The sequence below is a fragment of the Arachis hypogaea genome, chromosome 3 (assembly GCF_003086295.3).
Source record: "Arachis hypogaea cultivar Tifrunner chromosome 3, arahy.Tifrunner.gnm2.J5K5, whole genome shotgun sequence".
NCBI classification, from domain to species: domain Eukaryota; kingdom Viridiplantae; phylum Streptophyta; class Magnoliopsida; order Fabales; family Fabaceae; genus Arachis; species Arachis hypogaea.
Genome location: NC_092038.1, coordinates 24,361,737 through 24,432,302, shown reverse-complemented (window position 1 = coordinate 24,432,302; position 70,566 = coordinate 24,361,737). Strand labels below are relative to the sequence as shown.

Sequence of the window (70,566 nt, the reverse complement as noted above, 5' to 3'; positions counted from 1 at the left end):
TCCAACTTTGTGTCCTTGCCTATGAACTTCAAAAAGTATTTTATTATTGTCTTCAGCCCAGATTGCTATCCATTTGGTGCTCTTAGACTTGATAAACTCATCAAGTTTCTTCTGTTGCATAGGGGCTGACATGCCAATGTAATTTTCTAACTTCTTTTTGTTCACAACTCTTTTCTTCATAATGTAGGACCTCAAGTGCTTACACATTGTAAGTATTGACTTTCTCCTGTAATCGACAATTTTGATGTTTCATACCTCGCACATATTATTTGTAATATTATCAATTTTTGGCTCATGGATGAAATAATCCTTACACTACACAGCAGGATAAAACCTCTACATATACTCTTAGGCTCCCTCATTTATCTGCTTTAACTTTTCTATGGATGTGCTAAATTCTTGAAATGTTTTGCACTTAGAGCACTTCAATATCCTCTACATATACTCTCATATGTGCATTAGGTATCACTTTCTATTCTAAGTCCTTTCATAATCAGAAAAATAACAATACAAGAGAGTTACATAAATTAAATAAAATCATAAATAAATACATAATAACATATCATACATGAATATGAACAAGTTAGGTTGTAGAATTTATTTTTTATTGGTTTAAAATAAAATTCTTTTCAAATTGTATTACCTCTTCTAGGTCTTCCTGCAAGAATGTCAAGAACCACTTCCAAGTATCCTTGCATTTATTAGGAACCACTACATATGCAATGACATAGAAGTGGTTATTGGCATCTTGTCCCACTACACTTAGAAGCTATCCACCATACTAGCTTTTCAAGAAGCAGCCTTCCAATTTAATCAATGCTCTACATCCCTCCTTAAACTTTTTTTTGGAGCATCCAAACTGATATATAACCTATCAAATAGTGGCAGAGATTCAGGTTGGAGATTGTCTCCATTAGAATTGTTGATCCAGAATTACTTCTATGCAATTCCATTAGATAATCACGTGCCTTTTTATATTATACTCTTTCATTTTCGATCATAACCTCTCTTATAACCTTCTCTAGCTGTCATTTTTGGATTAAGTTGAACATTTTACTCCTCTATCATATAATCCATGACTTTCCTTAATTTAAGGTCAGGTTGTATGAGAAGCCTCTTAACCAATTTTTCAGCCACCTAAGATCTGTCAACCAAATTACTATCAAAATATCTTTCTATAAGAGTGCTCATTATATAAAGTTTTTACTTGGAAAGCAACTTTTTGCACTATTTCAAGTGAAAACCAATCAAAGACAATTTTCATTTGTTCAAGCTACCCTCACTTTATGTTTCTCATTCTTAACATATAATATATCTTTACCCTCGTACACAAAATAATCCTTCAAAACTTTGTTGAAGACTTTTATAGTGAAAAAGATTTGTCCAACCTTAAATTCTACCTCACCATATTCAGAGTCTCCATTAAAAGAATCATAAATTGTCTTGTCTTCATCTTCAAATGATATTAGACTATTAAACATTTCACTTTCATAGTCATGAGGTTTCTCAAAATCACTGTCCAATTCTGCTGTAGTTGGGTTAGGTATGAAATCTTCAGCTCCATCAACCACATTAGCAACATGTCCACTAAGTCTTCCTCCAACAGGCTCACTTCTCCTAGACCTTCTTGGGCATTTCACATCTAGCTCAGGCCCACTATTCTCATCTTATATTCTCTGTTTATTCATCTCATCTCTAAGTACAAAATTTGTTTTAGTACTAGGGTATTTTTTAGAGACTTTCTTTTAGTAGTTTTTGGGGACATCTTTGGCCTACTATTTGTTGAGTTAATCCGTTTTTTAGATGCACCAGCCTTATTACTTTCTTTAGGTGACACCCCTTTTTTAATAGGACTCTTCATCTTTTTCTTCTCTTTAAACTATTGTCATTGCTACTGTCATCATACTAATATCTAAGAAGCGAAGGCTTATAACCCTCATTCTCAACACTTTTAAATTCATCACCAGAGGAAGATGTTGATGAATCAGAGGGTGTCTTCTCACTCAAAATCACAGTTTTCTCCCTAGCTCTAATATTAATTACCTTTGGCAGATCCACAAGATGATTGAAATAGATATAAAATTCATCCACATCTCTATCTCTATTCTTAAGAAAAACTTCCCTCAGTTTATTAATCTCTCCATTTTCTAAATGACATGAAGCCCAGATTCCATATCAAAGTTAGTCACATCATATCAGTATATAGTCTTATATTTTAAGTAGCCTAACTCTTTAAATAAAATTATCAAATCAAAAAGATTAATTAAGTCAACATTTAATGGTAAAAACTTTTGAACTTTTTCATGCAAATAGTGTAGAACTTTTTCATTGTCTTTCTAAAATTTTTTCTCTTGATGAAACACAAGGACAACCAAATATTTAACCATCTAAAAAATTAAAAGGTCTAAGTTAAATCCTAATTAAAAACTCTAAATATATTACACAAGAATTTTAATCTGACCTTATTATAAATACCTAATTCTATTACTTTATTTCAACTTTGTTTAATTTATTACATAAAGAATTATTTTTAAACAAATCTCTTCACTTTCGTATTATTTAAATTCAGAAAACTTCTAGGGCATGACAATACACAAAATATTTTAACATTTTTAAACCTTAACCATAGCTGAATTCAGACAACAATAGTTGCATGTCATACTCAAGACCACACACATAAAAAGAGAGAGGGACAACGACACATACCTCTACACTTCGTGATATCAACAATAACCATCCAAATTTCGTCAGTAGCGCCGTCTAAGTTCCATCAACTTCATCGTGAGAGGCTCCGTCAACAACCTTGTGAGCACATCCCTTCAACTTTGTACACTCACCACTCCCTCAAAGGAGGAAAAGGTTCCTCTACTAGGATTTTCTTATAATTGTTAGAAAGGGTCTAGAGAGTTTTATAGAAAAATCTATAAGGCGTAAAACGAAACATCTTCTGGGAGAACAAAATAGTATTATTTGTGCTCACATGGAAAAGGATAGATATGCTCTTGTCCTTTCTAACAAGTCATGTGGGTCTCTAATCTCCACCTCACAACTTTAACTCTCTAGCTAAGCAGGTTAATGAGATACATAAACAAGTTTTGTTACTCTTCGATGGCAAAAGTAATAGAAGAACCGCATTAGCAGACGGAACATAGAAACAGGGAGCGAAATAAATCTTTTTTCTTTTTGTTAAGGGTCGTGTTATTATTCAGGCAAATGAACAGTGTTGAATTAGTACTTTACTCTTAAAATAAATTTTATTTATTTATATAATTTGTCCAATAAAATCAATTTTGAATAAATCACAAAAAATGCACTTGAGTTATTTTATTACTAATAAAAATATTCTTAAATTTTGTCATTAATAAAAATATCTTTAAAATTGTTTAAAAACATGACAAAAATACATGTGTAAAATTAAAAATTTTACTTTTATGTTAACAAAAATTATTTGATAATATTTTTGTCAGCAGTAGGATAATTCGAATTATTTTTAGTAATTTATCCATCGAACTTAAATCAAAATTATAAAATTCCCACCTAATAAAATCATAAATTTAATAATAATCAATTTTTATTTTATTGTTTTACAAATCTTTTCAACTTTTTTATCTTTTGCCGATTATCGTAGTGGCACTTCAACGCCAAAACAAAACTAAAAGGCACTTGCAAATTACAACACAAGCGTTTACCAAAAAAAAAGAAAATTACAATTTACAACTTACAAGACGAGGCAAGCAAGTGACAAACCATGCAATGCAACACCTGTGCACGTGAGGACACGTGCCACCTCTAGTGAAACCCAATTCGTCCTCGTTCTTTTCCCCCTCATAGATTCATCTCAGGGTTCGTGCAGATTCTTTTGAATGTCTTTGGCTGTGACACTGCCATGTCAGCAACACCACCCTTCTCGCCAAAATTTCTCCCTCCGCAAATATTGCAAAATACTCCATTTTCCACTCTCAACAATATCCAACAACCACCCACAATTATCATTATTATTTTTATATATTTATATATTATACTCAATTTCGGTAGAGACTTGGTATTGGAATGGCTCAGTTACTCTCTCCAGTCCAAAATCCTTCACTGAGTCTGTGTCCAAGAACCACATCATCATGGCGTGTAATGCCAAACGCTGCAAATTCTTGGAGCTTCGTAACACACAATGGTAACAGAAGAGGCTTCAATTTTGGAAGGCTCAGAGTTGCCGCTGAGGAATCTTTTTCTACCACTGATGCTGTTGCTGATGACTATTATGCAGTTTTGGGCTTGGTAATTGATCAAATTCTATTTCTTTTTTTTTTCACTTCTTATTAGTTTTTGCAGAAATTATTAAAAAACGGAAGGAAAATTACTAGAAGTAATGAAATTCTGACACTTGGTTAAAGAGTCAAAGTTTCTTTTTATTTTGACCATTAATGTTCATCAAAATATTATGGTTCACTTATCAGTTGGAATAGTGGTAGTTTCTTTTAGCCAACTAACTAATTCTTTTCCAATTATAGTTACTAAGTTCGTAATATGATTTGTGAAAATCTTAATCATAAAAGCTTCAATAAATTTAAAATCCACTAAAAAAAATGAAATGAAACTAATAAAAATTTATTGTTTGGTGGAATTTACTAGCTTCCGGACGCTACACCGGCACAGATCAAGAAGGCCTATTATAATTGTATGAAAGCTTGTCACCCTGATTTGAGTGGCAATGACCCGGAGACTACAAATTTCTGCACATTCATCAATGAAGTCTATGCAGTATTTTTCATTTTTAATATCTTAAATTATGTTCATTGAAACTTTACCCTATGTTTTCTGCATTGTAAATTGACTATTGCAGTGTGCAGGTGCTAAGCGATCCTGTTCAACGCATGGTTTACGACGAAATTCACGGTTATTCTTTGACATCAATGAATCCCTTCCTCGATGATTCTAGCCCAAAGGATCATGCTTTTGTTGATGAATTCAGCTGCATAGGTACTTTTTTACTTAGTTTTGCAATGATATATCTAGAAAGTTATGTTATGTAAGTTGAAAAATTCCTGTTATGTTGCAAAATTCCTGAACAGGATGCAAAAATTGTGCCAATGTGGCCCCTGATGTGTTTTCAATAGAAGAGGACTTTGGAAGAGCCAGAGTATACAGCCAATGTGGGAACCCTGAATTAGTTCAACAAGCAATTGATACTTGGTATTATTATTATTATTATTATTATTATTATTATTATTATTATTATTATTATTATTATTATTATTATTTTCTCTCTGCATGACTCTAATTGATTATTAATCATCCATTTTGGTCGCTTGTTGCAACTTTCTTTCTGAGGATTTAATTAAAGCATGATATAAGTATAATTGAGCCACCTCAATTTTTCATTACTGTCTGAGCTATCTAATATCTTTCTCTTATACTGATCTTAGTTAAATAAAAAAGAGAAACATATTCAAGTGATGATGAGAAATCCATATGACATCATATAAACTAACATTTCGAGTGATTCGCAAAACATGAAACACAATAACATAGCACATGAACTCCATATTCAACACACAATAATAGACAAGCTAAACTCTCAAAATTTTTGGCTATTCATTTTACCAAAATGAAAGAAAGAAAAATATAGTGTTATTCAGTATAGGGATGCATTATGTAAGATTGTAAGCATATCAATTGAATTTTCATGAAAGCATGCAAATCACATGTTTTGATATTCATCCTTTGTCAACAATATACATACGTATCGAAACATCCAAGGGTTAACTCATTCAACTGATCATTAATTCCAAATGCAGAACCTTCATTTGTAGTTAAAATCCACTATGAGGTATAACAAGGTACCGTTACACCAGGATTCAGTTTCATGTTTATATGTGAACAAGAACTTTTCCTCCTCAGGGTTCTAGATGATATATATTATTATCTGTTGATGCTATTAGATCTTAGAACTTCATAACCTCTGGTATGATAATGTTGCAAAAAAAGCCTCCTTCTGTAGGATCTTGAGCCATCAGTGAGATACTAATCTCGAAGAGCTAGAATTCTAACCTTGTGAAGCAACTAAGCCGATCGAGATTGTTGATTTCTTTTATTTTTTATTTTTCAAGCCCTGTTGACTGCATTCATTGGACTTCAGCTGCACAATTGTCACTACTTGAAGACGAGATGCGCCGTGTAGAGAGAGTTAATGTAAGGAGTCCGTTTCTTCCTTCAATTTTTTTCCCTCTTATGATCTCTATTCATGAGTTTTCTGTCTTCATCTTCTTTGTTTTATACCTCTCTGCAGGTTGCCCTAATGCTTTCTGGTATGGGGTCAGCATCAAGTGATGTTTTCAGAATGGTAAGTTATTTGCATGTTCAAAGTTTTTCTTGTAACTTCTTAATTTGCATTTTGTTGAGGGGGTTCAATAGACTTTCTCACTTTGAAATATGCTTGAAATGACCATATTCTGCATGCTCCGAAACCTGACTGAATTACCTTGAATTTTCAACTTAAAACATCTAAGTATCATTAGCTAAGGAATCAAACTCAAATGGTTTTAAATTGTGGTTGCGATTTCGGTTGCTTCAACTTCAATCATAAAGGTGTGATTGTTTATGTTCACAACTTAAAATTTAACTTGTCACAGCTTTTGATACGGCCCATAATGCTATGGATTAATAGAATGGTTTTCAGGATATTATACTTCATAGTGTACCATATATGTGTGAATTATTTACGCGTTCTACTTCTTCTTAACTTGATCTTATGACAGGCAAGTAGCAGATGGGAAAAGAGGCAAGCAAAAGTCTTGGTAATAAATCTTATATTCTGATTTATCTTTCCACAAAAAAACCATGTCCTGAATTGAATACTTTATTAATGTGATGAGTTTCTTGAAGGAGCAAGCAAAAGTGAGAATGATGAAGCAGAAAGGTACTGATGCAACAAACTCATACTGGGACAACTTATGGGCAAAACCAAAAGAATACCAAAGTTCAGGTATGGCCATGTCAAACTGCAAAAACTGGTATAACGTGACACATGACTGATTCCACAACTTGAACCTATAACTAAATTGTCATTCCAAGGTTTCCCTTCATTTTTTGATATAGCAATTTAGAAATATTTTATGGCCTAGACACTCTTTCAATATTAGATTGAAGGTGAGACCCATCGTATATAGATCACACACCACATTCAATGGTGAGGAGGGATAAATTATTGCATTCTCATCATGGAGCATTTGGAATATGCTTCTTTCATTTATAAAGTGACATTTCGAATAAAAATACGGATCTATTCATAATAAATGGTAATATATTCTGCCACTTTGTAAATGAATGACACACAATCCACCTAAATATGCAATAATTTTTCGATTGAGAGGTCGTGTGCAGTAGAATAAACTACAAGATGTAATAATGAATACAAATTACACATTTACACATTGAACAACTGATATGACTAGTTATGCCTTATGATTTGGTTTATGTATTAGTTATTGTATTAGTCTTTATAATTTAACCAAATTTTTTATTAGTTATTTTTTAAAAGAAAAATACAATCATTCTAGAATATGTGTTTTTATTAGAATATTCCATAATTCATTCTACGTCAAACATAAAAACGAATAATTCAAAAAAAATATTTTTTAACAAAAAATAATTAGAAAGGGCCTAATTAAAAGTTTTGATTTAGTATAGGATTTTAATTACAAACTTTTAAACTATAAAAATCTAATTAAAAATTTGATGAAATTATAAAGATTAACAGAAAATTTTTTTTCACAACTACCAAAATATGAGAGATATATATTCTCTATGCAAATTGGCAGTTATGATATTTGAGATGTTAATAATTTATTGCAGAGGAGGAAGTGAAAGAAAGAGCAAAAAGAGCTGCTGCTGCTGCTAGAAGATGGAGGGAGTACTCAAGAAGGGGTGTTGATAAGCCTCCAACTTTTAAGCTTCCAGAAGCTGCCTCAAGCAACGACAACTGACCCAATATTTTACACTCTATCTTCTATGTAACTACAAATCCCCTGTAATTAATTCATCCATTGACCATAGTCTAAAATTAAATCATGTAAGTCTATTTCTTATTGTATATGCAACAACTCTAGTCAAGTAAATATAACACGTTATTTACAAGGGTAAGATATAATAATAATAATATAATAATAGAAGAAAGTTACTTTACTTCAATGTGCTTTTATTATGACTTTATGGAGATTTGTTTAAAAATAGTCCAACAGTGATGGAATTCCAACTAATTAAACTGTTTCATTTAAATTGTCAACTTCTTGATTCAAACAACAATATTGTGAGCTGTTGTTAGATTAGCAAAAAAATTTTGGTTTCGTCATCAACGTATCTTCCATTTTAAATAGTCGTGAATGAGGGGAGAATATTCTCTCACAAATACCATAGCACACTCATCCTTCTTATCCGATCCAGTTAACCGCAACTGGGTTTTTCTTTTCCAAATCATGTCATTCTCATTCGTACTCAGAATATTGGTCGATTTATTTTTTTAAAAATATACTATAAAATATGAACACGAATTTTAATTTGTTATAAGACACGGAAATACAATGTATATATAAAATATAAAATAATTTTTAAATAAATTACAATAATATATAAAAATTTTATAAATATTAAAATATAAATTAATATTTTAAGTGTTTTTAATGTATTTGTGATTTTAATAAATAATAATATATAATATTTTTTAAAAAATAAAGGTTCATGATAAAATTGGATACGATAACATATAATAATATTTAAGTGTGTTCAAACGTGTTCAGATAAGTATTTTTTTTATTAAGAGACAATTAGATACGGAAGACACACATGTGAGTGTCATGTTCACATGAACATGACAACACAGCGAATATTCGTACTTCATTAAAAAATTATAGTATTTATATTTATTAAATCAACTTACAAATGACTATTAATAAGTATAAACAATAATAATTGTATTTGATAAAATAACTTTTAAAATATAAATAAATCAAAATAAACATAAATATAAAGATATACAAAATTGTATATTTATGAATATATTAGATTATATTAAATTTTTTTCATTTTAATAAATATATACTAATTTTAAAAAAATACATCTTTAAGTACTTTTAAAATACTTCTAATTTTTCAACTGCAAGTACAAAAATATTAGTTTTTCTATTTATCAAATATAAAAAAGATATTTGTGTTTTTAGAAAGCACAAATACATTTCCAAAATATTTTACTAAATCAAGACTATATTTCATCGATACTGTATACAAATACAAGGTATAATAATTTGTAAACTATGAAATATAAATATGAGAAAATATTATATTTAAATGTGAAATAGTAATCAAAATTGATCCAACTGGAGAAATATTTTTAAGCTAACAAATAAATTAGTTTAACTTTGGTTTGAAAACAGTTGTTTGTCAAGTTTTTCCTATTTTACAAAAATAAATTACATAGTATATAATATGAGATTTATTATTTTATAAGGATTGACTAATTTGGATGCATTGAGATCGATACTATTTTTTTGCATAATATTTTACTAGTAAGTACTTAAAAGAGTCCAATAAATACTGGCGAAATATCTTAAATTGTTAAGGAATAGTAGTGTTTTATGCCTTACGATATATAGACCGATCTATCGTATATATATAGCCCCGTATTTATAAAACACACCCACACAGTTATTCTTTCTATTTCTATTTTTAAATACTAACATCATAAATATGCTCTAAGAGACATCATCCCCTACAATAATGAAAATATATTATTAATTTATGAGTCAACCATTTCTTCTATTCTCTTCCACTTTAGCCCAACCAATCTTATTATTCACGAAACAACATAATTTAAGTTGTTGATGAGGTCCCCGTGTCAACTACGCTAACGGCACCTGTCTAATGTTATTTGTATTGCTCAGTTATTGAATAAAGAAACAAAAAATTAATTGAAGGTGAAAAACATCTTTATATCAACTTTGAATTTGAATAAACAAATCAAGATTCTTCAGAGGAAGAAAACAAATTTACCCTACCAAGATGGCAAAATCAACTAGTACAGGAATGTCCAAAACGCAAATCAAGGTTACTTTACTCTCAAGAATTATCTCTCTTTATGAATAAACTTCAAAATGATTTCTGAACATTCAAATCCTTATACTTTATATCTCTATATCCATCTTATCCCTCTTGAATTTTATAGCAATTCTATTCCATCTCTAAAATCCTAAATTGCAGCCTAAACAAAAATGGGGACAAAAATAAAAAGAAACATAGAGAAAAATAAATCTTGGTAAAAAATTGTACATATTGGATAAAAGATATCTACAATTAAGATTTTTTATTAAACAAAAATAAATAAATACATAATAACAAAAAAAAGTAAGGCATTTTTTTAGGTAAAATTTTACATACGATTATTTATGTGATTACAATTTAATCAAATATATTAAATTATTTCACAATTTTTAACTATTAATTTCACATAAAAATAATTTGACGTGAATTTCGGGCTGAGGGTTATCTTACAATAGATGCAACTGTATGAGCCCAAGACTTAAGATTGTGCTTCATGTCATTCTCATTTCCCAAAACTGGCACCCTCCAATTGAACAATGAAATATTTCTAATCTCCTTTTGTTCATAAAAATCCCAAGCCTCTGATAAATAAGGCTTAGAATTCGAAACCAAAGCAATTTCATCATTTTTGTTCTGTTCTTCGTTTCCTTCTCTTCCCAGTCTTTGCAACCCAGGTATCAAAGAAACCAACCTTGAATCTTTATCTTCTTCAGTGAACACAAAACCCAAATCCATAAACCCTTTCAGCTCCTGAAACTCAAGTTCCGTTAAGCTCTTGCTGCTGTAAAAATTGCCTCTGTTCTTGAATCTTCTGACTGTGTGTTGGTTTTCATGGATTCTAGAACTTTCCACTGCGAATTCTCTTACGTCTGCTCCGGAAGGAATTGTCCTCAGTTTCTGTAAAGGGAGGACGGAATTCGGCGACGGCGAATCGGAGAAAACAGATGCCGTGTATCCCAAGTTTTGATCACTGAAGGACCTGAATTCAAGTGTATTATTAGCTGCTTTTGCAACTTCTTCTATGAGCTTTATATGAATCACTTGTTCTTCTTCTTTTCCTTCTTCCACCACCTTCTTATTATGGGAATATTGATCAAGTTTTGAAAGGGCTTTGTTGGTTAAGATTGTAGTCTCAAACCAATAGGAATCTAGGAGTTTCAGAACTTGTTCAGCACCAACCATTCTTTTTTTTTTTTTTTTTTGAAGTTTGAAATATGGATTCAACTAAGATATGAGGAGGTTGAAGAATATCTATAAATATAATGATGAGTGGTATTTTGGAGATAAGAAGAGAAATTGTGCGACTATTTATTTATTATTTCTGAGTGGCATATTACATTGATTGCCACTGGCACTGCCCAAAAGTTTTATTATTATTTTTGGTGCTGACCACGCTAGCTTTATTTATTTATATTCTCATTTTATTCGAATATGCAACCTAGGAAGCTTAATGAAAATTTCTTTTGTTTGTCGGGTTTCATGGATATGACAAAACTCATATCCCGATATACATTTCTTTTTTGGAAAATTGGACAATGAAAATATTTTGTTTTTCTTCCATTAATATGCAATTTCGAAAAATTGAAAGTCAAGGGTTCCTGAGTTTGATTACAATTATCTCTAGTTGTAGATATAAATTTGTAGGATTAGAATACGAAACTTCAATCATCCATTTCTTCACAGTTCTATTTAAAATACCCATAACTCTTAAATCACTTTCAATTTTAAAATAAGTTACCAAAATCAATTTTAATTTCATTTCTAAATTTAAAAAATTCCGTCTTGTGAAATCAAAATTAAATATTTTAAATTTATTAAATATTTTTAAAATATATTCTTTTAATTAAAAATAATCTAATAAAAATTTATTTTATTTATCCAATTTTTCAAAACTAACTTTAGTTTCACTTAAAGTTCAAATTTTTTTTTTAAAAAATTTAAAATCATTCTTAGCTTTAAAATTTTTTTGGTAAGAGTCAAAGTCATACCCAATTAATAATCCTAATTGAAAATTCCAAAAATATTTATCCTTAAATTCATTACTTTAATTATTCTAAAGTCTTTAAAAATATTTCAGACATATCTCTTTTGATAAAATTAATCAAACCAAACTCATTTTTCTTTAATAAAAACTTCTAACCCATTTTCGAAACCATAATCAAAACTCTCAAAATTCTTTAAATTCTTACAAAAATAAACTAATTCTTATTATTAAATTTTATTTAAACACTTAAAAAATTTCAGTAGCATCTCCCCTAAAACTCGAACTTTACCCCCCTTTAAGGTTCCATCTAAATCACATTTTTCAAACTCTTTTTAACAATTTCAAAACCAATTCATTACTCAATATAAATATATATAAGTCGGATGTCCAACACAAAACCACTTTCTCAATAAATATATATATATATATATATATAAATTCAATTTTCAAAATAAAATCACTTTTCAGCATAAATAAACGAATTCACTTTTTAAATCAATTTTCATTAATAACCACATGCTAACTCTAAAAATCAATAATTTAGTCAGGTAGATAGTCATATACCTCCAAAACAAACCAGTTACACAATCACCAAATATATATATATATATATATATATATATATATATATATATATATATATATATTGATATTAATTTATAACAATTTCGTAATATAAAATAAGTTTTAAAAAAAGCCCTATCTCAAATAGTCAAAATCTGAAAGCTATAAAACGTGCAAAACCCCTTTTTTCCTGGCTCGCGACAGTCTTAACCACAGTTCTATACCGCTTCCGCAACAACAATAGCAACTTCAAACACCACATGTAAGGATCAAAACTCAATCCTATTGCAATAATGCCGCAGAAATTTCAGCAATATATATCGAAATAGCGATTAAAAGGATTCTCGGAGCAAAACGACTTGCTGTATAATGTGTGGGCATCTTTTCTATATTTTCTTAGTAATTTAGATATAGATTTATTAAGTTTTTATGAGATTTTTTAGTGTTTAATTCATGTTTGGATGCTACTTTTGATGTGCATTGTGGTTTTATTAATTTATGGAAAGATTCGGACGACTTTGACAGAGTTTGTGCAGAAGAAAAAGGAAGAAAGTGGATATTGTCAACCCTGACCTCCTCGCACTCTAACGAGCATAACTTGAGCTACATAGGTCCAATTGACGCGGTTCTAGCGACATTAGCGTCTAGCGCCACAAGCCTCGTAAAGTATACAAGCTCTCTGTGAAACTGGTGCCAAACACCTCGACTCGGCGTTTAGCACCAGGTGCCTCGTAAAGCGCATCCAGAACCACATGCTGGTGGCACTAAAACGCCAGGAAGACAACAACTCACACAATTCTCTCTACCTCAGTGGCGCTAAACGCTGAGCTTGGCGTTTAGCGTTAGTAGCGCATTTTGGAGTCCAAAGAAGACTTCGTGGATTTAGTGTCTTTAGTTTATTTTTTTATTTATTTTCTTTTCATTATTTTTAATACAAAACGCAATCTTTTAGGTTTTAGATTCATTATTTTATTTTATTTTCAAATCAATTAGGTTAGATATAAAAAGATAAAAGATCCAGTCCTTTGGGCTCTCTTCTCTCCTCTCTTCCTCATTATGCACTTTACACAATTTTGGAACCATAGTTTTTCTCTGAGTCATGAGCAACTAAACCTCCTCTGTTAAGATTAGGAGCTCTATTTATTTTGATGGATTAACAATATTGTCACTCTACTTTGACTAATATATTGATTTAAATTCAAGGATTATTTTTGTTCTTCATCTTAGGAATTAGAGTATATTGAAAGATAACCCTTTTTTTATGTGACTTCTTGTTGAATCTTGGAAAAGTTAACTCACTTGAATAACAGCTTGAAAGTAAATCCTCAAAATTCTCTAATTACCTGGAATTAACGCGATATGTGACATATAATCATCTTATCTTTGGGTATTTAAGGTTTATGTGGCTAATAAACTTGAATTGGACCTAACCCTTAAATCTAAATTAACTGACCAAGGAATTGGCGGTTGATTAGGTTAGAGGAGATTAAATCACTAAGAAATTAGGGTTTAATCAATTAAAGTTTTTCATGAGTTGAATCTTGCATGATTGAAGTAGTTGGTAAGTGTTCCGAGGGTTACCTGAAACTGTAGGTCGATCTCGGACGAGATCTCCTGTATGGGTCGAAGCTGATGTGTCCAAGTTGCTGGGCTTGATGGTGGTGTTGATCCTTCGTCACCGGAGGGTGGTGGTACATGCAAGGGACTCCGATGCTTAAGTTAGCAAGGGTATTAAGCAGGTTTTTAGTAGAATCAGAGTATGAGTTATACTTGGGTGCTCCAGTGTATTTATAATGGTGTAAAGTGACCTTTTTAGATAAGATAAGTTAGTTATCTTATCTTATCTTTATCTTTCAAGTGAGGTCATCTTATCTTCAAGGGAACCACCCTTCTCTCTATAGGCTTGGGCTGCCTTAGGTTTTGGGGCGCGGTTCTCCATTTGGGCCCTTTTTGGGCTTTCCTGGTGATTTGGTCGAGCTCTCTGAGAGGAGGTCGGATTGTGCTGACCTGAAGAAGTCAGTCGACTTATCAGTAGAACATTCCGGGTCGGACAGCTCGACCCAGGGTATGAACAGTAAGAATTATTAATCCGAAAAAATAAATATCTCTAAAATCTTAACAATTTTCTCATATACCTTTCACAACCAATTTACTGTTTGCTTTCTTAATTTCTTGAATTACTTTTTTATGTAATCTAGAACTCAAAAACACTCCTTTTTACTTGTCTGAGTAAGCAAATCACTCAATTATTGTTGCTTGATTAATTAGCCCTTGTAGGATCGACCCTCACTCACTCGAGGTAATACTTGGTACGAACCGGTACACTTGCCAGTTAGTTTGTGGTTTTGAAATTCTACAACAAGTTTTTGGCGCCATTGTAGGGGATTGACTGTGATTGACAACTATCCATTGTTTGATTTTCTAGATTAGACGTTCTTTGCCTTAATTTTTGTTTAATTTTTTTCCCTATTTTTTCAAATATTTTGCTTTAGTTTGTTTAAAACTTTTCTTTTAATTTTCGAAAATAAGTTTGGTGTTTCCTTTGTGTTATTCATTTTATTTTCTTTTATTATTTTCGAAAAATTTCACTCCTTTTTCTTTCTAATTTTCGAAAATTTAGCTTAATTTATTATTTTATTTTGTTTTATCTCTTTTACTCAAGTTACCTCACTGAAAATTCTCTTCACTCTAACGTAGAGATTCCCACTTTTTTCTTGTCTTCTGTTTGTTTATGAGTAGGAACAGGGAAAAGGAACCTCTTCTTAAATTTGATCCTGAGATTGAACGTACTTTGAGAAGATGTTTACAGCAGACTAGGGTTTACAAAGCTGATAAGAATTTCAAGGATAATTTTGAGAAGGAATCTGAAGAAGTTACTATGGAGCTGAACAAGAACAATATTGCTATTCCTAAAGCTCCTCATACTCCTAATGTACCTGAGCAACCTAGAAGGATACTTGGCTCATACACTGTTCCTAGTCCCACTTTCTATGGCAATAGTATTGTTGTACCCCCTGTGGCTGTTAACAACTTTGAGTTAAAGCCTTAGCTCATCACTTTGGTGCAACAAAACTATCAGTTTCATGGACTCCCACAGGAAGACTATTTATCTCCAATTTCCTACAAATCTATGATGCGGTGAAGACCAATGGAGTTCATTCTGATATCTATAGGTTGTTGCTCTTTCCGTTTGCTGTACGGGACAAAGCCAAGCAGTGGCTTGACACACAATCCAATGAGAGCTTGGATACATGAGACAAGTTGGTCAATAGATTTTTGACTAAATTCTTTCCACCTCAGAAACTAACTAAGCTGAGGACTGATGCTCAGACTTTTAGGCAGAGAGAGGGTGAATCTCTCTATGAAGCTTGGGAGAGGTACAAGTTGATGCTTAGAAAATGTCCTCCTGACATGTTTTCAGACTGGATCCAGTTACAGATTTTCTATGATGGAGTTACTGAGGTCGACAAAATGTCTTTGGATAATTCTACATACAGATCTCTTCACATGAAAAAGACCCATGAGGAGGCTCTAGATTTAATTGAGATGGTTGCAAACAACTAATATCTGTATTCTTCTGAGAGGACCTCTGTGAGGAAAGGAGTTAAGAAATTGGATGCTTTGAACACAATTCTCTCTCAGAACAAGACTCTGTCGCAACAGATAAATGTCATTACTCAACACTTGGGTGGACTACAAGTTTCAGCTATTAATACCCAAGATGCTTCCTATGACATGAGTGGCGGTTTCTCTTAAGGTGAGCCTTAAAATTATGGTCAAGTTCCCTCTGAACAGGTTAATTGTGTCCAATACTTACAATCCGGAATGGAGAAATCACCCAAATTTTAGATGGAGAAATCACCCACAGAGGCGCCAGAGCTTCAATAATAATCAGGACCATCAGAATAATTTCAATAAGAGTGATTTCAACAATAACAATGCACCTTCTCATTCTAAAAAATCTTCTGACTTGGAATCTATAATTGTAGAGCTCTCCAAGAGTACTCTTAGTTTCATACAGGAAACCAGAACTGCAATTAGAAACTTGGAAGTTTAGATGGGTCAACTCGTCACAAAAATTACTAAGATTGATCAGAGGTCCACAAATACCTTTCCTAGTAACACAATTCCAAATCCAAGAGAGGAGTGCAAGGTTATCACCTTGGTAAGTGGACCAGTGGTAGGTAAGGAAGCACAAGTTATTAAGAAATCGGTTGAAAAAGAAGCTACAGAGAAGGCACAAGCCAAGGAGAAGGACACCCCTGAGAGGCACCCTGATAATCCCTTTCCGGTTAATCTTAAGCAATATCCAGTGAAGTCTAAAGCACCTGAGTACAAGTCAAAGATGCCATATCCTTAGAGGCTTCAAAAGGAGACCGAGGACAAGCAGTTTTCAAAGTTCTTGAAAGTCTTCAGAAAGTTACAAATCAATATTCCTTTTGCTGAGGTTTTGGAGCAAATGCCTCTCTATGTTAAGTTCATGAAGGAGTTGCTATCTAAGAGGAGAACTTTAAAGGGAGATAAGATAGTGTTCCTGACCAAAGGATGTAGTGCCATAATTCAGAGTAATTTGCCAAGGAAGATGCTTGATCTAGAGAGCTTTCAAATTTCATGCAACATTGGGAGAACTGCCTTTGAGAAAGCCTTGTGTGATCTAGGCGCAAGTATCAATTTAATGCCCTTGTCTATGATAAAGAAGTTGCAAATCAAAGAAGAACAACCAACAAGGATAGCATTACAAATGGCAGATAAATCCTTGAAGCATGCACATGGAATAGTGGAGAATATCTTGGTCAAAGTGGGTATGTTCTTCCTTCCAGTAGACTTTGTAATTCTTGACATGGGGGAGGATGAAAATGCTTTTATAATCCTAGAAAGGTCATTCCTAGCCACTGGAAGAGCTATGATTGATGTGGAAGAAGGTGAAGTAATGCTGATGATGCATGAAGAGCATTTAATCTTCAGGGTTTTTAAACTCATACATCACTCAGGTGAAGAAGTCAATTGTATGAAGACTGAGTTCCAAAAACCCCCTAATGATGTAAAACAGAGTTTGCAGCTCAAGCCTTCTTTGGTGACAATCAACAAAATTTTCCTAACATCAAATCTAAGTTTGGTGTTGGGAGTGCAGTGTCAAGAAAGGGAGAGGCTCCCAAGAAGAAAGTGCCCAGGAAATGGAGAAACAAAAAGATCCCCACTGAAGGTTTCTCACCAGGATTAAAGGTGGTGTTTACTCAAAATCCAGTATTACCTCATACAGTAAATAGAATCCTCTCTCTTGAGCATATTGAGCTACTTCATAGGGACACAGGAAGAAAATTCACAGTGAGAGGGAGGAGTTGAAGCACTATGATTAACCCCACCATAACAAGAAATCAACCGTCAAGCTAGTGATGTTAAAAAAGCTCTTGTTGGGAGACAACCCAATATTTAGTATCCTTAGATTTTATACGCATTTTATTTTATTTTATTTTATTTTGGTTCTGTATAATTTTCCTTCTTTTACGTGTGTTTTGGTCATGCAAAGTGTTTAAAACAGGAACAGGTGCAATTAGAAGGGAATTCAGCACACTCTGGAGGATGTTCAGTTCAGGTGTCTCGACGCTAAATGCTGCAACTTGGCGTTTAGCGCCAGGAGACACGCATTTTGAGGAATGTCACTAGGAGGCTGGCGCTAAATGTCCCGACTTGGCATTTATTGTCATGGTGCACATATTTTGATGAGCAATTAATGCGGTGGTGGCGCTAAACGCGGCAACATGGCGTTTAGCACTAGGAGGAGGACCAACATCTCCAACATCTCTGACGGGTGTGCGCGCACAATGCTGTGCGTGCGCACAACCCTCCTCTTTTAACCCAGTATGAATACGCATGGACTTGTGTGCGTACACACAAGCGTAAAAAAAAAACTATTTCCCTTATATCACTCCTATCTTTCTTTGCATTATTTTTGTTTTTATTCATCCGTGCACTTTTTATGTCCCTCCCCTTTTTTAGTTTTTCTTTGCTTGGGGACAAGCAAGCTTTTAAGTTTGGTGTTGTCGAGCGAGCTCTCTATTTATCTTATTATCAATGGCAACAAAGGGAGGTGAATTATTTTCACGGAGGAGACGACCACCACGATGACTAAGGTGGTTGAATTTTTTATGCTATTTTCCTATTTTTGCTCTTATTTTATTATTTCCTGTTTTCTATTATTTGTTTTCAGTCCTTTGTATGATTATTAGCATTTTTAATTTTTTTAGTTTTAGTTCATTATTTTAGTGTTTTAATTTTAGTTTGAAAAAGTTTTCTCATGTATCGCTCTCTAAGCTTGAATCTGAAAAAAAGGTGATGTATTGCATGACAAATTAAGTTTATATTCTGAATTCTCTTATTTATTTTGATGTAGTGTTATTTATTTGTGATTTTAAATGCATGAAGAGAATAGTGTATATTTGATCTTGGAGTTAAGATTGTTAATTCATGAGATACATAAATTTAGAGAAGTATTATGAATTCTCTAAATTAAACAAGAAATTAATCCTTGAAGTAAAAGAAACAGTAAAAAAAATAAAAAATAAAAAAACAAGGCCCAAAACTCTGAGTATCAATGACTATGAAGGTTAAATATGATCAAAAAGCTCAAAAGAGTTATTTTTCTAGCCATATGCTTGTGGTGTGAATGTGTCAAGGAATTATTGTGACGGAACACATAGAGTCAAAGCCAAGTACAAATAAAGAGTATGCCAAAGGCTCTGAGCATCACTGACTAGACAAATTCAAAAGAAAAATCAGAACTCAAAGAGTTTTCCATTTAAGTGCATGTGATGTTTTTATGTCAAATGAAGCTTGAGACAAATTATTTAGAGTCACGGCTAGGCTCAAGGTGCAAAGCACCAAAAAAAAGAAAAAGAAAATGTTGTGTTCAAGGATTAATCAGAGGATAAAAAGAAGAGAATTCATAATATTATTCGAATTCTAGTTCCAAAAGACATTAACATTTCTGAGCTTCAAAGGATAGTGAGATACCGAAACTGTTTAGAATCACAGTGTCATTAACCCCACTCAGAGAATAGACAGGAGCTTAATTAAAACTCAACTCTTAGGCAACTTCACTTCTCAGGTTCATATTGTTTTCAGTTGCTTGAGAACAAGCAACAATTCAAGTTTGTTATTGTGATGTGTGAACATCTTTTCTATATTTTCTTAGTAATTTAGATATAGATTTATTAAGTTTTATGAGATTTTTTAGTGTTTGAGACATGTTTGGATGCTACTTTGATGCGCATTGTGGTTTTATTAATTTCAGAAAAGATTCGGGCGAGTTTGACAGAGTTCGTGCAGAAGAAAAAGGAAGAAAGTGGATGTTGTCAATCCTGACCTCCTCGTACGCCAACGAGCATAACTTGAGTTATAGAGATCCAATTGATGTGGTTCCAGCGACACTAGCGTTTAGCACCACAAGCCTCGTAAAGTATCCAAGCTCTCTGTGAAGCTGCTACCAAACGCCACGACTCGGTGTTTAGCGCCAGGTGCCTCGTAAATCGCACCCAGAACCACACGCTAGTAGCGCTAAAATGCCAGGAAGATAGCAACTCACACAATTCTCTCTGCCTCAACGACGCTAAACGCCAAGGCTGGCATTTAGCACCAGTAGCGCATTTTAGAGTCCAAAGACAGCTTCGTGGATTTATTATCTTCAGTTTATTTTTCTTTTATTTATTTTCTTTTCATTATTTTTAAAACAAAACACAATCTTTTAAGTTTTAGATTTATTATTTTATTTTATTTTCAAATCAATTTGGTTAGATATAAAAGAATTAAAGATTCAGCCCTTCAAGCTATCTTCTCTCCTCTCTTCCTCATTCATCACTTCACACAATTTTGGAACCTTAGTTTTTCTCTGAACCATGAGCAACTAAACCTCTTCTGTTAAGGTTAGGAGCTCTGTTTATTTTGATGGATTAACACTATTGTCACTCTACTTTTGATTAATGTATTGATTTAAATTCAATGATTACTTTCGTTCTTCATCCTAGGAATTATAATATATTAGAAGATAACTCTTTTTCTACTTGAATTCTTGTTGAATCTTGGAAAAGTTAACTCACTTGAATAATAACTTGAAAGTAAATCCTCATAATTCTCTAATTACCTGGATTTAACGTAATATGTGACATATAATCATCTTATCTTTGGGTATTTAGGGTTTATGTGGCTAATAAACTAGAATTGGACCTAATCCTTAAATCTAAATTAAGTGACCAAAGAACTGGCGGTTGATTAGGTTAGAGGAGATAAAATCACTAAGGAATTAGAGTTTAATCAATTAAAGTTTGGCATGAGTTGAATCTTGCATGCTTAAAGTAGTTGGTAAGAATTTATAATCCGAAAAAATAAATTTCTCTAAAACCTTAACTATTTTCTCATATACTTTTCACAACCAATTTACTGTTTGCTTTCTTAATTTCTTGAATTACTATTTTATGCAATCTAGAACTCAAGACACTCCTTTTTGCTTGTCTGACTAAGCAAATCACTCAATTATTGTTGCTTGATCCATTAGTTCTTGTGGGATCGACCCTCGCTCACCTGAGGTATTACTTGGTACGACCCGGTGTACTTGCCAGTTAGTTTGTAATTTTGAAATTCTGTACCACTGTACCAAAAAGATACCAAGAACAGAGCATGCACAGCTCCAACGGTTGATTCCGGCGAGCTCCAGAAGCAACAAAAACCCATCCTCCTCCTTCGGCAGTGACTCCCACAGCAGCAATATCCAGGTTCTCTCTCCCATTGGCGCTCCTCTCCACGGCCACAATAGACCCAACAACAGTAGCAGCGATGAGACAATAATGACACTTCATGGACGGCGACGAGGAGCACGACGGAACGGCAACGATGTGCGAAGACAGCCCCTACAACTTGCGCGAGCTCCCTCTATCTCCTTTGGCTTCTCCTACGACGGCGTCGTCTCCCCTCTATTCCTGGCTAAACGACAACAGCGACGACAAAGATCTCAGTGGCAGCTCTGGCTCAACGGCAATGCTTCCCTCTCCGCGATATTCTCACCCTAACATGCATCTCTCTCCTCCAGGTGACACAGCAGCGGCGACGGTGACAGTGATGCCTACAAACGCCGTGTCCGTTTCTCTCTCTTCCCTCTTCTTCCTCGATCCCATCTCTTCTCTCTTTTTTCTTTCTTTCTTTTTCCTTTTCTTGTGGGTGGCAGCTGGATGGTACGAAGGGGAGTTAAGTTTCAGATCAATCAAGAGACCTCCAAGAAAAGAAAAGAAAGCCAAGTTGCTGAACATTGTAGAAGACTTCGCACCATTAAGTTTCGAATCAATCAAGGGACCTCCAAGATGAAAAAAAACTGTTGCAGAGGTGTCCATTTTGCACAGGGTCAAGTACTTTGCTAATCTTATTGTTTTTATTGAGAATTTGGTAGCAAAGTTTTCACGCCTGTTATGATGTTGTCATAGTAGTAGTTATTTGCATACTGATCACATGTTTAAGGACAAATGATTTGCAATTTTTAGCACGAATGCATTGTTAATTGCTTTGTATTTACTGCAAAATAAAAAATACAAGACAAAATAAAAAATACAAGGCAAAAATACAAAATTTACTTTTTTTTGTAGGATGTGCTTAACCAGTTTCTTCTCTATTTTTTTTACTACTAAGAATAAAGTATGATCTCTCACTTTTAATTTTATAAATGGGACCAAAATTAAATAGGAAAGAGAGAGCAATGAAAAACGAGATTAAATACTGTATACCATCCAAATTTTTTTTTTACCGGAGAGAATCCACTCCCAAGTTATTATATTTTGTTAGCTCTGTGATTATTATACTTCGTTAGCTGCATTTTGGATTTTTTCATTATTTGAACCTTGAATGTTTGGCCTAAAATTTGGAAAGTATTTATTATCGCCTTTGGTAAAAATTGTGTTTTGTAGTGATTGTTTGATAATTAATATTTATGTAAATTTATTAACTTTGTTCATTAAATTGTGATTGAATTGTGATTAATTAGCCCAAGTTTATATATTGAATTGTTAATTCTTGATAATTTGGATTCTTGATTAGCAGTTTTGAACTTTAAGAACAGATTCTTAAAGAAAGTTAATTTTAACTTGTAAGTTCTAAATTTTTACTGGAATAAAGATAGTGTTATGTGTTATTTTTTAATTTTGGTTTTCATTGTTTATATTTGCAGGGGTACAAAATTGATGACAACATGCTAGACTTTATATTGACAGAAATATGCCAAAAGAGTCAAGAATTATAAATTTGATATGATACAATTTTATGTTAGAAAAAAATTGTGTTTAGTTAAATTTGTAGAACTTATTTTATTGTAAAAGAGTCTTAAGGACATGTAAGATATTTTAATTATCTATACGATTATATATCGTATAAATGTTGAGTTAGTGAAATTAGAAAATTAATTGATATATTAATTATTTAATTAAATATTTTAAAATGAAATTTCTATTTTTGTAACTAAGAATAAAAAAAGTTACAAAAATAAGTAGTATTTTGTAATAAAATATTATGACACAAAAATCTAAATTGTTACGAAAAATATTTTAAAGATAAAAAAGTGTTATTACTTTTGTAACGAATTTCGTTTTTTGTATTAAAAATTTTTTTTATAAAATATTATTTTAAATTGTAATAGTTCTATTTTTTGTTACAAAAATTTTTTGTAATTGAACATACTACAACGACCCCTTTTTTTTATTACAAATTCTTTTTGTTTTAAAATTTTGATTTTTTATAACAATTATTTTTATTACAAATATTATTTTTTTTGTAGTGTTAGGATCAGGGTTTGTATGAGTTGTGTGTAAGTTAGGATTATGGTTTGTGTAGGAATTTGTATAGGAAACATTAATAAAATTATATGATAGAATAAAAAATAAAAATTAAATTAAATATAAAATAATTATCTTTAAAATATTATTTAATTATCAATTTATAAATTTTTTTAAATAAATACTAATTTAAATAAAATTAGATATAATTAAATTAATTTTCTTTTATTTATAAAATAAGGTTCAAAAATTTAATATTAAAATTAAAACACATAAATTTTTTATTATTTTTTAATTATTAAAACCCTAAATTATAAATAAAAAATTATCAAATTTATATATAAAAATCTTAAAAATATAGTCTTAAATAAATATAATAAATTATAAATGTCTTATTATTTAATTTTAAAAAATCTGAAATTTTATACTATCCTCTGTCTTTTAGGAAATCCACTAAAATTAACTATTAAAATAAAATATATATATTAAAAATGTTATTTACACATAAAAATTAATTATTAACTTATTATGTATTGGGCAATTTACATAAATAAATTGTTTTTACTAAAGATAGGAGACTCGAACCCGTAACCTCTTAATTGAGTATGGGGAGACTATGCCATTTGAGCTATTACTCATTGGCTACATAAATAAATTGTTACACTTTTAAAATTACGCAAATACATTGTTTTCAAATTGAAGACGCAAATACATTGTTTCATATATTTATAGAAAGCGCTACTGGCAGTAGCGGTTTACATAAACACAGAATCCGCTGCTGTCAGTCACGAATTACGTTCAAATGTAGCAGCACAGAAACCGCTAGAGCCTGTCGCGGTTTGTATTTGTTTGGGGTTGGTCATAAACCGCTACTGCCAGTAGCGGTTTATGTGAATTGGAACACGTGTGTAAATCGCTGGAAGCTGTAGCGGTTTACGTTGAGAGAGAAAGAAACGAGTATATATTTGTTGCAATCATATGATTTATATAGATAAAAAATGAAGTAATTTTTAAAGAAAAAATGTATGCTTTAGTGAATTTTTTACTAAAAATAAATTATTTTATCATTCATGAGTTTTAGAAGGAATGAAGATTAAAAAAAAAAATTAGTCTTAGTTTATATATTTTAATATTCTGTGAGTACTTACTCTTTGATTTGCTATTTTACTACTTTGTGAGTACTTACTCTTTGAGTTTTTATTTGTATTTATTATTAGAAGTAAGACCAAATTACAAATAAAAAATACAGTACTCAAAGTATTAAATTATATAAACTAAGACTATTTTTTTATTCTCATCTCTTTTAAAATTTATAAATAATAAAATAATTTATTTTTAGCCAAAAGTTCACTAAAGCATATATTTTTTTCTTAAAAAATCATTTCATTCTCTTTTATTTATATCAACCATTCAAAGGAGATTCGGAGAGTTTGTAACATGGGGTTGTGTTCTTTGGTATTGATTTGCATTTGAGGTTCTAGCTAAATAATTTTTTTTTTTGTGCAACTTTGTTGTCTTATACCAAAAAATAAAAAACTATTTGTATTTTATAGTTAATTGATTGGATAAACAATAGTGATAGCATCATAATTTGATGAATAAAATAAAAAATATAAATATCCATGTAATAATTTTTTATTTGTATTTATTATTAAAATGTGACTAAATAGCAAATCAAAGAGTGTGTACTCACAGAATACTATAATATATAAACTAAGACTATTTTTTTTTATCTTCATTCCTTCTAAAACTCATGAATGATAAAATTATTTATTTTTAGTAAAAAATTCACTAAAGCATACATTTTTCTTTAAAAATTACTTCATTTTTTATCTGTATAAATCATATGATTGCAAAAAATGTATACTCGTTTCTTTCTCTCTCAACAACGTAAACCGCTGCTGCCTCCAGCAGTTTACACACGTGTCCCAATTCACATAAACCGCTACTGACAGTAGCGGTTTATGACCAACCCCAAACAAATAGAAACCGCGACAGGCTCTAGCGATTTTTATGCTGCTACATTTGAACGTAATTCGTGACTGACAGTAGTGAATTCTGTGTTTATGTAAACCGCTACTGCCAGTAACGGTTTCTATAGATCTATGAAACAATGTATTTGCGTCTTTATTTTGGAAACAATGTATTTACGTAATTTTAAAGGTGTAACAATTTATTTATGTAAATTGCCCTTATGTATTTGTGTATAAATATACGTATAATTTTAATTTATTTTTAATATATATTTTATATATTAATATATATTTATTTTGATAATTAATTTTAATATATATTTAATATGATTAAAAAATATTAATAAATAATTATTTTATTGTATTCATTAATATTTTTTTATAATATAATAAATATTTAAATATGACTTAAAATAGAAGAATACGGATAAACATAATAAAAAAGGGAGGAAAAAAAAAGTCGACAGCACAGTACAAAAAAAATTTATAATACATACTATTGGTCAATACATACTAAGGAAATAAAAAAAAATTTGTTATAAATATTCATGGAGGTAGATTAATCTTGTCATTCATAGAGTATGTTTAATTATTTTTACATAGGTGAAGAATTAAGTCTCAAAATAATCTCTCAAATTAAAAGTTATTCGTATTCATTTCTAAAATGGCAGTAATTCAGAGTAGTCCTTCAAACAATTTCTATCAACGAGGCATCATAAAAAAGCTGACGTAAACTCGTTTCTGACACGTCGCCAAGCTCTAAACGACGCTGTAATTGATTTGGCGCCTAAATTGAGTCAAACGACGTCGTTTCATTCTTTAAGCACATAAATCCTTCCCTCAACGATAATCCAACACTTTCTCTCCCTCCCAAAACATAAGCAGAGATCTTTTTCTCTCCTTGTTCCTCTTCAATGGTGCTGCTCTGAGTGTTTTGATTACATTCAAAATCAGCTGGTCCCCACAGTCAGCTTCATCGTCGTCGTTGTTGAGAGTGTGTTCAAAATCCTATAGCTGATCACCGTACACGGCGATAATGCCGCGAAGAAGGGGGGGGGCAGAGGAGGGGAAGGGGAAAGCTGGGGGAGCTAGAGGAAGGAGGAAGGAGAGGATCTCCGGAGGCGAGGTGGAGACGGGGGAGGCAGCGTTGCAGGAGCGGGAGGCCACGGAGGAGGTTGAGCGGTTGAGGAACGCTGTGAGGAGGCAGAGGAAGGATTTGAGGGCGAGGATACTTGAGGTTTCTCGAGAAAAGACCGAGAGGAAGAGGATGCTTGATGAACGCTCCAATTACTGGTCCACTTTTGTTTGTTTTTTATCTTTTTATTTGTATATTTTGTCCTAATTTCTGTGTATTGTGCTTGATGATTGTTAAGAAGTAGAGAGAACATATTACATAGCAGAAAAATTGGTAGAATTTGCCTTACCCTAATTCGTGTATATATATAGAAAGGTCAGTGAGGTCTTGTTAAGGACAATATCTGAGATGCAAGTAAAGTAGTATAATAGCATGTGCTAGAGATATGATTTATGTTTAGAAATATGCGTTTAATGATAAGAAATTAAAATGTAATTAAATATGATTTATGATTTCTATTTAAAAGGAAGGTTTATATACTTTTGTCAATGCTGGTGATATGTTTGAAGCAACAAAACAGCTGCAACAATAAGCCTTTTTTCTATTGGTGGGATCGGCTACAGCCGCTACACACTCTTAACGACGATGACAAAACCAATTAACCAACCGTGGAGACTAGTCGATTTTGAACGGAATCGCTGCAGTGAGAGCACTCAGAGCAGCGCTATTGAAGAGGAATGAATCCACATCAACTTTTCGATGGCGCTTCGTGGACAGAAATTGTTTGGAAGACTATTCTGAGTTTCAAAGTGTAATTTCAAGAATGAATATAGGTAAGTAGGTAACAATTAATTTAAAAGACTATTTTAAAATTCGAACATAATTTAAGTGACCACTTTAAAATTTAATTGATGAAATTCATCGAGGAGTACCTATTTTCAGAGTTCGTTAAAGGATTATGTGAATTTTGCAAAATAAATTCGTCGATGGTTCGCGAACCTGATGAGAATCCAAAAGAATAGTTATTTTAGTTAGATTTATTTTCGGAAGTAAAGATTTTTTTGTTTTATAATAAAAAAATTTCACAAAATTTACATCCTCTCTCATGTTTCACGCGCACGCGCGTGCTATTCCCCACACCCTCGGTGCTGCCAGCTGGCACCTAGGTCGGTTCACTCGGTTGGCCAACCTTATCCAATTTCATATTAAAGTTTTACTAACCTCACCTGCAGTTACTCACTCACTTACCCCTTACCGCTAAATCTCACAGCAGCAGCGATTTTGCAATGACGGTCGCTTCTTCACCTTTGACCTTACACGTGCCAAATCAAGCTCTCATTGGTCTGTGCCGCGATTCCTTTTGCCTCTGAAACTGTAGATAAGAGGTGCACGATTATGTTGTGCTTTAGAAAAAGATAATAAAGAAATAAAAAGAGACACCAACTAATATTTTTGTTTAAAATAAATAAAAATTAAGGTATTTTCCAGTCATCACACCTCTTGAATAATAATATTTTTTAATTATTAATTATATAAATTAATGCGTAAAACTGAAAACTAAAAGGTTTATATTATTAATTCTCTGAATATTCATTATTTCCTAACGCTTTCCTATTTCATCATCATAATAATTCGTTTCTTATTTTTTATTTTATTATTATTGTTCTCATTTTTGTGGGAGAGAAGAATAAGGAGAAGGAGAACGAAGAAGAAAAGAGTTGAGAATTGAGATCTTGCGAAATAAGAAACCCTAGTTTTTTTCCTTTCCCTTTTTAGGTGTTATCTGCAGAAATTTTCCCAATCGAATTCAGCTCCAACCTGCTACTGTCACCAATAAGGATTCTTTGGTCATTGTTTCAATCGCTACAGGTATGTTTTAATTCCCCATTTTCCCAATTCCTTTGCTCCATTTCTGTGTTGCTTAGAATGAGGGTAAAGAACAAAAGGTTTCTATTTTCATTTTATGTGGTCGGATTTTGTTGTCTTTGATCTTATTGTGATGGGAATCGACGGGGTTTGGTTGGTATAATGCATGTTTCCTTGTTTGTGATGTAATATAGCCTATGTTGGAACACTGTCAAACGTTGAAATGCTTCTTTATCGAATTATGTTGCATATGTGTATGCGCTATCTGCATTTGGGTAAATTGCAAATAATTTTTCAGCACAAATGACTAGCCAAGAGTAAGTGTTCTTGGTTATCATCAGTTCATGAATCTTACTTTCGCTTGTTAATGTTTATGCTTACGCCCTCTTGTGTATGTTGGTTGTGAGTTTCATTGTTTACTTGTGTATTCAAATGATGAATGATTTTAATATTGGTGTTCTTTTTGTCAATTTTGTAGAGGAAATCAGTTTTTTGGATTGTGTGCAATTAAGACGACGCAAAGATGATGTCAAGGTCGTATACAAATCTCTTAGATTTGGCTTCTGGGAATTTCCCGGCAATGGGGAATTCGTTTAAAGAACGGCGGCGGATGCCAAGGGTTATGAGTGTACCTGGGATTGTCACAGAAGTAGATGATGATCAGGCAGTTAGTGTTTCTTCTGATAACCCGTCAACTATTTCTACAGATAGAATGATCATTGTAGCAAATCAGCTACCTTTAAAAGCAAAGCGACGAGAGGACAACCAAGGTTGGAATTTCAGTTGGAATGAGGATTCCTTGCTTTTACAACTCAAGGATGGACTTCCAGAAGAGATGGAGGTTCTTTATGTTGGATCATTGCGTGTTGACATTGACCCAGCTGAGCAGGATGATGTGTCACAGTATTTGTTGGATAAATTCAAATGTGTTCCTACTTTTCTACCCTCTGATGTTTTGGCAAAGTTTTATGATGGCTTCTGTAAAAGGCAGTTATGGCCACTTTTTCATTACATGTTACCATTTTCAACCGCTAAGAGCCACCGTTTTGATCGATCTTTATGGGAAGCCTATGTGCTAGCAAATAAGCTATTTTTTCAAAAGGTAGTTGAAATAATAAACCCAGAAGATGATTTTATTTGGGTTCATGATTATCATTTGATGGTGCTGCCAACCTTTATAAGAAGGCGCTTTAACAGGGTTAAACTGGGATTTTTCCTGCATAGTCCCTTTCCTTCATCAGAGATATATAGGACTCTTCCTGTCAGGGAGGAGATACTTAAAGCATTACTCAACTCTGATATCATTGGATTCCACACGTTTGACTATGCTCGTCATTTCCTTTCTTGCTGTAGTCGTATGCTGGGTCTGGAGTATCAGTCAAAGAGGGGATATCTAGGATTGGAATATTATGGAAGGACTATCAGTATTAAGATTATGCCTGTAGGAATTCACATGGGTCGAATTGAAACCGTTATGAAGATGGCAGATGAGGAGTGCAAGGCAAGGGAGCTCAAACAGCAATTTGAAGGGAAAACTATTTTGCTTGGTGTTGATGATATGGACATTTTTAAAGGAATTAATTTGAAGATTTTGGCTATGGAGCAAATGCTCAAACAACACCCCAAATGGCAAGGAAGAGCTGTTCTGGTCCAGGTTGTAAATCCTGCAAGGGGAAAAGGGATACATCTAGATGAGATACGTGCTGAAATAGAAGAAAGCTGCAGCAGGATTAACAGAATGTATGGACGGCCTGGTTATGAACCAATTATTTTTATTGATAGATCAGTTTCAGTTGCTGAAAAGGTTGCCTATTACAGCCTTGCTGAGTGTGTTATTGTCACAGCTGTGAGAGATGGGATGAATCTAACTCCTTATGAATATATTGCTTGTAGACAGGGAATATCTGGTAATGGTTCATGTTCCGATATTACAAGCCCAAAGAAGAGTATGTTAGTAATATCAGAATTTATTGGGTGTTCTCCATCACTCAGTGGGGCTATACGTGTCAATCCATGGAATGTTGAGGCCACTGCAGAGGCAATGAACGAGGCTATCTCAATGAGTGATGGAGAGAAGCAGTTGCGGCATGAAAAGCACTACCGGTATGTTAGCACACATGATGTAGCATATTGGTCACGTAGTTTCTTGCAGGACATGGAGAGGGCTTGCGCTGACCTTCTAAGAAAAAGATGTTGGGGAATTGGTCTTAGTTTTGGATTTAGAGTTGTAGCACTTGACCCAAATTTTCGTAAGCTCTCAATTGATGCTATGGTTTCATCTTACAAGAGGGCAAGGAGTAGGGCCATTTTGTTGGACTATGATGGTACGGTGATGCCACAGAATTCCATTAATAAGAGTCCAAGCAATGAGGTTATCTCTCTTTTGGACACGCTTTGTGCGGACCCGAGAAATGTAGTTTTCATTGTTAGCGGGAGGGGGAGGAATAGCTTAAGTGATTGGTTCTTACCCTGCAAAAATCTGGGAATTGCCGCAGAACATGGTTACTTTTTGAGGTATGATCTTTGCTATTACTTACTGCATGGGTCATATAAAACATTTACACACATAACTTATGCTATAAGTTGGAAGGGGCCTTTTGTCTGAATATGAAAAATGATGTTAATTTCCTTTTGTTACTCTTGTGGTAGTTTTCTTCCCAATCCAAATTTGGCAGTATTTAGTCATTATCTCTGCTTTGACAAATGCTTTTAACAAGTCGTTTTACCCTGTATAAGTTTAACCTGTATAAGTTTAAATTAGTCATGAGAGTTGAGAAAACCCAAGATTAAATAGATCTAGGTATTCTTGTAAGTAGAGGTGATCAAATCTAGAAACTAAATTCAGTAAATACTACTTTTTTATTTATTCTTATCCAAAATTAAATAAAAAGGGGTGTAATTATATATATTGAGGGCATTCTTGAAAATATATGTGCATTTGCATTTTGCTTCAGTATAGTTTCTTATCTCGACATTCAGTCATATGGTCTCTTTTATGATGAGGCAATGTTTTAAGAAATTTGAGCACATTTCAGATGGTCGCAAAGTGCACAATGGGAAATTTGTGGTAAGAACATGGACTTTGGATGGATGCAGATTGCTGAACCCGTGATGAAACTCTACACAGAGGCAACTGATGGTTCCAACATTGAAACAAAGGAAAGTGCTTTGGTCTGGCAATACCGGGACGCAGATCTTGGTTTCGGATCTTCTCAAGCTAAGGAAATGTTGGATCATCTAGAAAGTGTTTTAGCCAATGAGCCCGTTGCCGTGAAGAGTGGCCAGTTCATTGTTGAAGTAAAACCCCAGGTATATATAATTTCTTTAAATCATTATCTAATAAAACCCGGATAAGCACTTAATAGCAAATGGTATCAGCAGCAGAGATCATTCATGCCTTGCCAGCAATTTTATTATTGGAGTGTTCATTTTTCAGCCATTGAGTGACAAATATTAGAGGAAAAGAAAGAAAAAAGGAAAAAAAAAAAGAAAAAAAAAAGGACATGTGCAGCCATAAAGGTTTAAAATTTGTTGATTGTCAAATTATAGGCAGGGTGGAACTTTATTTAATATATAAGAAAAAGAAATTTTGGAGATTCTTATAGTTCATTTGGTTGAACTACAAGCATATAGTAGAACTCCTCCATCAACTTGACCTGTGAACATGAGCCGTTTAATCATAATATCTTTTTTTTTTTTTAAACATTGGCATAAACTCTTATGGTTAAGATTGCTGTTCTGGACCCTGATGAGAGGTGACCTGTTTCATGTTGAATACATCTGTCAATGTTTTTCTTTTCAGGATGTGAGCAAAGGCTTAGTTGCCGAAAGGATATTTTCATCAATGGCAGAGAATGGCAAACAGGCTGATTTTGTGTTGTGTGTTGGTGATGATAGATCAGATGAAGACATGTTTGAAATAATCAGTAGTTCAATCTCAAGAAATATTCTTTCAGCCAATTCTTCTGTATTTGCCTGCACAGTTGGACAAAAACCAAGCAAAGCTAAGTATTATCTGGATGATACTACTGAAGTAATAAGCATGCTTGAATCTTTGGCAGAAGAATCAGATTCTTCACCCGACTTAGAAGAAATTGGAGATTCTTTTCAAAGGCAAGTGAGATTATCATCCTGACTTTTTAGATAAAATGATTTGTTTAATTGGGTGTAATATTCGTGGGTGAGCTATCATTTGGGGCGTTGGGCTGAGAATGCTTTCATAATTTTTTTTTTCTTTTCCTTTTTTTCCCCAATCTATTTCTTTTTTTATTATTATTTTTAATTTCTTCAATTATATATTACATATATTTTTGGGATAATCCCGTCATTGGTTTTCTGTTCTTGTCATTGATAATTCTAGTTGGAAGAGTAGGGAAAGATGTTATACTGGCATTCTGTAACAAAGGAAGCAAAAAGTGGAAGCTCTTATTTGCCTTCCCAACATTTCCAAATATATTTAGACAGTTGATTCACTTGATTGGATATAGAAATGCAATTATTTCATTTTTTTTACATAATTAACAAAATTTAGAGAAGTAAATAGGAGGATAGAATAATAGCATAGCTAGGCTACATGGGAAATGGATATTTTCTTATTAAAATTTTATGTACTTCTTTCATTTGTTAATTGTTGTTAATTGAATGTTTTCATGGTTAATATTTGGATTTAATTTAATTTGTGTTTGTGTATCTATATGAATATATAGAAAAAATTGTATTATATACATATTTAACTAGAGTAAGGCATGGGCGATGCACATACGAATAACGAAAGTCAATATACTATAATCGTGGATTAGTGTAAAATTATAAACACTAAGGTAGCGTTTGTTTTGAAGTACTGAGACAGAGATTGAGACTCAGTATCGTGTTTGTTAGTTCAGAGACTGGTACTAAAATTTCTGTCTCTGTCTTTAAAATTTCAGTATTTCCAAAAAGTAAGGACACAAGGGACTGAAACTTTTACAGATGGAGACTGAAACTTTAATAACATTTTATACCTAAAATACTTTCATTTCAATTAATTAATTTTAATTTTATTCTTTGTGCAAATTAAATTAGAATTTCATTCTTGTTTTAATTATTGTCTCCCATTTTACACCAAACAGAATATTGAGATTTATTTCAATCCCTGTCTCTTAGTCTCTGTCTCTCAGTCTCTGTCTTTCCGTCTCTGTCTCTCCACCAAACGCTACCTAATGTTATGTGAACATTAAAATTAGTCACTAGTATAAAATATATGTTAAAATATAAAATATATGTTAAAATATAAAATATGTATTAATATATTAATTTATATATAAATACAGAGTCATTAATTGTAGTGTATAAATACATTTTTTAATTGTAAATGTACCATGAAATGTAATGGAGATGAAAATAAACTATACGTATATGAGATGCATAGAAAGAAAAAAAAAGACAAAAAAGAAAATAGTTAAACAAACTATATATTAAAATAAAAAATAAAAAGATTTTGGAGTGGAATAAAATTATAATAATATAAAATATAGTTATCAAAACTGAATCGGTAATTGATCCAATTTATCCGGTCATAATAAAATAAAAATATAAAATTATAAAAATAAAATTAAAATTAAAAGTTAAATGTATATTTTTAAAAATATATTAATAATAATTAAATATCAATTTTTAGATATAATTTATATTGCAAAAAGAGATAATAAATTAGTTGCTAGTATAAAATATTTTCTCTAATTTAAATGAATATAAAAAACAAAAGATGACACAATCAATATCAATATATTATACTATGTGTTGTTACTTGTTTGGTATCCATGTGAATCTATACTTAAAAGGATAAAAAAAATAAAAATTAATTCATATATATATATATATATATATATATATTGTCATATATATTAATAAGAAATAAGTTAGCATAGTGGCAAGGGGGAGGTTGTGTGCACAAGCTGCCTCATATTTAGACCTTGCTTTTAGGGATAAGTATGATTTTGGTCCCTAACGTAGAGGTTAAAAATTTATTTCGTCTTCGAACTTTTTTTCGCTACAAAATGGTCCCCAAGGTTTTAGTTTGTTTTAAAACCGTCCTTCGAACCAAAATGCTCCTATCCCTTCTTTCCCAAAATCATACAAAGTACCAGCAGAAACACAAGCATAAGCACCACCACCACCACCCACCCCACACCCACCACCACCCACCACCTACCACCACCACCACCATCATCATCATCATCATCGAATCATAAGAACTCAGAATCAGAACTACCACCACCACCCCCTACCCACTGCCACTCCATCACCATTTGTATCACACCAACCAAAACTCAGAAAATCAACATCATCATCGTCATCCTCATCAGAATTTAGAACTCAGATCTAGAACTCAAACTCAGACAAACAAGAACTCAACTCAGAAAATCATCATAATCATCAAGAACCCAAAATCAGCAACAACAATACTCCAAATTTAAATTTCAGCAACAACAATGTTCCACAACAAATTTCACAAAAAATCCAATTCCCAGAATTTACAGAAGAAGAAGAAGAAGCGGCGGGTATGGCAGTGGTGAAGCAGGGGAGGGAAAGCAGGGATGCTCGCTGGCAGCGGGCGATGGTGCGGCAGATATGGCGGAAGAAGAAGAAGAAGAAGAAGAGGCGGTGGCAGCGGGCGGACAATGGCGGTGTGGCGGTGAGCTCGTCCCCCTTCTTTCCCCCTCCTTCCTCCCCCCTTCTCGCGCCCCACCCCCTTTCTCTCTCCCCCCACCCCCACTTCTCTGTACCCTTTCTTTCCTTTTTTATTTATTTTATATTTATTTTATTTTATTTTATAATTTTTTAATGAGGGGTAATTTGGTAATAAAAAAATAAATTTGGTAAAAAGGACGATTTTAAAGCAAATTGAAACCTTGAGGACCATTTTGTAGTGAAAAAAGGTTGGGGACGAAATAAATTTTTTACCTCTACGTTAGGGACCAAAATCGTACTTATCCCTTGCTTTTAACATTTGTGGGGTTGTAGTGGAGTGAACTCCTACGATGGTTCGGCGGCCCGCAAGTACACTGTGGATCTGCGACGGGTCTAATGCGATCTGAAATACGAACTGATCAGTTTTCAACACCGAACTAGCTAGACCACCAGTTTTTCGGTCGATTCGGCCGGTCCGGTTCAATTCTGATAACTATGATATAAAATGGTGAATTTGTATTCCACTTAAGTGGATGACGTGAATGTTGATAATATTTTTAGTTAAGTTATATCTTTTTAATTTTGTGTATTATAGAAACATGATCAAAACCCTTGATACGAGCCCTGTAGAACAAACTGAAAATTGTCATATGCCAATTGGTCCAATTACAAGAGCAATAATTAAGATAATAAAAGAAGGTTTTGCAAACATGGCTAAATCATGTGTTCAGGAGATGCATCAAGAATTGAGCAAGATTGATTAACGATTATCAAAAGTCAAACATCTTACTATTTACAAGATGAAATTGAAGACTCTCATTAGTTAAAATGAATTAAAAGAGACATCGCTTTCTTAGAATTTATTTTATGTTTATTTTATTTTTGTTGATTGTTTGTTTTAAGCCAAGTTATAATTTGGCCCATTTTTTTTATTCTAGTGAACTTATGAGTTAGGGTTTTAAACTTAAAAGGTATAAAAACCCTCTAAAATCTGATAGTCACTTTTTTTTTTAATTTTTATGAATAAAAATTTCTTTGAATTTTTTTGAGAAAGTTGGGTGTGAACAGGTGAGGTAGAGTGATTCCTTTAGCTGTTGCATCAGGAAATCAAATTGAGGTAGAGGAGTCCCTTTCTTTGATCTTATTCTGAGTTATATTCCGTATCATTTGGTATTAGATTTCAGGTATTAGATTAATTTTCATTAGTCTACGTTTACCTTTTTTGTATTCTAATTAAATTAAAAAAAATAAAAAACGTCTCCTTCATTTGTTTTCTATGCCTCCATTTTGTGTCTTTGATTAACAAAAAAAATTCCAACCACACATAGTAAGTTAAACTTACGTCTTGTTCTTTTTTCTTGTTGATTGGTTTTTCATCTCTTCTCAGTTATTATTGTGTTCATCATTATTCTTTTCGTCCTTCTCTTATCATTCATTTTCTTATTAGTTTATTATCTTTTTTCTTATTATTAGTAATTTTTTTTGCCAACACATCTTGAGTACTAAAAAAAAGAAAGAGTACACACTTTGAAGTTTCTTTTTATTATTAGTAATTTTTTTTTTGTCAACACATCTTGAGTACAAAAAAAAAGAGTACGCACTTTGAAGTTTACAAAATAGCACTTAAGCAAAGTAAAAAAAAAAATATTAAAAAAAGCATTATGTTCTTATTTTCCTTATTTAAAAAAAATAATCTCAAAAACAAAATCATTAAATAAGTTATTATTATTCTTGTTCTTCTTATTTTTTTTATTATTCTTATCTTTTTGTCTTTTGTATCTTTGTCCCTTTTTTATTTTTATTTTTTCCATCTTTCCTCTTATCATTGCTTCGAATTTTTTCTATCTTTTATTTTTGTTTGATTTCTAAAGTACAACAGTCAAAGAGATTCAAAAGTGGTAAAAAGTAAGTTATAAGTTCAATAAAGGGTAAAAACTAATTTTGAGAATAAACACGAGTGTCCATCCTTGAGTGAAACACGTGAGAGAGTGATTGTGAGGTCCTTTCTATAACATTTTTATTACAGGTTCATTGTTATGGCAGCTCATTCTGAAGATACTTTAATTGACATGAATTTGATGCAAAGGGCTATTCAACACTTAACTAATTGCTTGACTGAGTTGGAAACATGGCGGCAAGAGGTGACACAGACACTGTCTAAGCATACTAAACAAGGACCTTTCCGAAATTGGCGTCAGAATCATGTACCTTATGATGATGACTCTGATGGGGTTATAACACCTTGACATAAAAGTCAAGATAGCAATATCAATGCCATCAAGATGCAAATACCACCATTCAAAGGGAGAAATGATCCTGAAGTTTATTTGAAGTGGGAACAAAAGGTGAAAAGAACTTTTACTTGTCATAATTGCTCTGAGACAAAGAAGGTTCATTTGGCAGCAGTTGCATTCTTTGACTATGGCTTGCTTTGGTGGGATGAACTAGTGAAGACAAGATGGCGGAATGATGATCACCATATAGAGTCTTGGGATCATATGAAGTGCCTCATGAAAAAAAGATTTGTGCCTTCGTACTACTACAGGGAAATGTATCAGAAGTTACATCAGCTGACTCAAGGCTCCAAGTCCGTTGAAGACTACCATAATAAAATGGAGATGCTTATGATTACTGCCAACATAGAAGAGGACACTAAGGTTACTATGGCACGATTTGTGGGTGGTTTGAATAGAGCAATTACTGATGTGGTGGAGTTACATCATTATGTGGAGATGAAGGATTTGGTCAGTATGAAAATGAAGGTGGAGAGGCAACAATAAAAAATAGCACCAAGAGGATTGTCTCATGCTAATCCAAAGTGGGAGTCTTGTAATGCTGACACAACAAAGACTAAGGGTGTTGAACCCAATGCGTTGTTTGGTGCTACGAAGAAGAAAGATAATTCTAACTCTTCTTCTGCTACTTCTAGGCATCGAGATATTAAATGCTTCAAGTGTCATGGTATGGGTCATTATGCCAGTGATTCCCCAAACAGGAGATTGATGGTTATTAGAGAAGATGATATTGTGTCTGATTCTGATCATGATGATGATTCTGATCATAATAGTATGCCACTTTTGGAGGATTGTTCTGATGGTGATGTTGAGTATGCAGTCTATGGTGAATCTCTTGTTGTTAGACGTACTTTGAATTTGCAGGTAAAAAAAGATAGCCTTGAGCAACACCAAAATCTTTTCACACTAGATTCTTGGTGGGTGAAAAAGTGTGTAGTCTAATTATTGATGGCGGGAGTTAGACTAATGTGGCTAATGCACTTATGGTGGAGAAATTAGGTTTGACATGTGTTCGACATCCTAAACCATATACGTTGCAGTGGTTGAATGACAATGGAGAGATCAAGGTTGACAAGCAGGTGACAATTGCATTCTTTATTGGAAAGTATGTTAACGAGGCATTGTGTGATGTGGTGCCAATGCAAACTTGTCATTTATTATTGGGGAGACCTTGGTAGTTCGACGGTCGAGCATTTCATGATGGTCACACGAATCGATTCTCCTTTGATTTTAATGGTCGTAAGATCACTCTTGCTCCTTTATCACCTAAGGAGGTTTACCTTGACCAATTGAAGCTTCAACAGGATACCAAGGGAAACATGGGATGTGAGATCATAGAAAAATCTGAGAGAAAAGAGACCATGAGAGAAAAGAATATAGCAAAAGGCCCAATGGTGAGTGAAAAGAAAAAAAAAGAGTCCATTTCATGAGAGTAGTGCAAATACAGAGAAAATTAAGAAAGTTGAGAGCAAATTGTGTTTCTTTGCAAAAGAGAGAGATTTAAAGAGTGCTTTAATAGGCAAGAAAGCTTTGTTTATGGTTCGGTTAAGGATACTTTATTCTCTGACACTAACCTTAACCCAAATTTGCCAAATAGTTTTGTCTCTTTGTTGCAGGAATTTGCTGATGTCTTTTCTACTAAGTGCCACGTGATTTGCCTCCATTACGAGGGATTGAGCACCAAATTGATTTTATTCCTGGTGCTATCATTCCTAATAAACCAGCCTATAAGAGTAATCCTGAAGAGATAAAGGAGCTTCAAAGGCAATTGGAGGAGTTATTAGCCAAAGGTCACATCAGGGAGAGTATGAGTCCATGTGCTGTACCAGTTTTGATGGTTCCAAAGAAGGATGGTACTTGGCGAATGTATGTGGATTGTCGTGCAATAAAATGACGATAAAGTATCGTTATCCTATCCCTAGATTAGATGACATGCTTGATGAGTTATATGGTGCATGCATACTCACTAAAATTGATTTGAAAAGTGGGTATCATCAAATTAGAATGAAATCAGGGGATGAATGGAAGATTGCGTTTAAAATAAAACATGGGTTATATGAGTGGTTAGTAATGCCTTTTGGGCTAACTAATGCACCTAATACTTTTATGCATCTAATGAACCATGTTTTGCGAGAATTTTTGGGTAAATTTGTTGTTGTTTATTTTGATGATATTCTCATTTATAGCACTTGTTTGGATGACCACTTGTCACATGTTTCAGCTGTTTTGGATGTGCTTCGAAAGGAAAAATTATATGCCAATCTTAAAAAGTGCACTTTTTGTATTGATCGAGATATATTTCTTGGTTTGTTGTGAGTGCGAGTGGAATTGAAGTTGATGAGAAAAAAGTAAAGGCTATTCGTGAATGGCCAACGCCTAAGAATGCTTCTGAGGTAAGAAGTTTTCATGAGTTAGCTGGGTTTTACAGAAGATTTGTAAAAAAAATTTCTACCATTGTTGCGCCTCTCACAGAGGTTATCAAAAAGGATGTTGGATTTAAATGGGAAAGGGAACAAGAAATTGCATTTCATACCCTAAAAGACTGTTTGTGTTCTGCTCCTATTCTTGTTTTACCTAACTTTGATAAAACCTTTGAGATTGAATGTGATGCTTCTGGATTGATATAGGTGCTGTTTTGATGCAGAAAAAACAAGCCATTGCCTTCTTTAGTGAAAAGTTGAATTTAGTTCAGCGTAAATATTTAACATATGACAAAGAATTATATGCTTTGGTTCGGACTTTGGAGGTTTGGCAACACTACCTCTTACCTAAGAAGTTTGTGATTCACACAGATCATGAATCTTTGAAGCACTTAAAAAGACAAGGTAAGCTTGATAAAAGGCATGCTAAATGGGTGAAATTCATTGGAATATTTCCATATGTGATTGCCTTTAAACAAGGTAAAGATAATGTCGTTGCTGATGCTTTATCTTGGAGGTATACTTTGATTACTACACTTACTTCTAAGTTGTTAGGATTTGAGTTTTTAAAGGAGTTGTATGCAACTGATTCTGACTTTTCTATTATTTATGCCTCTTGTGAACATAGTGCATTTAACAAATTTTATAGACATGAAGGTTTTCTATTTCGTGGTAATAGAATTTGTGTGCCTATTTATTCTATGAGGGACTTACTTGTTCTTGAATCACATAATAGGGGTTTGATGGGTCATTTTGGTGTGCATAAGACATTGGATGTGTTATCTGAACATTTTTACTGGCCACACATGCGTAGAGATGTTGAAAATTTTTGTGCTAAGTGTATTGCATGTAAACAGGCTAAATCTAAGTCTTTACCACATAGTTTGTATGCCTCTTTATATGTTCCTATGCATCCATAGGTTGATATTTCTATGGATTTTGTTCTTAGTTTGCCTCGAACAAAAAAAGTAGAGATAGCATTTTTGTTGTGGTAGACAGATTTAGTAAAATGGCTCATTTTATTGCATGCCATAAAACTAATGATGTAACAAATATTGCTAATCTGTTCTTTAGAGAGGTTGTGTGCTTGCATGGTGTTCCCCAAACTATTGTTTCTGATCGGGACGTAAAATTTTTGAGTCATTTTTGGAAAGTTTTATGGGATAAATTATGCACAAAATTATTATACTCTACTACTTGTCATCCTCAGACTGATGGTCAAACTGAAGTAGTAAATAGAATATTAGGAACCTTATTACGTGTTGTTGTTGGAAAGAATTTGAAAACTTGGAAAGATTATTTACCTTTTATTGAGTTTGCTTATAATAGAACCATTCGTTCTTCTATTGGGTTTTCTCCTTTTGAACTTGTGTATGGTTTTAATCCTTTAACTGTTTTGGACTTATTACCTTTGTCTTTGAGTGATATTGTTAGCTTGGATGCAGAAGGTAAAGCTGAAAAAGTTAAAGCAATGCAGTTGAAAGCACGTGAGTTGCTTGAAAAGAAAAATAAGTTGACAGCTCAACGGGTGAATAAAGGTCGAAGACAACTTGTCTTTGAACTTGGTGATTGGGTATGGATTAATTTGAGAAATAAGAGATTTCCTACTTAAAGAAAATCCAAGTTAGACCCTAGGGGTTATGGTCCATGTCAAGTGCTCGAAAGGATCAATAACAATACTTACAAGATTGACCTTTCAGGTGAGTATAATGTATCAGCTACTTTTAATGTCTCTGACCTATCTCTTTTTTATTTGGATGCAGATTCGAAGACAAAACTTTTTCAGGAGGGAGAGAATGATACGAGTTTTGTGGGACAAACTGAGAACTGTCATATGCCAATTGGTCCAATTACAAGAGTAACAATTAAGAGAATAAAAGAAGGTTTTGCAAACATGGCTAAATCATGTGTTCAAGAGATGCATCAAGAATTGAACAGGACAATGATTAACGATTATCAAAAGTCAAACATGTTACTATTTACAAGATGAAATTGAAGACTCTCATTAGTCAAGATGAATTAAAAGAGACATCACTTTCTTAGAATTTATTTTATGTTTATTTTATTTTTGTTGTTTGTTTGTTTTAGATCCAGTTATAATTTGGCCAATTTTTTTATTCTAGTAAATTTATGAGTTGGAGTTTTAAACTTCAGAGGTATAAAAACCCTCTAAAACCTGGTAGTCACTTTTTTCCTTAATTTTTATGAATAAAAATTTCTTTGAGTTTTTTTGAGAAACTTGGATGTAAACAAGTGAGGTAGAGTGATTCCCTTAGCTATTGTATCAGGAAATCAAATTGAGGCAGAGGAGTCCCTTTCTTTGGTTTTCCATCTTATCCTGGGTTACGGTCTGTATCAATCATTTTTTAACATTTTTTTTATTTTTTTGTATAAAATCTCAAACCCTAGTAATTAATTATCATCGCTCCAAAATCTAAGAAAAATAATTTATATATGTGATTGTTGGAGAATCAATTTCATTTATGTATTGAAATCAAACATTATTGTCTATTTAATATGTTAATTGTTCATGTTATATTTAATAGTGACATAATATTGAATCCATTTGAAACTTTTTAAGACTAAAATAGAACATTTAAAACATTAAGGATCAAACTAAAATTTAGACAAAATGTTAGAAAATCAAAATAATACTTTACCCTTTAAATTCTTTTCTATGTCTTCTTTTACATTTAATTTTTGCTTTACCTATATTATTCATCGTTTATATATACCATCTTAACTTTTTGACATGAGATATTGTTATCTTTGTCATCCAAATATTATTATTTTATGATATATGATTAATTATTTATGATATTTAAGTAATCCAATCTATGTTTATCTTTATAAATTAATAAAGATAAGGATGATGATTGGTTAAGCATTTTGACTATTATACTCAATCAAGTTGGGTGTTTATTTTTCTGATAAACCTTGATTTGAAAAGATTCTAAATTTGTATTATCACTTCAGTTATCTTTTTTTATTTTGTCATTTTTCCTTCTGGAAATTGGTTTGTTCTTCAATACAGTCGAGAGTAGTTTCACAGAGTTGAAATTATTAATTATCAATGCATTTGTGATTGTTTGGAATAGGTCCATGATCTTTTAGAGTAAAAGAATGACTTCAACCTCAGTTGTGCCTCAAAAAAGTCTTTGACTAGTTTGGCTACTTTGATCTGGGCATGCATACTTCTTTCGCTTGGGGATTTCTGGATCCATCAGATCGACACAAATGAATATTTGAAGGCTTTTACATTTAGCAAGGAGGATGACATTGTGGCACTTTTCTTGTACAACCTTGTCTCTTTTGACAATTTTCATGATTTTTTGATATGTGATGTACTTCTTCAATAGTAGCACCACTGGGTTTTCCTAGATCTAATTTAGGTTTTGTTTTTCCTTTGGTGTCATTGCAGGCCAAGTCGAAGTGTATAATTTACCACTTCATCTTAAAGGAATGGGTATCTGAATGTTTTGATGGCGATGAACAGAGTGATGTGGTCATTAGGTGTGACTTTTTCCTCATAAACACTTATGAGTGCATCATTATGATACGTTTTCTTAATGTGTTAATCCTAAAGCATTAGTAAATTAGAGGTACATGGTGCTCAATATCTCAACTAAGATCGTGGCGGTGGGGGGTTTGGTGTTGGTAAGGGATCATCAGATAAGCTTGGGAGCAAGAAAGGTAATATCTGGGAGGGGATTTGTTATCTAGCTCTCTAAGACTATGTTTGGTTGGAAGGAAAGAAATTAAGTAGATTTTTATTTTTCTTAGATGTGTTTGGATGAAAAGAAAATAAGAAGGAAAGAAATGTTATAAAAAAACAATTTCACTCTTGTATTATAAAATATATTAAAAAAAGTTAGAAAAAAATTGGTAGGTCTCATCCACTTTTTTACACTATTCAACTTTTTCTCTTTAATTTTTCTTCTCAACCAAATAATGAAAAATAATCATTTTTCTTCTAATTTTCTTTCCTCCCTTTCTCTTTCCTTCTCATTTTCTCTCAAACAAACATAACTTAAGAGCGATTTGGATGTCGAGTGTCTCCTGCTTCTTATTGACTTCAACGAGGTTGGATTTCCCTCTTCTGGTCGTAGGTAGTCATACACATGGTTTTGGATCTTGATATTGTTTTTTAGTTAAACTCCTTCTGAAAGGAGTCTATTTCCATAACCCTTTTATGAGGATTATTAGGGCTGTCTAGGATTGTAGGTAATCTATTTGAGGGTACTTCGTGCTGAAACAATCTATATGATCTTTTTGTTGAGACTCTTCTAGTTTTTGTATGATGGAGAATATATTGACACAGTTTTTAAGTAAGATTAGAATTACCTCTCGGAGCCATAGAACATTAAATTTTAGGATTGGGACACGAGACTGTGGATCTCCTTGATCCTGGTTAGTGTCTCAACGCGGTGGCAATGTACCTACAAGAAACTACGACGCTCAAGTCAATGATTATCTAAGAGGTATAAAGATTAAAAGTAGATATTATACCTTGATCGTGTATTAGACCATTTATTTGTAACATTTGGAGAGTAAATCTAGGCTATCTCGATAGATCAGTGCAGGACTTTTAACCATATGGAGAGTAACATAGTGAAAAACAGAGAAATGGTGAGAATGAAAAAAGTTAGTGGGTAAATATACGAAACAAAATATCAAGTATCCAACAAGATCAGCTCCATCTGAGAAAAGCTTTGGCAAAGAAGCAGAGAGTGAACACAGAACTTTTTCGAAACCAAAAGGCAAATGAAAATTTTAGAATATTAAAAAAAAGATCTTTTACAGTATTTGTGGATAATATTCCACAATTGGTGAATCTTCAATGGCAGTGGGAAGTATTTATTAAGGAGAGACAAGATGTTGATGTTTTTTATCGAAAAAGAAACAATTGAGCACTCCTCGTAAATTTGTTTTTGTCAAATATGCCTTCAAAAACCATACACATAGGGTAGTTTATAACCTTAAAGGCTGGGAAGTAAATAAAGTATAACTATTAGTGTCAGTAGCTAAATACGAGAGATATGTCGATAAGAAAGCTAGTTATAAAGTCAATCCTAGTAGTTACCACATGAAGGAGCAACAAAATACTCAAAGAAAGAAGGAGACGAGATATACGAGTTATGATAGATCTTTTAAAGATGTCCTTATAGGTTCTGATTATGAAAAAAATGATTATAAAGTGGTTGAAAAGTACGAAAGACAAGGAGCATGTGATGTTGGAAATTATTAAAAGAATATCCATGGACCCATTTAAAGTGGTCTTTGTTTACAATTCAATTGAAAATATGCAGGAGACTCTCCAATCTTCTTTCCTGTTGTATTATTTTGGAGAAATAAAGAGATGGTCTGAGGATGAATCCTATAAAACAAGGAGTGAGAAAATTTTTTTGAAATATTGTAGAGGTCTGGGGTACTATTATGAAATTGGACAAAAATTCCTTTCAAGATCAAAGCTTCAATTTGATACATGTCATGGTGGAAACTACATGAGTGTCGATATACAAAATAAAGTTTAGTTGGAAGTAAATGAAGCAAAATATGAGATCTTTGTTGAGAAGAGGTGTGACAATTTTCGGGTTGATGGTGGCAACATTGTGAGAGCAAAAAATAGAACAAGGATGAACGGATATGAAAATGAGATACCTATGGATAGCAAAGCCAAACAGTTAGACAAAAGGGTTAAAGAAAATAGACGGTGATGTGAAGGGAAAAGGGCAACAACATAGTAAATAACGTGGGTGCAATTTATGATTTGCTGGTAGTCTTGTCTCAAGGAGAAGCAATGAAAAATGATATGGGTGAACTTCTAGATATACAAGACATGAAACTAAGAAATAGTATTGATAGTTCAATCTCAACTAAATACATAGAAAATGATAAATATACAGATGAAGTGATACAAGAAACTCAATTAGGCTTGGTTGGTTGCCCAAGCCAAAGAATGATTTAAAATAAAGTGAAACGAGTTGTAGTAACTCATGAAGTGGATGATGAATTAGTGTCTGCTCCTCTATATCCATCGAACTTTAAAAAAGTTACTAAAAATGAGTGCTTCCATAATAGGACGAGTAAGGGCAACAAAAAGTCAAGAAGAGTAGGGTTGCAATATGTCCTAGTGCCACAGATGGAAAAAAAGAAGAAGCGCAAATCATCAAGACCTAGAAGAAGATTAAGTGTAGAAATTAATGATAAAAAATGCTTAATGAAAAAGAGCAAAGATAAATAGTTCTAGAAACAAAAAGAGAGCCATATAAAAAATATTAGTAAAAATAAAAAGAAACAACACAATTTCTCACTAAAATGAAAAGTGAGTAGGGTGAGACCATAGCAACGAAAGAGAAGAAGTAAAGTCTCAAGATAAAACTATTAAAATTTGGAGAGTAAGAATTCAATTAAATATGACTTGCAATGATGATGAAGCAGTAGTAGCGTATCTTATAGAGAAGCTTATTGAAACTAACAAGACGGATGAGAAACCTATTAGAACAAGATCAAGATGAAGAAGAAGGACTAGCCGAAGCCAAGTAGGTGGCAACAACTAAGGCCTTCATTTACACGAAAAGTGAAAAACTCTAGCAAAGGATAATACGTGGGTGTTATTAGTCTTGCTTGATTGGTGCTTTTGTGAGGAGTTATTGTCAAATTTTATTAAGGGTAAATCTGTCAAAAGGATGATTTTAATACTAAATATAACGTCGGGGTCATTTTAAACCAAAAAAGAGGTTAAGGACAATTTTGATTTTGACCATAAACCTTTAGGACCAAAACAATACTTATCCTAAAGGTTGAGTATTATTTTAGTCCTTATGATTTTAGTTGAAAATCGAAATTATCGCTAACATTTCTTTATGTTGAAAATCGTCCCTATCATTAATTTTAGTTTTAAAATCATCTTTCAAATCTCAAACCTTTTTTAAAGATAAAATTGCATTTTCATTTCGTTTTCATTTTTTCACTCTCACAAAGTTTTTTATGTATCTTTCGTCACTTATAATGTAACAAATGAAAACAGTCACCAAGATGGTTACTTGAAGGTCTAACATTAGCATAAGTTTAATAACAAAGAATGAATAAACTACCATATGTACCTATAAAAGATACCAAAACTGACAAATGTACCCATCAAATAAGAAAACGACCATTGTACCCATAAAAAATGGGTTTTGTGTGATAGAAATATCCAAACGTTAAAAAACTATTCAAAAATTCCAAATTGCCCTTCTCTCCACCACTGCCACTATCATCCTCTCTCACTCACACACACACACACACACACACTCTCTCTCTCTCTATCTCTTTCTCTCTCTAAATATTCTTTCAACTCTTCGGTAAGTGTCCCAATTTAAAAAAACTCAGTTTCAAAGCCAAACCATGAAGCAGCATCCCCAAATTCACTTCACCCATTGCAGCCACCATAAGAACCATTGTGACCATAGTACCAATATCAGAAACCGAACCTTCATCACCACCACCATTCAACAAAAGCTCCTTAAATAGACCACAAATCTCACCAAAAAGTCTATTCTCTGAGCACATAAGCATAATCGAGTTCCACGAAAGCAAGTTTCTTTGAGACCTTTTCTCAAACACCTTGAACGCACTCTCCACAAACCCACACTTACCATACATAGCAATAAGCGCATTTCCCACAAAAGAATAAGAGCACAGTCCCAGCTTCAAAGCAAGCGCGTGAAGCGATTCCCTGAGCTCCACCTCTATGAGCCCAATGCAGGCCTTGACAACACACGACAGCATAAAATTGTCCGGCAAAAGTTCTGCCACGGAGACCAATTCAACGAAGAGCAAAATGATGTAGCGATAGAGCACGTAGCTGCTGAGAAGCGCATTGTAGAGGAATATGTCCTTCTTATTGGAAAAATTGTGGAACACTGAGCGTGATTCGGAGGGTGAGCCGCATGCGCGGAGTACATGGTGATTAAGCGGATGGTGAGAAACTTGACAAAATTTGAAGGAAGAAGAAACCAAATGAAAGGATAGGGGAAAAGAAGGAAGGAGAAAGGGAGGGGAACGTCGGCGGGACACTCACCGGAGAGTTTGAAGAAGATTTAGAGAGAGAGAGGATAGTGGCAGTGGAGAAAAAGGCAATTTAGAGTTTTTGAATAGTAATTTAGAATTTGGATATTTCTGTTACCTATTTTTTACGGTATAATGATCGTTTTTTTATTTGATGGATACATTTGTCAGCCTTTGTATTTTTTATGGATACATATAGTAATTTATGTTAAGATTTTAACAAAGAATTTATGTTAAAATTTTAAGCAATTATCCTAGTGAATGTTTTCTTTTGTAATGTCGTGAGTGAAAAAAAGATGAATAAATGGTTTTGTGAGAATAAAAAAAGAAAAGAAATAAAGTCAATTTTATCTTTAAAAAATATTTAAAATCAAAAGAATAATTTTAAAACTAAAATTAATATCAGGGATAATTTTAAATATAATAAATGTTAACAACGATTTTAATTTTAGGCCAAAATTATAAACTGATGTTGAACTATTATTATTAGGGAGATTTTATAGTATGAATGGCATAAAACTTCCATACTTACAGGTTCTAGGTGTATCGGTATCACCCTTTTGTGCAATGCGTGATTAGGACTTGAGAACACAATATGACATCAATTTGATGGGACTAGACAACAACAATGCTTTCCTAAAATTATTTGTCTCATCTTAGACTTATTAGTGTTAATGAGACTTGCCTCATAAAAATGTTGGTTTAATATTTTTGCTAATGAGCTTAATGTGCAAAACGAATGGTTTGGGCCTAATAAATTTTAACGATTTTAGTCTTTTAACCATTAATTTAAGTGAAATATTAACTAAAATATTAAAGAATATACAACGCATATAACCAAAATATTATCTGTTACTGTTCATGTGGATTATATAGTTCGCAAAGAAATTTTATCAGGTTCTGGGTTTCATATATATGGGTACATATTTCTTTTCAACATAGCAGAATAAACACGAATTAAAAGTCAACATTGCCAATTATTCATCAAAGTTCCTAAACATATATCTAAGTTTAATAGGAGGTTGTCTGGAATCACTTCACATAATATGACGAATATGAATGTCATACATTATTAAACAAATACTAATATACTATATTAAATAATATGTACGTGAGTTTAATCACAATAATAACAAAGGACTCAATTGCATAATTAATTAATTAACCAATATAATTTATATAAACCATGCATATATGCTTTTATTTATTAAAGTCATATGTTTGCATAGAAGCATATGGAGCTGCAAAGATGTGATTACAGAGAGACTATTGAAGTGATATTAATGTTTTAAATTTAATTTAATATTATATATGCATGTTTACTCTAAACTAATTAAATTTGTGGAAAATATTAAAAAATTATCAGAATTTATTATTTTTAATAATTACTTAACTATTAACTTAATTATTTTAGTTTAGTTTTTTTAATCAAATAATTTAACAATATATTTTATCTTATACTTTTAAACAATTGTGAGAAAGAAAAGGAATAAGATTTATAGTTTAATGCTTAAAGATGACACTTGGTCAGAGCCTCAGCGGATGAGAATATCTTTAAAGTAGAAGTTAACACGTATTTCTAGCGGTTGTTCTGTTCTAGAGAGGATGTAATAATTGATGGTTTGAAGGATATCCCTCTTCCGCAGCTTAGTCAAGATGCATGCTTTAGATTACAAGAAGATGTCACGTTTGAAGAAGTTAGAAAAGCGTTCATGAAGATGAGTTCGTTGGCTGGCACGGATGGTTTCCAAGTGATATTTTTTAAAGAATATTGAGATGTAGTGGGGATAGATGTGTGGAAGATTGTGAGGCAAGTTTTCATAGGGGGTTGTATTGATAATCATTTTTTTGAGGCTTTGATTGTTCTTATTCCAAAAGTGGATAATCCAATAAATATGAAGGAATTTAAGCGGATTAGCTTATGCAATATTATCTACAAAATTGTCACTAAGGTTTTGGTGAATTGGTTACACTTGTTCCTTTCTGAGGTGATTGTCCCGTTGCAAGGCGAAGTTATCCTGGAAGAAAAACTAGTGAGAACATTATTATTGCTCAAGAAATTCTTTATTTTATGCAGAAGACAAAGTCTAAGAAAGGAACAATTGCTTTCAAAATTGATCTTGAGAAGTCTTACAATAGAGTTTATTGGCGTTTTTTGGAGCGAACTGAAGAGTTTTGGATTCCCAGCTACAATTGTCAGACTTATTATGCGTTATGCGTGTTCTTCTTCCTTGTCCATTCTATAGAATGGGAAAATGTTTCAAAGTTTTAAACATGTAAGGGGTTATTAAAGGATTGAACAAGTAACTTCTAATTGAATCTTTTAATTAGACCGGCCAAACTTTTGAAAGAGGAAGGATGTAAATCTTGAAATAATAAAGAACAATAAAATTGAGTATTTGGTGTGAATGAATGCTTATGAAGATAGAGAAACAAACAATGAATAAAGATGCTAAAGGCTTCGGAGATACTTAACTTTTAAAAAAGGAGATCCTGATATTTATTTACTTTGATTCATGCAAGATACTTTAATGATGGATCATATATAAGCAAATTCCAATTTCTTAGCAATTCGATTTCTCTTTAACTTTTCTAATCATTAATTCCTTGGTCAATTAATTAAGAAAAAGAGGTTAAGCACAATCCCGATCTAACATCGCACAACTTTTAAAATTTTATTCTTAGTCAAATTGAAAAATTATGAGAAAGAGTTTCAAGCAAATTCCAATATTAAATTTTCCAAAGTAATAACAAAATCTAAAATAGAATTAGAATATTTTCCAATATTTCTAACCATTAAGATGAGAATGAAACTCAATTCATGAAAAAGTATCGATGCATTAATCAAAATAAAAGAAACAATCACATTACCAATCCATGAAAATCAAATAGAGCTCCTAAACCTTAACAAAAAAGAGTTAATTACTCATGATGAATAGTAAAACAAAAACTAATGAATAAGATGCTGGATGTTAGATGATCCCTCTCGTGAATCATCTCTTCCTTATTTATATCCTAAGTCCTATCCTAGAATTCAAATTCAAACTAAATCTAATCTTATTTTTTGAAGGATAAGATAGTTAAAACAACAATTCAAATCTAAACTAAAACCAAATCTTATCTTCTAGAAGAAGTTATTAATAACTAATTATTCATATCTTGAATCTTTAGGTTGAATTAGAACTTCCTGGAAGAAAATCATGGGCCTAATGCTGGACTTGGGACATTGACGCCAGATTTGGATGCATTTTGGACCTTTGAGAGAGACAAAATCACTTGAAGTTGGCGCCGATCTTAGGGGTTGGGGGCCAGTATGTTGAAGATTCTCTGAAGTTGGGCGCTGACTCTTGGCGCTGGGCTTGAGCCTTCAAATTCCACCAAATGCACTGGGTGTTGCTTCCTTGGGTATTGGACTTGTGAATTTGGGCGCTGGGTGCCCTCTTTGATAATTCTTAGGTGTCCAGTGCTTGTTTTTCTGAGAGTTTAATATTGTGTGTTTCTTATTTGTTTTTCTTCTCCTGATTACTTTAAAAACTAATTCTAGATGTACAATACTTTTAAAACAACTCCAAATATATGATTAGCCACGAAAACTTCATTAAAAACGTAAAAACTTCAAATTAAACATAAGAAAACTACTTAAAAAGATATGAAAAAAATCACTAGAGATGTCAAGGCATCACAACATCAAACTTAAAATTTTGCTTCTCCTTAAGCAAAAAGAAGAATAAACATAAGTTATCTTAATGATAAGAATTGAAGAGTTCATCAATTCAAGTCTAAGTTGGATATTTAAAATAGAAAGTGAAGTTTATAATAATCTTTATGATCACATGTAGACTTTTCTTATCTTGACGAATCTTGTATACTTAAAAATTAAGAATATTCAAAAACTCAAATCAGGATTATATTATGAGAATTCTTTTATAATTTTATGACCCTGAAAGTATTTTACTTTTCAAAGAGTTTTGAAATTTTTTTTAATTGGGGTGGATGCTTGAGATTTTTTACTCTAAGTATTTTGTCTTAAGAAATCTCCTAATATAGATTTTCAATTGATAATCTCGAATCAGTTGGCTCAAGTTATCGAGTGATAAAGTACCCATTGGATCTAATCACCCTAGCCTCTCCTCGACACAATCAACACCATAAGTACATAACTAGAAAATCTTTTCATTCATGCAGACATAAGTGTCCAAAGCCCCTTGAACAATTGAACTCTAAATACTTTATCTCAAGACAACTCTTAGTATAGATTTTCAATCGATAATCTCGAATCAGTTGGCTTAAGTTATCGGGTGATAAGGCACCCATCGGATTCACTTACTGTAAGTCTCTCCTTAAATAAAAGCATCACAAGCACATAATTGAACTATAGTCATTGGTTCTTAGAGCCTTAATGTTCTTCTGTTTTTTTATCTCTTTCTTCTTTTTTTTTTAAATATGAAAAATCACTGCTTCATGATTTGAAGCTTGGATTCTCATAATACTTTTTAAAATTTTTGTTTTTGAAGATTCTATCTCTTTTTTTTTTTTGCAAGATTCTATATATTTTGGGTCCATTAATATAATCACATACTTCTACAAGTCTCCCACTTTTATTTTAATTTCTTTTTTATTCGTCAATTCTTTTCATTCAAAAACTCTCTCTTTACATAAGCGATTTGTTTATCTTGCTTGATGATTGAAATATTTCAATAAATCAATTTTATTTTTTCTATTCTATCTTTTTAGATGACGCTTCAGTTTCGTTTTGGAGGGAAAATAACTTAAATTTTTGTGAAAGAGTTAGGACAATATATGATAATTTAATAATTTATGTCTTTTAAAAGAATTTTTAATAAGAATTTAAAATTTGTAAAACGACGTTATTTTTATGATTAGAGATTTTTTTATCTTATAAATTTTAGCATTCTTTTAATATAGCATCATAACAGACACTTGAATATTGTTACAACTACATTACGTCAGTCAATTCTATTTGATTTATAAAAGATAAATAAACAAAAAAATAAAATTGTCTTCCGTTTAAATACTATTTTATATTTAAATTTTGTCAAAAATATATTTATCCAAAACTTAAAAACTTAAAATGACGAGGACTTTTCTATACTTTTCCAAAAAAAAAAATTTTCAAATATCCCAAGTTCAAGCAAGCATAAGCCTACGTCTAAGCTCTTCTCACTTCATTGTCTCTCATACTCATACACACACAACAATGGCGGCACTGAAGCTTCTCCTCTCCCAAGCTCGCCGCCACCATTTCCTCTTCAAACACCCTTGGCGCTTCCACTCCCCATTTTCCCTCACCTCTCACAGACCCCTCTCTTCTTCCTCGCCACTACCACAATATCAACAAGACTCACCGAACCCACCAACAAGACCCTCCTCAAAGGAGACCCTCCTTCCAATCCGTTTCAATCCATCCCGTTTCCTACCCACTCAAACCCAAAGACCCGGCGCCCCAACAAACCGAATCCTCGGAGCCTCAGATCCCCCGCGAACGCCCGCCCCCGCCTCTTCCTCGCCGCCCGGTGTCGGCCGAGGGCCAGGAGGAGTCGCAGCGGGGATGAACAAGGGAGGACATTCGGTACGTGAAGGACGCGCCTTCGATTGAGCCGGAGGATAAGGTCGGCGATGATCCGGGTGTTGTGACCGCGGAAGAGAGGAATGAGGAAGCGGAGAAAGAGAGGAGGATGCTTGAGGTTGAGGATGAGATAAGGAAGAAGATGGAGGAGGAGAAGATGAAGGTGCCTTTTCCGATGCTGATCATGCCCAAGCGCAATGAGACTCCCCCTGTCCTTGATTTGAACGAGGCCATTCGCCAAGTTAAGGTTCGATCATATGTTCTTGTTATCGAATTTGCAGTTTTGAATTCATTTCTGAGTTTGATTTCCATTCGCTGTGTGTGGATAACTGTTTTAGTGCATGCTTCGTATGTATATCTCAAAATCAATTTCAAGAAAAAATAATCCATACACACACTTAGATTGACATTGACATTGTATCAGGTGTGCTGCCAGGTGCGTTTTAGTAATTTCTTTATGAGATAGTGGATGGGGAAGTTTATTTCGGGAACAGATTTTGATTTGAAGAAAGAAAAATGACGATGTTTCGGATTTTCTCTTTTTCATTTGCCTTTAGACTCCCAAATATTAGGTGGTTAGGTTGTGTAGATTTCTTATGTTCTTTCTTCAGTGAATATTCATCTTGGGATCCAGGTAGCCTACCCTATGGGAAAAGGATTAGTTATTGGTGTTGCCGACTTGCTTTTGCTTCAGTAGGATTTGTTCTTGGCCCAAGATTAGTTTTAGGTGATTGGTGCTAATAGAGAAGGTAGAGGTTGAAAAAAAAAATTATTTGAATAGTTTTGGCTGCCTTTAGCAACTTGTAAATACCATTGAAGATAGTACTTTTCTTAGATAACTTGTAAGTTATGCATTTTGAGAAGTTAAAAAAGGGAAAATAAAAATCTTTTGTGAGACTAGGGTAAACACTAGTAGGTCATTTCTTTTCAGACAACAATCTATACTGAAATTCTACATTTAAGTGGACTTAAAATTATTGCTGCTAGTAGGTAGCATGTAGGTATATAATATGCATTTATCTGTCTCTTCCTATAAAAGTTAGTGTAGTAATTATAGCAATAGAAGTTGTAGAAGTAACAGCCATAAGTCATAGATATATCATATATGGATGGAGAAGTGTACTAATGTTACTTTCTTTCTGAGAGGACAACTATAAAATTCTGGTGGGATTTAAATTTAACACTGCTATACTGTGTAGATACCTGCAAAACATGTTAAAAAGTGACTAATTTTAGCAACACCTAAAAGGTGTTGCAAAAATTGTTTAGCCACCATAGCCGCTGTAGGCATAGGCACCATAGGTTCCATATGTATTCAAATTTTTTCAAGTATCATGATGTGTAACAACAGTATTGTGCCTTCTTTCCTTTTTTTTTTTTTCGGGTGTGTGATTTGTAAATTATTGGATTTTAAAGTTTTGCTTGGTGCCAGTTGCTATTTTTTGGTATGGACTCCACTTATTGGCCGTCGGCCTCCTGCTGATCCTTTGAATGAATCTTCTTGAGTTCTTGACTTCTTATATTAAATGATCCACGACTTACTATTATTTGATTATGTTTTAAATATTGTTCAGGTCAGTGCCAAGGCAAAGTTTGATGAAACTGTTGAAGCACATGTAAGATTGGGTATTGATTCAAAGCGAACAGAATTATTGGTATGAGTCAGTATATATCAATTCCGTTTCTTTTAACTGTCCCACGTCTTGTTTGCGTGGCTAACTTTTTTAAGTTGACATAACGGCATGAGCTTTGAAAGTATGACTTGTTGTCCATGTATTACATATATCGTATGAGTGGTAGTCTCAATACATCAGAGAGAGAATATGATTATTATCCCACTGATTAAGCAAATTCCTTCTTTATACGTATAACTGCCATGTGATAAGAAGACTGCCTGTAGGACTTCAAATTATCCACTTCGAATCACCTATCATATATGCTTGTATGTGCTTCATTAATAGTTAAATTTTGAGGTCCAATTTACATTATATTTACCAGACATGGAACATCTGCATGTTTTTATTTTGATAATAGCATTAGCTTTGCATGGGAATTTTTTTTCCTAAAGAATATATAAATATTATATTTGACTGAGATAGTCCTTTTAAAGCTTTTTTGGTTCTTTGTTGGACCAGGAAAGAGTGAAGAAATTTATTATCCTTCATGCTTGTGGTACAAAACTGTTCTAACATTGCTTCAGTCAAACTCATTTGCCCAATCCCACTTTTTTTGGGGGGGGGGGGGGGGGGGCTTAACTGTTCAAAGCATTGCATGCTTTAAATTATTTATTATGTTGAGTGCATTTCTTTCAAAAAAAAAAATTTCAGGACTGCTAAGTGAAAATGATATTTTTTATTCTTTTGCTTCTACATCCATATCATTGCTAGATGATTTTTTTTCCGTCTTGTTATATGGCGTTCTGTTAATTTTATTCCTCCTGAAGATAATGGTTTCAACTGTGGCAGGCAGTTCGTGGTACTGTGATTCTGCCTCATGGTGCTCCAAAGGTAACCTGTGATTATTAATTACTGCATAGAATGCTTGGTTTGTAGTCTAATTATTTATATCTTTCAGGCTGTCAGTGTGGCTGTTTTTGCAGAAGAGGCAGATGCAGAAGACGCTAGAAATGCTGGAGCTGATATAGTTGGTGGCAAAGAACTTATTGAGGAGATTGCTAGTAAGGAACTGATCTCTCTCTCTCTTGTGTGTGTATTGTTCATCATATGAATTGGTATGATAGCTTTTTCCCATTATAGTTTTTTCCCTTGAGATTCAGATTTTCATAGTTTTTGACATGTCAAACTCGGGCGTGCTGATCTAGGTAAATGTGTTTTATTCATCACATGCTTATGTTAATTATGAGACATTTGTGTGCCATTAGTTATGCAGAGGAGATATTAAGCTTATCTTCTATGTTTTAGCAATGATAACTTTTTAGTTTTGATGCCAATAATATAAAACCCTAAGCTATGTGTTAGGCTTTTTTGTTTTTTGTGCTTATGTTATTCGTATCTAATAGAATTTGTATTTGTATTAATTACTACAGGTGGTAATAATAAACTTAAAGTTGACAAGTGCTTCTCAACTCCTGGAATGGCACCTCATCTTGGAAAGGTATTTTGAATCTGTCATCTGAATGATTGGTTGGTTTTTCTGAAATATGAAGCTTATGCAAACTATTATGCAGATAGCACAATATCTTAGAAAGCGAAGGCTGATGCCAGACAAGAAAGTAAGCTTTTCCAATGCTTATTGACTTTCTAATTTTCTTTTTGAACGGCATGGCATGAGTAGATCGTATTGACTCGTGATTGCAAATATGTTTTACAGCTAGGTACTCTGACTAGTGATATTGCTGGTCAACTGAAAGAACTAAGGCAAGGCCGCGTTGAGTTTAAGATGGAAAGTAAATCAATTTTGCATATTGGATTGGGAAAGGTGAAATCATGTTCTCCTTGAACTCCATATGGGAATTGCTATGCTGCACGAGATGTAATCTTATACTTAAAAGTACTATTTGCAGGTAAGCTACAAAGAAGAGGCTTTACGAGAGAATATTGGCGCATTTATGAATGCTGTTTTGCTTGCCAAGCCTGCTGGATTAAAGAAGAGTAAGTAGCGCATATCCTTGTGCTTTTTTTTTTTTTTTTTTTTTTATCTGGGAAAATATGATTTACCACTACCTACTGGGAAAGGAAATTTTCATGTTTTAGCTCCTGAAATAGTGGAGTTGCATGTTAATAGTTGGTCACAAAAAATGACCAAGCACACTAAAAAGTTAAGTCTAAAATTTTTTTAAACACTCCCATGTCTCAACCTTGGCAGCGAACACAAGAATTTGACCTTTATGAAGACTACAATGTATATATATAAGACTGTTAATATTGAATGGTAGCACATAAATAACGTATTCTGGTATTGTAGTTTTACTGTTACAATGGAAGATTTCACTTGGTTTTTCATTGAAATGTTGATCTTATCTATATAATTGATAGCATTTAAGCTGGATTCCCTAACATAAATCACAGTATTTTGACATGTTCTTAAGTCAGATTTATCCTTTGCACTAATGCTGATATTTCTTTTTGACTTGTATAGCTTAAGCCTGTGGTTTCCCTGGAATCCTGTTGTCACCTTCCATGATTGGTTGGGTACTAGTGTTTATTTTTCTTACAACTGGAAAAGTCATTGGAATAAATTGCTAACTGAAAATTCAGGTTATTACCCTTGCCGTGCGTTGCAAGAAATTCTGTAGGAGGTGTTAATATAAACTAGGTTCTAGATTTTAAATAAACAATATGGTATCATTTTAAGACAACCATAAGTATGACCGAGAAAGGTTAAGGATATTATATATCAAAATTAGGTTTATTTTAGGGCAAGCTTACTGTAGAGAATGAGACATTGATAGTTCATTAGGTGCATGTGATGGTAATGCAGATTCACACAGATATTCACATATTTGGAATGATGATTCTGTTTTGCATGGAGGATTAAACTTCGAATGCTTGATCCTGGTTTTATTTTGTTTAACATGATCACCAAGTTCATGTGTTAGTGTTACATTTATTTCTATTATCCGACACTTTTTCTTTTTTGCTGATCAGCTTCCAAATATGCTGGATATGTGCTTTCTGTCCATCTAAGCAGCACGGTAAGCTTGAATTTATTCTCCTATCTGTTCTCTTTTACTTCACCGCTATCTTGGTCTTTGCTTAACCACCAGAATATTATAGAAATGAATCATCTCCTGGTGCTACAGTGCCTTGTAGCCTGATTCCTACTATTAGTCCTAGGTTAGATGGACTATACAGTTCAGAATTTTTTATTAACTTGGAATATTTGTGCTGAGGATCATCAATTCAGAAAAACTGATAATGCACATTTTCTCATTCTTGTATATCTGCTTTCTTTCTTTCAAGTTGCTAAGTCAGTGCAATGTTGTTGTTGCAGATGGGGCCAGGAGTACCTGTTTCAATACAATCGCTATCCAAAGCAGCCGATAATTACAGGAAAGTGCACGTGGTATGAGTCAGTGGATGAGGCGCAGTTATTATGGTCTCTCAACGTGACTTGTAAGTTTTGGTAACAAAATGTTTGCTTAGTTTTTTTGTTTGAATTGATTTTAGGTGGTTTCATTTTAGATGTATGTGTCAATAATTACTTGGAATAGTAACATTTTTGTGCGAACTAGTGGAATAGTGACCTTGTAAAATATAGGTTACCAAATTTGGTTTAAAGAAAAACATTGAGCTAACCTTTTGGTCGCTAGTGTCCGGGTTTAGCTAGTGGCATGCTTGCTGATCTTTAATCTTAATGAACTTTTTTTCTTTCAAATTGGTATTTGAAGATCACTTGGGAGTTAATGTAATATGTTACATGATGACATCTGCTAATAAAGTCTAAACTTGGTTTGAAGAAAAAAAAAATGCTTAATACTAAACATTGGTCATCAGATTAGGTATTATGTATTCGTGTGTATTTAACTATTTATAGGTGTTGTTTTACTCATTCTCTTTAACAAAGTGGTCGAGTATAAAAGTAATCATTTTTTTTTTTTTTGCAGTAGAACATTATATTTTTCATGAGAACATACCATTATAAATTTTATACTTTTATTTCGGTTTTGATTATAAACTAGCTTTTAATTTGTGCATCAGTTGTTAAATAAATGTTTAATTATAAGTGTGTTTTATATAATTAAGTTCAATATGTATTATGGTAAACTTAAATTCCTTAAATAATTGAAATTGCTATCATTAATGTTATTCATGCTCAGAGATTAAAATAATCGAAACTCGTTTAGGATAGAAACTAAAATTAGAAATACATATAAGATATATCCGAGATGTAAGCCACGAATCCTATAATACGACGGTAAAAACCGAGATATTTTCTAACTTACTATTACTATTGGATTCTCTTATGGTAAATTCCATGACAATGCTGGCAGAGAAATTTGGACAACAATGAAAGTGTTTCTAGTAGTACATGCACTTTCAATGCTTGTCTCAACAAATCCAACTCCTTATAAATCTTTTTGTGATTCTCTTATGAAGACGATGCTATCAGCCAAAAATATGTACCATAGTATGGGTTTTTAGATATGTTCAGTAAGTACAACCAAAATTAGTGTGGAAAATTATGGACTTAAATATTATGCAAAAATTTCTTTAAAGTTAATTGTGATGCGAGTGTTTTTTCGGACTCTCATGTAGCGGGGTTTGGTTGCAATAAACGAAATCATTATGACACTTGGGTGCGGGATAGTTCAGGACATCTGCCATATGATTCAGTCTTTAAAAATGAGCCTTTGGCAATCTGGAATGGTCTTTATGCTTGTGTGGAAAGTTAGCTGTGATACGTTTTTTTAAGGTGTATCTCTTGCTGGAAAGTAGAAAATATTATAAATTATGTTGCAGGTGATAATATGAGGAGATGTTAAACAAGAATTGGAAAGTGCCTTTCAATTGGGTTTGAAGAGATGCTAATGTTGTTACTGACTGGCTGGCCAAGACAGGAGCTAAGAGTGTTTATAAGTTTATTCCTATTTGATGTGGATTCGGCCGAGTGAGGATCTCTTGCAGATTTTGATAAAGGAATTTGCTGTTTAGGTTTCTGTTTTGTTCTTGCTTTGTTGCTTGTTTAGATTTTCTTAGACACAGAAGAAAATACCACCATGGGATTCCAACCTAGTTATAACTCAATCATATGTACGCACTTGTACAAATATATAGAAGAGAAATATTCGAGGACCATTAGAATTTATTTTTTTGGCTATCACTTTTAGCCATCAACCTAATTCTTTTAGTCTAGTAATCTAACAACATATTTTTATTTTATACTTTTAAATATTGATGGTTAACTGTTGATTAAAAATAAATTTTGCTAGTCTTCTATGAAATATTTGCTTCCCTCTTCTCTAAAACCCTTTAAAGAACTTATCTTGACACCTTATCATACAAATTTTCTAAAAGTTAATAAACATAACGTGTATATCCTTCTGGTTTTTCTTTCACATATTCATGTTTTTCTTTCATTCTATAATATAGATTCGATTGGATGGTAGGATTGTTCCTTGAAATACCTTCAAAACAGGATTGTCTTATATGATATGTACCTACTTTAACTTCTCTTGTATACAAAGGCTTTATATTAAGAATATATGACAAATAGTTGAAGTTGAAGTAGGTGCAGATTATAATAGTTATATAAGATAACCCTATCTTTTGGAGGTATTTCAAAGAACAATTTTACAATCTAATCAAGTATTTACTTCATAATGAGAGAAAAGCATGAATGTGATATTAGATATTCTTCGGGAACAAAGCAAATTAATAGTTTCAAGCTTGGGAGGCATATTTTAGAGATTGAAAAATATATACATTCATACACACGCCGTTGTCTAATAAATTCTGCTTTTGGGATAAAAGGCTCTCGACACTAAGTGCAAGTTTTGAAATTGCCTCCATTGCAATTGATTGAGTATTAAGTCAATTTTCTTTGAGAAATTTAGGTAGTTGTAAGCAATTTCAACCATAGCCGCAAGAGAATGTACCCCCGTAGTCCCGTACCAAATAACTAAATGTCCTTTCAAGGTGTATCACGAAATTGTAGAGGATAGATAGAAGAAATTTGAGGGTCAGATTTATGGATATACAAAAAATTTGAGGGTTAAATTTGTGTTTAATTTTTTATTATTTTAAAAATACAAATCTGATGTCAAATACATTTAAAGTCATTGATTGTATTTATGGTCATTATTTTTAATTTTTATTAAAATATATTTAATAAAGATATTAAAATAATTAATTTCATATAACCATAAAAAATATATACAAATAATACTTTTTAAAAAATAAAATCATATAACAATTAAAAATATTCCATTTCAATATATATTATAATTTTATTTTTGAGATAATTATCAGTAAATATATCTAATAAATAAATTAAAAATAAACTACTAGATAATCGTTTTTAAATATATAAATTGTACTGTTTTATTTTCGTGCAGGAAACGGAGCCATTTGGATTGCGCATGCGCGCTTATCAATCCAGGTTATTTTCATTTCGATTTGTGCAGTCATCAAATTTATTTAAGTCGGTAACTAACCGCACCTTAATTAAATCATTTTTAGTAGAAGTATAAAATTATTCTACCTATTTCCACTGCCACTCTATCCTCTTCTCCCACCACCACCACCACCGCCATCACATTAACATTCACTTTCGTTTTATTTTCCCACCATTTTTATGTGATGGCTCTTGTTCCCACTTGCAATCTTCACCCTTTCTTTGATTCCTTCAACACTATCCCCAAGCTTCACACTCTTTGCTTCTTGAGGTACTCTTCTTATTCTTTTTCTTCAATTCACTGCTCTGATAAGCTCACTTTCTGCGCAACACGGAACTGGGTCTTGTGCCATTCAATTAATGGAACAATACCCTCTAAGAATTCTAGTGTTTTTGGTGTGAAAAATATAATATTTCAATGTAAGGGTTTGTGTAGTGATAGTTGGTTGAAACGTTGGAACGAGCCTAACAAAAACACTCGTCCAAAACAGCCATGTGCTCTTTTGGATTATCAAGGTTCTGGAAATGGGCATTCATCAAAATCTAGTTTTGTGAGTTCTGATGATGATTATGATTATGATTATGATGATAGAGGTGGTGATGGAAGCAGTGGTGGCAGTACTATGGATAGGATTGTGGAGAAATTGAAGAAATTTGGGTATGTTGATGATGATAAGATTGAGAAGCAAGATAGAAGGGAAGAGAGGGTAATAGAAAAAGGATCTGTGGAGGATATATTTTACGTGGAGGAAGGGATATTGCCCAATACACGAGGCGGGTTTTCACCGGAGTCTCCATTTGGAATTGGAAACATTGTGAGTGATAGGGAGGTGAGGTTTCCATGGGAGAAGCCAATAGATAAAGAGAAAGAAGAGGAAGAGAGGTATAATCGAAGAAGGAGGGAAAGTAAGACTTCTCTTGCAGAACTGACTCTTCCAGAGTCGGAATTGAGGAGGCTGAGGCGCTTGACTTTCGAGAAGAAGCATAAGACCAGAGTTGGGGGTGGTGGGGTTACTCAAGGTCTTGTGGACAAGATTCATGAGAGGTGGAAGGAGTCAGAGATTGTTAGGCTGAAATTCGAAGGGGAAGCTGCACTTAACATGAAGAGGATGCACGAGCTACTGGAGGTTTGCCTTCTACCTTTGGCTTAGTTTCATGTATATAAGTCTGCTATGTTTAGTTTAGCTTCATTTATAATTTATAATGATAATTAGATTCAAATGCAATAGTGTATTGAAGGTAACAGTGTCTTTTGTGAAGCATAGGTAAACTTGTCGTAGATGAATTGAATAGCATTCTATAGACACCTTCCGTTTCTTGGTGCTATAGTTGGACATCCAAGGTCAAATCTGTCCCTATGACATGTTCTGATATTCTTAAAAGGTTTTGATGTGAAACATGATATTTCTTTTTCACAAATCGTTTTCATATAGTGATGAATTCTTGTGACATTTTCTAGAATTCGAGAGAACACTTCCTCTCTTTTGGATTTGGATACATTTCTTGATCAACCACATTTCTTGTTAGAATAATTCCGATTATCCTTAGGGATTTGTCTGAATGTTGAATGCTCTACGATTACATGTTCAACTTGCTTCTTCTGACTGCTGTTGTTTTGTTTATGTATTTTCTTCTCTTTTATATTTTTGGGGTGTGGATATATTCTTCATTGGTCATCAATAACCTTAGCCTTATTCTTATTCTTGATTATTTTAAAATCACATTCAGAGGAAAACTGGTGGTCTCGTGGTTTGGAGGTCTGGCAACTCTGTTTCCTTGTACAGGGGTGTGAGCTATGAAGTTCCTTCAATACAACAGAACAAGTGGATATATAGGAAAAGAGGGAGTTCTTCAGTGCAACAGAACAAACAGATATATGGAAAAAGCGAGAATTCTTTTAAGTCTTTACCAGCACCTTCTCATCATTCATTGGAAAAGCATTCTGACATTGCTTCTAATTTTGGGACAAGTCCACATTTGGAAAAAATGGAAGCTACTGATGACCAAAAGGAAAAAAATTTGCTTCCAGAAGTTAGTTACGAAGATGAAGTAGACAAATTTTTGGATACTCTAGGCCCTAGATACACAGATTGGCCTGGGAGTGAGCCGTTGCCAGTTGATGCAGATATGCTTCCGGCAACTATTCCTGGTTATGAGCCTCCATTCAGAGTTCTTCCCTTTGGAGTGAGACCCTCGCTTGGTCAAACAGAGGCAACTTCTCTACGAAGGATCGCAAGGACCCTTCCTCCACATTTTGCTTTAGGTTAGCAATCAATTCTCTTGTTCATGTGAAGTATATAGTTTTGTGCTGATTATAAATTAATCATTGTGTATAGGTAGAAACAGACAACTTCAAGGATTAGCTACAGCCATGATTAAATTATGGGAAAAAATTTCTATTGCAAAGGTTGCACTCAAACGCGGTGTGCCGCTAACTACAAGCGAGAGAATGGCAGAAGAGATCAAGGTGATAAAGGATAAATCATGTCTTTTCCAGTTCCACTTGTAAAAATGTTGACTTTTCCGCAGTTTTTTCTTCAACGTTATTTTTATTACGTATGCCTTTCATAACAAAAAAACTTCTCCCATGTTAAAAATTTGTACTGTTTTGTCCCCATAATTTGCTAATGGCAGCTTCCTTTAGGAGACATGAAATGTCTTTAAGGGGTCGAGACTGCTCCACAACTTATGTTTGTAAGACTTGAGGGATTCAACTCTTATAGGTGGAAGGCAGGCGATGGATTTGTATCTCTAACAAGTTTTAGTGATATCAAGTTATTTTGAAGCTATCATATTATAAAAGGGATTTTGGAAAAATATAGATAGTTAATAAGTTAAATATAAAATTATGAACTAAATGTATATTAATGTATAGAAGTCAGTCAGATGGCCTTGCAAGTTGCATTTAGATTAGTGTTGGATGGACTTTACATGCATCAACAAATCTAGTTATAGACAATTACTGAAATAATAATAAATGATTGCTTGTTATATGCTGTTGATAAATTATTACTTCCCCCCCCCCCCCCCCCCAGAAATTGACAGGTGGTGTACTACTCTCGAGGAATAAATACTTCTTGGTCTTTTATCGGGGAAAGAATTTTTTGTCAGCAACAGTCACACAAGCCCTGAAGGAGAGGGAAAGAATGGCAAAAGCAATGCAAGATGAGGAAGAACAAGCAAGATTGAGAGCGTCATCTTTGGTCTTACCAACTATGAATAATTCAGAGATATCTGCAGAGGCTGGGACCCTTGGTGAAACTTTGGATGCAGATGCAAAATGGGGAAAGACCTTGGACGAACATCACAAACAAAAAATAATGAGAGAAGTAGAACTACAGCGACATACCACAGTTGTTAACAAGTTAGAACGAAATCTGTTTCTGGTAAGTGAATAGAAATCTCTTATCAACTTGCTAATGGATTTCATGTTAAGTCACTTCCATGATTGAGAAAAATGATAGTTCCCTAAGGGTTTTCTTACAGGCAGTAAAGCAATGAATAATGAAGGCAATAGACCAAGTTTACCGGAGAAAAAAATATTTATTACTTATTTTGTACCTGACACTCATCCGTACATTATCAACAAGTTTAAACACTTTTTATAACTGCTAAGCTTGTTTAATTTCCAACGTGCTTATTATGACTCTAAATAAGGCCTTATCACCAATGCTTATAGATATTATGTTTGATGTGTAAGTGCCTTGGAGTTTTTTACATTCTTCTTGTCTTCTTCGATGACCTAACTCCACTCTAGGATTATTTCCAACTTGGCATATATGATTGTGATTGATCCTCGGATTTTCACTTATACCAGGCTGAAAGAAAGGTAATGAGAGCTGAACGAGCCTTGATGAAAGTGGAGTCATCTTTGATGCCATCAGAACCCAAATCAGACCCTGAAAGCATAACTGACGAAGAGAGGTTTATGTTTCGCAAATTAGGATTGCGGATGAAAGCCTTCTTACTTCTTGGTAAGAGCATATAAAATTGTCTCAATTTATTTCAGGACCACTTTGGTTCATTTCACCTTTAGCAAAGGGCGGAAGGGAAGAAATCAGGGTGTCCTTGGTTAGAGAGTAAGGGTGGGATAGTAAATTTGATTAAAACTACACATGATGCTTATCCATAAAACAAATTTGATTCAAATTTGTTTTATATGAACCTGACTTTTGGTGTCAGGTAGACGTGGAGTTTTTGATGGTACAATTGAGAACATGCACCTGCACTGGAAATATAGGGAACTGGTTAAGATAATTGTGAAGGCTAAAACCTTTGATCAAGTGAAAAAGGTTGCATTGGCACTCGAAGCCGAGAGTGGAGGCATTTTAGTTTCGGTTGACAAAGTTTCAAAAGGATATGCTATAGTTGTTTACCGGGGAAAGGACTACCAGCGACCTTTAACTCTAAGACCGAAGAATCTTTTGACAAAGAGAAAGGCTCTAGCACGGTCAATTGAGCTCCAACGACGTGAGGTATTGATACAAACTTTTGTTTCGTGATATCTAATATCAATCTTCATGCAAAATCCAAAAACACTTGTAGGTCTCTCTAATTAATTGATAATTTATCCTAATTTTCTTCTAGTATTGTACTTAGTACAATGCATGCTCTTTTTTAATTTCCCTTTTCCACTGATAACAGGCTCTCTTGAAGCATATTTCAAATTTGCAAAAGAAAGTGGAGAAGATAAGATCTGAAATAGTATGTACCTACCTACTGATCTTGTATCTTTACTATATCGCAAGCAAAATTGTATTATGGGAAGCAGACTGTACTCATATTTTGCTTATTTCACTATTGATAGAAACAAGTGGAGACTGTAAAGGACCATGGAGATGAAGAATTCTATGACAAATTAGAATCTGCTTATGCTAGCAATGATGATGACTCTGAGGTTGCTCTCTCTCTCTCTCTCTCTCTCTCTCTCTTGTTTTATTTTTAATTTTTATTTTTGGTTAATATGTTATTTATATATAGGTGGAAGATGGCGAGGAAGGAGATGAGGCATATCTTGAGACCTATAATAGTGAAAGCGACAGTGAAGACAATGAAAGTGATAATAATTTGTATACTTCAACTGAGCAATTTGCATCACAAAGTTGAAAGGTAAAAAGACATGTCTGAACTCTTAAGACTATTTCTACCATTTATGGAACAGTATACATTGAACACATGCTGAATGTGGATAAACATAATAACTCTTTCTGATCAAGCCACTAAAGAAAAGACTTGGTGCCATGTGTGTCAAAGGACATGTTATGCAGTCATGATAAGAATCGAATTAGACAAAGAATTATTGAAAAATTGTATGTACGTACTTTTTGTTCATAATGGAGCTCTCTGAGTTGAATTAGTTAATAGATCTTTTTTGTTTATGTTTTAAAAATTCAGGTTCAGTATTATGAGCTTTATATAAATGAAGGAAATAACTGCTGATTTTGAGGCTTAAGGATTTGATGATATTGTTGGTGTTTACTGTTTACCCCCCAACATTAAAGATAATAAGTATGTTCTTAGAGGTAGTGTTTGGAATTCTTTGGAATTGGAATTAATTTGATTTGTAAATCAATTCATTATTTGGAATTGATAAAAAGTATGAATTGATTTGATTTGTAAATCTATTGATATACTTTTTAACTAATTTTGAATCATCTCAAAGATTTCACTAGAATTAAAATGATTTGTTATTTTAGAAGTGTAAAGAAAAGGGATTTGAGAGGGAGATGACACTTCGATAATGGTATAGGATTGTGTAATATAATTGAAGAATAAATGATAAAAATGTAAAATCTTACCTTAAAATCAATTTAATTCTCGTTAATTTACAATCCCCAGTTATAAGCAAGAAAAGTCCACATTGTGGACTCCATATTGCATTATAAATGCAGAAAAAAAATGCATCTTGATCGATTGGTTGGCTGCAATGGTTAATGTTACAAATAATGGTTATTGGTGGAAATAGATCTTCTCAAATTTTTTTTTTAAATTGAGGGAGTAAAGTGTTATCTCTAACTTTTAAATGCTTTTTCTTTCATGTTTTCTCTTGGTCTCCCACTTATAAAATGTATAATGAGAGATCACATTTTACTCCCTCAAGTGCAAACAAAAAATTGAGAGGATCCAATCCCGTTAGTTGGTTACTGCTTCTTGTTGGATTTTCCTATTTTCAGAATTGTTTCCCTTAACAGTTTATGATGACTTGTCCTGGAAGATGATAGAATAATTTCCTTCGAAACAGAACCAGGTTCCATTGTAAGGCTTGGTTCCTTGTAAAGTTCATAGATGGAATCAGCTTCCACATTCAAACCTCCTATCATCTCCAAGCATTTGATATCTTCAGGATCTACTAACAGGTTATGATCATCATCCTTCCACCCTATGAGCTGTGTTGTATGACAAGAGAACATAGTTACCATTTTATCATCTTAATGTATCATAGTGTAATGTCAATATTTTTTCATGACAAGGTTGAGTAGAATATTGTTCATATGATTTTAATTCCTTTGGTGAACCATCAACAGCATTTGTGCAATAGAGCCTAGCATTATCAACAAGTTTGCAGTATCTTGGAATGCATTAGCAAACCTTTTGTGAGATTTCAACTGTGAATTCACCCTCACTTCTCTCCCATTCATAATAGCTCTCCCGTCAAAATTCCGGTAAGAAATGTTAAATTATGATACAAACTCGAAAATAGTAATAATTTAACAGAATTCTTCACTCACACAAGAAAATATATATATACCTACCTAATGCCTCGAACAATAGCAAGATAGCCATCACAAACTACACCAACTAACTCTATTCTGTAAGGCTTTTGATCACGGGGTTCTCCATTATCGTTCTCTTCTGATTGTTCTTCTGCATCATTCATTTGCTCCCAGTAGTTTTCGGTAATAATTCCGTCTTCAGCTACTTTATAGCCCACTTCCATTCGGTACCTGCATTTGTGAACATTTCTTGCCATGGAGATAGTCTCCTCCACAAAAGGCTCCCATGATAAGGTTCCATCCATGATCACATCTCTCCCTTCATTTAGAGCTCTCACCAGCAGAGATGATGCTGCATCAGTTGACGATTGGTGCACCTGTTTCAGATTTCCGGAGTTCAATGTTTTCATTAGTTAAAAGCTCGTTTGTAATGGTTTAAAATGTATAACTAATAATCTTATAGGAATTTTATCAAAGCTACAAAAGGACAATCTTTTAAGATTTGAAAGTAGTAAATTATCGTTTTTTTTTTTACTGTGAAAGATTTAAGTACTGACAATTATAATTACAAAAGATGTACAATAATTCAATAGATATTAAATATTGGGTTAGTTCGACAAAACTACCATCAGTGGCAGATTACTGTACCTGTATCAGATGTTGATAGTTCAATGTTTATCATTTGTTAAAAGCTGGTTTATAATGTAACTAACCCATCAGAAATCCAAATATTCAGAAAGAATCAATTGGATAGCTTCAATTGGATCCTTCACTGACTTTTGGGTATCGTACCTCAACCTCCAGGTTAACCTTGATCAGAGCACAACTTTGCCTAATGTAAGACTCAAAATGTAAACAGAACTACAACACAATCCAATATGTAAACAATTAAAAGAAAAAAAACAAGCTTGCAATCATAAAGCATAACGCAATTGGAATACCACTCCAAAAAACTTAAAGAGAAACAGGTTTACTTGATTGTTCCAGTGAGAGAATTTTAGCAAGTTATTTGAAGAGGGTGTTTACTATTGTGCCTAAAAAGTATTGTCTAACTACTAAAATAGGTAAAATAATTAATTTTAAAAAGTTAAAAACCCTTAAATATTTTAAAATTATTATAAAAAGTAATTTAGACAAAAGTTAGGCACCAAACAAAAGCCTTTGAAGAGACCTATGAATTAAGAAGAAGAAGAGAGAGAGCTCAGCACAACACAAGAGAACAAAGAAAGTGAGAACCCTTACGTGACTGTGAGTCAGTGAGTGTTTGTGTAGGACCCATCATTCAATTCAATTCAATTAAACTCTCATGCAATTATTTTTTGAACAAAATGCTTTATTAAACCAAATGAAAGAGGAAATGCCGTGATTCTACCAAAATAAAAAATATAACATGAATTACTTAATAGTATATTTTAATGTAATTCGAACGGATTAGTTTGAATTAGCTAAAGTAAGTAATTTGAATCATTTAAATTTAAATTAGTCCCTTTTAAAGTAATTCAAATGAATTCAATTCGAATTATGCATGAGTGGATTCAAAGAGTAATTCGAATTATATTGATTCGAACTAGCCCACCATTTTAACACTCATAGTAATTCGAAATAGGTTTATTCGAATTGCACACATACAATTACTTTGATATACCAACAATTATATCTATATTTTTTTTTCCAAAGATAGTAGGTTATATTTCATTAATTATTGAAAAATAAAATACAAAGATGTCCAAAAGCAGGACAGCATAATGAAAGGTGGGGATTTCCCAAAAACACTACACTGAATGTATTCATCCAACGGTGCAAGGTCGAAAAACGAAAAAAATCTTAAAGAAGAAAGAATGATAAATCAAATTGAATGCAACTAAGAGCTTGCCTCATGGAGATGACGACCTAAACTGGGAGTTCTTTGGATTTCACGGAGCAACTTGACAGAGCTTGCTAGAATGGCAAACGGCATTGAAGTAGAACCTTCAAAAATCAACTGGTTGCGAGCTTTCCAGCAGTTCCAGCAAATGATGGCAAGCAATTGAGGATTACGGTCATCATTCTTCAACAGGTTAAGCATCTCTGTTGATGCAATCCACCATGTCCAAAAGTCGTTAGGACTCTGAGGGGGAAGACAGTCACGAAGATAACTCTGAGACCATACATCTTTAATTCTAGAGCAATCGATCAAACAATGAGTGACTGTTTCGGTGGCTTCATGACAGCAGGGGCATATTGGTGATATAGATGGGATGCGGTGATGAATCTGAGCAAGCACCGGGATCCGGTCATAGAGAACTTTCCAGATAAATAGCTTAATTTTGTGAGGCAAGTTCAACTTCCATAGATCAATCCACGGCTTTTTCTGTTGCATATAATTAGGGCAAAGCTCCAGAGGCGGATGGTAAAATAAATAG

The 70,566-nt window shown here is 33.0% G+C and overlaps 7 protein-coding genes and 2 long non-coding RNA genes across 14 annotated transcripts; 6 read left to right on the top strand and 3 right to left on the bottom strand.

The window, feature by feature from the left end:
- Nucleotides 1–469: 469 nt before the first annotated feature.
- Nucleotides 470–3,200, bottom strand: LOC140183744 (uncharacterized). Its single transcript, XR_011879641.1, has 2 exons — nt 2,707–3,200; nt 470–871 (listed from the first exon to the last, which is right to left on the bottom strand). It is a non-coding gene; the product is annotated as an uncharacterized lncRNA (long non-coding RNA).
- A 635-nt stretch (nt 3,201–3,835) lies between these two features.
- On the top strand, nt 3,836–8,178 carry LOC112789919 (chaperone protein dnaJ C76, chloroplastic). Its single transcript, XM_025832091.3, has 9 exons — nt 3,836–4,272; nt 4,627–4,755; nt 4,845–4,974; nt 5,067–5,187; nt 6,105–6,186; nt 6,284–6,337; nt 6,753–6,791; nt 6,880–6,979; nt 7,849–8,178. The coding sequence occupies exons 1-9, from the start codon at nt 4,051–4,053 to the stop codon at nt 7,977–7,979; spliced, it is 1,008 nt and encodes a 335-aa protein (XP_025687876.1). The 5' UTR covers nt 3,836–4,050; the 3' UTR covers nt 7,980–8,178.
- A 2,151-nt stretch (nt 8,179–10,329) lies between these two features.
- LOC112789918 (uncharacterized) lies at nt 10,330–11,421 on the bottom strand. The gene has a single exon (XM_025832090.3). It carries the CDS (start codon nt 11,266–11,268, stop codon nt 10,528–10,530), a length of 741 nt encoding a protein of 246 aa, XP_025687875.1. The 5' UTR covers nt 11,269–11,421; the 3' UTR covers nt 10,330–10,527.
- Nucleotides 11,422–27,037: 15,616 nt separating this feature from the next.
- On the top strand, nt 27,038–32,825 carry LOC112789917 (probable alpha,alpha-trehalose-phosphate synthase [UDP-forming] 7). Its single transcript, XM_025832088.3, has 4 exons — nt 27,038–28,356; nt 28,832–30,867; nt 31,389–31,662; nt 32,156–32,825. Exons 2-4 carry the CDS (start codon nt 28,877–28,879, stop codon nt 32,486–32,488), a joined length of 2,598 nt encoding a protein of 865 aa, XP_025687873.1. The 5' UTR covers nt 27,038–28,356; nt 28,832–28,876; the 3' UTR covers nt 32,489–32,825.
- A 4,479-nt stretch (nt 32,826–37,304) lies between these two features.
- Nucleotides 37,305–41,726, top strand: LOC140183340 (uncharacterized). The gene is made up of 9 exons (XM_072231750.1): nt 37,305–37,766; nt 37,872–38,180; nt 38,279–38,395; nt 38,495–38,642; nt 39,041–39,182; nt 39,610–39,709; nt 39,961–40,253; nt 41,171–41,223; nt 41,500–41,726. The coding sequence occupies exons 1-9, from the start codon at nt 37,305–37,307 to the stop codon at nt 41,724–41,726; spliced, it is 1,851 nt and encodes a 616-aa protein (XP_072087851.1).
- Nucleotides 41,727–42,699: 973 nt separating this feature from the next.
- On the top strand, nt 42,700–43,513 carry LOC112769936 (uncharacterized). The gene is made up of 2 exons (XR_003186564.3): nt 42,700–43,031; nt 43,158–43,513. It is a non-coding gene; the product is annotated as an uncharacterized lncRNA (long non-coding RNA).
- A 3,558-nt stretch (nt 43,514–47,071) lies between these two features.
- Nucleotides 47,072–51,894, bottom strand: LOC140183339 (pentatricopeptide repeat-containing protein At1g18485-like). Its single transcript, XM_072231749.1, has 2 exons — nt 51,891–51,894; nt 47,072–47,709 (listed from the first exon to the last, which is right to left on the bottom strand). The coding sequence occupies exons 1-2, from the start codon at nt 51,892–51,894 to the stop codon at nt 47,072–47,074; spliced, it is 642 nt and encodes a 213-aa protein (XP_072087850.1).
- Nucleotides 51,895–52,897: 1,003 nt separating this feature from the next.
- Nucleotides 52,898–60,133, top strand: LOC112789915 (uncharacterized). Of its 2 annotated transcripts, XM_025832083.3 has the most exons (11): nt 52,898–53,622; nt 54,950–55,030; nt 55,841–55,882; nt 55,950–56,052; nt 56,422–56,489; nt 56,563–56,607; nt 56,706–56,813; nt 56,899–56,986; nt 57,983–58,029; nt 58,329–58,450; nt 59,798–60,133. In XM_025832083.3, the coding sequence occupies exons 1-10, from the start codon at nt 53,485–53,487 to the stop codon at nt 58,404–58,406; spliced, it is 798 nt and encodes a 265-aa protein (XP_025687868.1). In that variant the 5' UTR covers nt 52,898–53,484; the 3' UTR covers nt 58,407–58,450; nt 59,798–60,133. The 2 variants fall into 2 exon arrangements, with proteins under 2 accessions (XP_025687868.1, XP_072088727.1); XM_072232626.1 differs by lacking the exon at nt 56,563–56,607 and having other exon boundaries at nt 52,924–53,622.
- A 1,237-nt stretch (nt 60,134–61,370) lies between these two features.
- On the top strand, nt 61,371–68,008 carry LOC112789913 (CRM-domain containing factor CFM3A, chloroplastic/mitochondrial). Of its 5 annotated transcripts, none has more exons than XR_003196446.3 (10): nt 61,371–62,578; nt 63,180–63,714; nt 63,788–63,918; nt 64,487–64,837; nt 65,269–65,425; nt 65,638–65,926; nt 66,096–66,155; nt 66,259–66,348; nt 66,432–66,560; nt 67,693–68,008. XR_003196446.3 is itself a non-coding variant. In XM_025832077.3 (10 exons), the coding sequence occupies exons 1-9, from the start codon at nt 61,637–61,639 to the stop codon at nt 66,555–66,557; spliced, it is 2,685 nt and encodes an 894-aa protein (XP_025687862.1). In that variant the 5' UTR covers nt 61,371–61,636; the 3' UTR covers nt 66,558–66,560; nt 67,693–68,008. The 5 variants fall into 5 exon arrangements, 3 of the variants coding, with proteins under 3 accessions (XP_025687862.1, XP_025687863.1, XP_025687865.1); XR_011879639.1 differs by having other exon boundaries at nt 67,643–68,008; XM_025832077.3 differs by having other exon boundaries at nt 65,634–65,926.
- The last annotated feature ends 2,558 nt before the right edge of the window (nt 68,009–70,566 follow it).

Coding starts and splice junctions, on each gene's coding strand:
- LOC112789919 (XM_025832091.3), top strand. CDS start 4,051: ATGGCTCAGTTACTCTCTCCAGTCCAAAATCCTTCACTGAGTCTGTGT. Junction 4,975..5,066: donor TGATGAATTCAGCTGCATAG/GTACTTTTTTAC, acceptor ATTCCTGAACAG/GATGCAAAAATTGTGCCAAT. Junction 6,980..7,848: donor AAAAGAATACCAAAGTTCAG/GTATGGCCATGT, acceptor AATTTATTGCAG/AGGAGGAAGTGAAAGAAAGA.
- LOC112789918 (XM_025832090.3), bottom strand. CDS start 11,268: ATGGTTGGTGCTGAACAAGTTCTGAAACTCCTAGATTCCTATTGGTTT.
- LOC112789917 (XM_025832088.3), top strand. CDS start 28,877: ATGATGTCAAGGTCGTATACAAATCTCTTAGATTTGGCTTCTGGGAAT. Junction 30,868..31,388: donor GAACATGGTTACTTTTTGAG/GTATGATCTTTG, acceptor AGCACATTTCAG/ATGGTCGCAAAGTGCACAAT. Junction 31,663..32,155: donor TTGTTGAAGTAAAACCCCAG/GTATATATAATT, acceptor TTTTCTTTTCAG/GATGTGAGCAAAGGCTTAGT.
- LOC140183340 (XM_072231750.1), top strand. CDS start 37,305: ATGCAAATACCACCATTCAAAGGGAGAAATGATCCTGAAGTTTATTTG. Junction 37,767..37,871: donor ATGTGGAGATGAAGGATTTG/GTCAGTATGAAA, acceptor GACACAACAAAG/ACTAAGGGTGTTGAACCCAA. Junction 39,183..39,609: donor AAGGATGGTACTTGGCGAAT/GTATGTGGATTG, acceptor GTATTGATCGAG/ATATATTTCTTGGTTTGTTG.
- LOC112789915 (XM_025832083.3), top strand. CDS start 53,485: ATGCTTGAGGTTGAGGATGAGATAAGGAAGAAGATGGAGGAGGAGAAG. Junction 56,490..56,562: donor TGGCACCTCATCTTGGAAAG/GTATTTTGAATC, acceptor ACTATTATGCAG/ATAGCACAATATCTTAGAAA. Junction 56,987..57,982: donor GCCTGCTGGATTAAAGAAGA/GTAAGTAGCGCA, acceptor TTTGCTGATCAG/CTTCCAAATATGCTGGATAT.
- LOC112789913 (XM_025832077.3), top strand. CDS start 61,637: ATGGCTCTTGTTCCCACTTGCAATCTTCACCCTTTCTTTGATTCCTTC. Junction 63,919..64,486: donor GAATGGCAGAAGAGATCAAG/GTGATAAAGGAT, acceptor CCCCCCCCCCAG/AAATTGACAGGTGGTGTACT. Junction 64,838..65,268: donor TAGAACGAAATCTGTTTCTG/GTAAGTGAATAG, acceptor CACTTATACCAG/GCTGAAAGAAAGGTAATGAG.